Source organism: Ruditapes philippinarum, unplaced genomic scaffold (assembly GCF_026571515.1).
Source record: "Ruditapes philippinarum isolate M1 unplaced genomic scaffold, ASM2657151v2 ctg360_1_1_1_1, whole genome shotgun sequence".
Classification (NCBI taxonomy): Eukaryota; Metazoa; Mollusca; class Bivalvia; order Venerida; family Veneridae; genus Ruditapes; species Ruditapes philippinarum.
The window spans coordinates 137,412-209,500 of record NW_026863741.1 but is presented as its reverse complement, the minus strand read 5'-3'; the positions used below and the strand labels follow the sequence as shown (position 1 = coordinate 209,500).

General features: G+C 33.5%; 3 protein-coding genes and 2 pseudogenes across 3 annotated transcripts in view; all 5 read right to left on the bottom strand.

The window, feature by feature from the left end:
• Positions 1-8,710, bottom strand: part of LOC132723188 (flavin-containing monooxygenase 5-like) — a 9,736-nt gene extending 1,026 nt beyond the window's left edge. Inside the window, exons 1-3 of the mRNA XM_060707864.1 lie at positions 8,225-8,710; positions 4,757-5,317; positions 3,894-4,059 (exon numbers count right to left, since the gene is read on the bottom strand). Coding sequence (XP_060563847.1) covers positions 3,894-4,059; positions 4,757-5,317; positions 8,225-8,581 — 1,084 coding nt within the window. The 5' untranslated portion in view covers positions 8,582-8,710. The remainder of the gene's footprint in view (positions 1-3,893; positions 4,060-4,756; positions 5,318-8,224) is intronic.
• A 2,624-nt stretch (positions 8,711-11,334) lies between these two features.
• Positions 11,335-16,347, bottom strand: LOC132723187 (flavin-containing monooxygenase 5-like; annotated as a pseudogene).
• A 4,909-nt stretch (positions 16,348-21,256) lies between these two features.
• On the bottom strand, positions 21,257-33,847 carry LOC132723181 (flavin-containing monooxygenase 5-like). Its single transcript, XM_060707857.1, has 5 exons — positions 33,353-33,847; positions 28,815-29,108; positions 26,943-27,494; positions 26,055-26,220; positions 21,257-22,652 (listed from the first exon to the last, which is right to left on the bottom strand). The coding sequence occupies exons 1-5, from the start codon at positions 33,674-33,676 to the stop codon at positions 22,405-22,407; spliced, it is 1,584 nt and encodes a 527-aa protein (XP_060563840.1). The 5' UTR covers positions 33,677-33,847; the 3' UTR covers positions 21,257-22,404.
• A 729-nt stretch (positions 33,848-34,576) lies between these two features.
• Positions 34,577-51,713, bottom strand: LOC132723186 (flavin-containing monooxygenase 5-like; annotated as a pseudogene).
• An 11,004-nt stretch (positions 51,714-62,717) lies between these two features.
• LOC132723180 (flavin-containing monooxygenase 5-like) lies at positions 62,718-72,078 on the bottom strand. The gene is made up of 5 exons (XM_060707856.1): positions 71,645-72,078; positions 66,303-66,596; positions 65,357-65,908; positions 64,757-64,922; positions 62,718-63,815 (listed from the first exon to the last, which is right to left on the bottom strand). Exons 1-5 carry the CDS (start codon positions 71,966-71,968, stop codon positions 63,568-63,570), a joined length of 1,584 nt encoding a protein of 527 aa, XP_060563839.1. The 5' UTR covers positions 71,969-72,078; the 3' UTR covers positions 62,718-63,567.
• Positions 72,079-72,089: the final 11 nt, after the last annotated feature.

Below are 72,089 nucleotides of genomic sequence, written 5' to 3'. Positions count from 1 at the left end.
AAAAAAACTTTAAACAAGCAAAATTAGTTAAGTAATCATTTTTAGTAATAGAAATTGATTTGCGTTAAACTAGTATTGTTCTTTGTAAAAACGTCAGCTATTAGCCAGACTATTATAATAAACAATCATTGCATGTAAAGCTTTTATGGATAATAAATTTGATTTTTTATAGTAAACATGTGTTTGTGCTATATCTTGATTATATCATAACTTTCAACCAAAATGACATTGTGTCAAAAACAAATTTAAAATGGATTTTGATTTATTATACGATTTACATTAGAACATTATAAGGAAGTATGCTTTTTAGTAGTAATCAGTTGTTCGCCGCATAACGACATGCGGTTTCATTCATTGCGTCTTTAAATGACGTAGCATTGTTCATGTTAAAAATAATTCTGTAAAATTGCGCAAAGTTTGTTACATTTTTAGCATGTGCAATGTTTTGATGTTCTTCTCGAAATGAAGCACATTTTTCTAACTTAAAAGTATATTTCTGACGATATTGCTACGTACTTAGGATAGATTCTTTTCACCCGCATTCAAATAGCGGTATAGCCCGGATACTGTAAAATTATAATTTTACTGTGAAATTATCAAAATATATTATTTCCCTGTCAGACTGTCTACTGAACGTATGTATTAAAACACTTAAATCAGTCATCTATCCTGCCAGAAGCTCCCAAGTAATTTAAAAACATGCAAATCTAATGAGTACAGGAAAGTCAAAAGATACATCTGAGCCAGAAAAAAGTATAAGGTTTGCAGTTATTGGCTGCAGATGGTTGCTGAGAAATAGCCACACATGGGAGGAACGCCAAACAATTTAGAAATATTTCGATTAGTTCAGGGCGCATGATAGAGCTTTATCTTGTTTTCGCACGCTTTAAAATATTCCACGAAATTCAAAGAGAAGAAAGCGTATATTAATTCATAACATGCCTACTATTTTAGGAACAAGGGATTAGAAAGACATAAGTAAGCAAGGAAGTCAAATAAAGTGCTTCATGTGCGAGACATTATATACAGAGTATCCAAATCGTCAAGAAAAGGGAAACATGTAATAATTGTGAGACACTTTATAAAGTTAAATACGTCTGTAGGCAATGGAGTACAAGAACACACTGTTACACAAAACGACATCTACAGTGTTAATGATCAATTCACAGGTTAAAGAAGTTTCATTCTTCTTATATCACTTACTTATGTCCATTGCCCAGTCAATTTCAAAGTGAAAACTGGACAACAAGCAAGTATAATATTATTAGCTGAATATGCACATTTGCAGTTTAAAATGTTCTCTTTACCCTCAGCTGTTATCTTACACTTGTGACAAATTCCCGGTGATAAAGAAGTTTTTTTAACTTTTGACATGGAGTCAGACAGGCACGCATGATAATTACATGTTTAGTCAACAGTAAATTCATGACTATGCTAAGTCTGCAGACATCAAACAACCTTGAGCTTATCAATTTAAATTTCTGCTGTTAAGCAGACAAGGAAATTTTCAAATCAGACTGTAGTAACTGCATATAATGACTCATTTAAAGGCATTGCTTCTTTTCAAGGACGCGATGAACATGCAATGCATGAAGTATGTCCAACGATACGATAGAACAGAGAAAATAAGAATCACTGAAGAAAGCACAAAACGGCAAAATTGAAATGTTACAGGCTCGGTTTGATTTAGCCTGTTCATGGACGGAACTGTCAAGTGCAAACTACTGTACACGCCCCCTAGCACCGGCTTAAGCAGAATGCAATATTTAAACATGAAATGGTAAATTTTTGAATTTAGAAACATCCACAGATGTGTTCGTACGGCGGTTATCAGCTCCTGTAGCACAGTTCCTGTACCACTACAAACTACAAACTAATAAAAGTTTAAAGGCCCATTGTGCATGAGAATCATTTTTTTTATATCTTGTTACAGTTATCAAATTTTCTCTTTTGTCATTTACATACACTGTCTTGTGCCGATTTTGTTATGTTGGCAGTTGGTATAATTATATTGAATTAGTATTTTGTATGGTAGTCAAAATACTACTTTTTGTTTACATTTTGCTACCTTTACAACACATTACTGCATGTTCAGCGATATGTATTAAGTTTTTCATTTAGCATGGTCTTAATCCATTATCAAAATATTATTAAGCACATGTTTAACATTTCTGACGAATTAAAAAATATGGATTTCTGAGGTATGATGTGCCTTTAATTTCTCGAATCAATTTTAAAAATTACGAGTATGCTTGAACTAAAAGCACTTAATAATACTATTTAAAGGACGAATACCAAATGCGTAATATGAAATACGTAGCTACCAAATTATCGGACGCACAATATTTTGGCGTGCAAAAAGACAGGACAAACGAATCATCTTATCTGATTATATTTAACTCATTTGAACGATATCTTTACATGATTTCTATATGGGAATTTGCAATTCAGAAGCGTTTATTCAAGAATAAATGATGATTTATTTCGAACATAAAGTCGGTTCCACTTTAATAGTTGATATAGTTTCAGTATACGGACTGATATATATTGAGCACGATCAAAATATCAGTTCTACTAGACGTATGGTTTAGAGCAAAGATATGATATTTAATCTAGACAAATGTATCATAGTTTGAGACGAGGTGACACTCTTTGGTCATGACAGAATAAAACCTGGCCGCGACAGAGTTTCAGCAATTATAGGCATGTAACCTCACCAAAAGAGAGTTGAGTTAGATTTTTGATGAGGCAGGATAAAATATCTAATAACATATAGCTCTTAACTGCCCTGTGCGGAAACAGTCCTATTTTGAATTATTTCATATCGGCCACGCCCCGGAGCAGAATTAACAATTAACAAGTGAAATGGTAAAATTCTGAATTTAGAAACACCCTCAGATGTGTTCATTCGGCGGTTATCAAGATAGGTCAGAGGTTATGAAGCCTACATATAACAAATAATAGGCAAATTCAAAAAGCAGGCGACATATCCTTAGGGTGATTTAACTGTATTTAAGTAAACATACTGGAAACGACAACTAGAAATCAAGCCAAATAGAAACCAACATAACGTACCATAAACACAACAATATAATTTAAGGATTTAAATTATAACATCTCTGATATCATAAAAATGTACAGGGCGATTTTTTATGGCCACCACACGGCACAAACAACGCTGATATGTAAATTCTGTTCGACAGACAATTGTGAAATCCTACTAGAAACCGATTGTTTCTATTATTTAGAGACCCTTGTACAATACACCTAACAAAAATATTCCAACGGCCGAAACATTGTCACGACATTTTCAGCGAGACATTCCCAGATTTGACTGAAAGTGCTTATTGACATTAAATTGTTATAGTTTCCATATTAGTTAGAATTAAAAAGAAACTGTTCAGTCACTCAATCACTGTCAACATGTAATACGGACTAAGTGACAGATGATCTGACAGTTTAAATTTCGCAGTTTGCAATGCCGTTTGATCTGACAATGTTGCTGTTGTAAAGTAGAAGTCAAGTGCCAGCATTAAAGATATAAATATTATAAGGGTAACTGTATTTTGATGTGTCAGTTAAAAAGAGGTATAATAGGCAATTATGTCCATGATTTAACATGAGATATCAAATGATCAACATAGAACGGTGACATCTAATGAACGCATCCCCAAACAAAACCATTAGCGAAGCTTTAAGGCTAAAATTCAAAATTATAGCAAGAGCATTACAGCAGAGAGAAACCTGGGAAACCGACTTTATGACATGGTAATGAGGAGTTATTTACAAAAGGCAGATATAAGTATATTTCTATTAATTCTAAAAAAGCACCAATTTTAATATTTATCATGTGTTTGATATTTTTGTCTGTTAGACTAATACATTACTCTTACCTGTGTTAGGCTTACAGCCAACCATTTCAGCAAGTTCATCCATGTAAGGGACGTAATCCACTTGTATTGTGTGTCTCAAAGACTGTTTGTATCTCATACCCATAGCCGCTTGCTTGCTTTTAATGTCTTTCCACATCTTGCTACTTTCTGGCATCGTCTTTAATCCCTGAAAATATTTACTATGTGGAATATATTTTAAAGCACAAAATTAAAATTGTGTTAGTAAACGTATAATAAAACACAATATAGATACACATTTTAACTCCTTTTCTGTCTGTTCCTGCTTTTTCAAACAAAACTAAACGGTACTTGCACAATCTCAAAGCTGCATGCATCCTGATGACTAAAGAATGGTTTAAGAAAATCAAACTTGAGAAAGATGAACTAAAATTTTAAGAGATATAAACGATTCAAGATTCAAGTAAAAATTCCCATGCTATGTGTAAAGACTGAATTATTTTGCAGTATTTATCACCATATTTCTACAGTGTAACTTATGTAGAAATGACTGATTTAAAGTGCCGTTTGCAATGTGTAAATTGCTTTCTGACTTCTTATCACAATACTTTACATTTAAATACTGATTTCAAAGTGTTCATGAAAATCAGCATAACTCTTGAGGCATTTTTCTTTAAAGTAAAATATTTTAAGAATCAATTCAAATTTTCAAAATATTGTTTGGAAACAAAACACTTAAAATCTACAACTTATTTCTATAATTACATGAACTTCAAAAAGAGTTTATGATATTGCTAATAACATGTTGCTAACAGGTTTGTTTGTGGCATTTTACGAAACAATTTTATGCTAAAAATGAGTTTCTAGCAAATCGGTCGAGATCTATCAGAATGCCGATAATTTACCTTAAACACCCTTGTAGCAAGGCGACATTGCATTTCGCTCAGGGGCATAGTTGCACCGAGTGCCTGGAAGCAACCAATAATTGCCATCGTATGTTTTTGCAAGTTGGGTGGAAACATGTACTTGTATAGATTGACTTTGTTGGCTTTCACCTCTATCACACTTTTATCAATGAATTCAAATCCAAAATTATAGCCCGTTGCTAGCACTACAGCATCCAAATTATCAATCGTTGTGCCGTCTTCAAAGATCGCCCCTGTTTCTGTGAACTCTGCAACATTGGCTTTTACAATAACACCTCCAGTTATTATTCTATTTGGCAACTCATCATTCATGGTTTGTCGTGCAGAAAACAGACCATGTTTAGGTTTAAGGCAATATTTTTCATGATCGATTTTTTGGTCAAGTTTCTTCTCTGTGCGCGAAGTTATCATATTTGGAAACGTCGTCAAAAGCTTTGTGTTAAAGCAAGTTGATTGTACCATGTCCCAAGGAAGCCCTTTCTCAGCTACACGATTGACAATCCAAGAACCTGACCTGGTACTTAAATAAACCTGAAATATGAATTATGAAATCTATTTTTATTGTATTTTATTGTGTGTGTGTGTGTGTTTGCGCGTGTGTGTGTGCGTATGTGTGTGTGCGTTGGTGTGTGTGTGTGCGGGGGGGGTTTGGTGAGTGCGTGCGTGCGTAAGTGTGTGTGTGTGTGCGAGCGAGCGCGTGTGTGCGTGTGTGTTTATTAGATTGATTACACTGTGTATATTCAGTTACGAAGGAATGTGCAAATAACGCCGGAATCATGCAAAAAGTAAGGCAAAATCATTGAAAAGCTTCCGGTATGACCCAAACAACTATGGATACCTTGTTGTTTCATCGGTATACGTGATGACTATAAGTCTATAACTCATTTAAATCTTTGTTGTTTGGATATTCGGTATACTTTAGACATTTGCGAAACTACTCGGGTCAGGAAATAGTAAAAAGAAACTTTTATCATTCAGGTACTATTTCTATCAGGTACTTTTATGAGGTAACAAAGCTTTTTGTTCCGATGCACCATTTAAAAAGGGGGCGTATTTTCCATAAAAAAAAATTGGAAAAAAATTTTAATCTGAATTTCGGGGAAATTGGCGAAATTTTTGTTTTTGGGAAATTTAAAAATTTTGCGTTTTTCCAAATTTTTACCAAAAAAAATTATTATTTTAGGATAAAAAATAATTTAAATTTTTTCCGTTTTTTAACTGGGGTCTCATTTCCCCAAATTAAATTTGCCCTTTCCCTCCGAATGTTTTAAAATTTAAATTTTATTGTCCCGTCCCTTTTTTTAAAAGCTCTTAAAAATTTTTTTTAATTTTAAATTGGGTTTATTTACTTACCGTGGGGCTCCCCTTTTGGGCATAAAATTGGGCCCCAAATTTTTCGTTATTTTTAAAAGGGTACAAACAGGCAATTGATTTAAAAAAAAGGTCCCTCACTTGATGACTTTAAACCCGTTTTTAAAGCAAAAAAGGAAAATTTATCAAAAAAGATTTAAAATCTATGGCAAAACCCGTGGGCTTATTCGGCTTTTCTGTTTTCAAAAGTCGCCGCCAAAAATTTTTTAAAGCCAAAAAATTTAAAAAGTTTTTTTCTTCGTAAACCCTGATTTTAAAAATTTTTATAGTCTTGTGTATGCGTTTACCCTTTTCCCTTTTAATTTGTTTATTCCCGGGGGGAAAGGGTATGTTTTTTTCAGCATGATGTCCAGGCAGATAAGGGCGGGGTCGAAACAAAGGGGCTCCTCTTTACAGATGTCTTTATGGCGATTTCCCTTTTTCCCCTCATGTTGAAAGGGTTTTTGGGTTGGGTTTTACCCCAAAAGCACCTTTAATTGTTTTACTTAATGAGGGGGGGGGGGGGGGGGGGTCAAAATTGAAACGATAACTACCGGTATGCCGACTGAATAGAGTTGAAGAAAATTTGTCTGGGTAGAACCTGCACTTTGAGTTGATCAATTACATTATTCTAAAACGAGTTAAAGTCAAAAGCTGGACTATTTTTATTTCAATGTAACGTAAAAGAACAAGATGTATAGAGATTAAAAATAAAAAGTCAATTCGTAAATGAAAAGTGGGGTGTAAAATAAACTTTACAGATACTACGGGAAGTATTAAAAAGCATATAATTTGGAACAATAGTGAAATTAAACATAATGGGGGGTAAACTATTATGTAACACCTCTTGGACAACCAAACATATTTTGTATATTTCAGATATATACAACACGAATGAAAATAAATTTAAAACATTCGAACAAATTCGGAATCAGTTTTATGTAAAATAAAATAAAAATGATTATTTGTAATATTGTAAAATAATTGCATCAATCCCTAAAAGACTTGTCACGGCACCTTTAGAAAACGACACTTAAGATATATTTACTAGGGTTAGAAACACAGACTTAAAAAACGTAAACAAACAAGGACTCAAATGACCAAAAATAAACACCATAAAAAAGTAATGCTAAACAAAAATGGGAGATAAAACTTAAAACTTTAAATTGGAAAGCAATAAATAATTCACCTTTTAATGTTGCAATACACTGAACTTCAAAATTTTCAATATAAGTTTATCCATCGATATGTTGCAACAAATTCTTTTTTACAAATCAACTTTATGTATGTTTTTTTGTTTCCTTCTGCCATTTAGGATATCGATCACTTATTCCGGGAATGTCCATGTGTACAACCGTATTGGAACGAAGTGTTTAAATTTATCAATAGCAAAAACTTTGAGACAAATATGAACAAAAACATTACTTTTATGTGTAACCATTATAGTAAATTATTCAACTGTATACTTCTACTTGCAAAAAAACATATATAGAAGTGTAAATTCAAATCAATGATCCCAAAATTTCAACAATTTAGAACCAAATTAAAAACACGTATTGAACTTGAACAAATAATAGAGTTGAAAAACGATATCATGTAAAAATATTCAATAAAACCTGGCAAACTTTTCTCACCTTATAAACGACTCATTTACCCTGGTGCAAACAGTCCCAATCCCAATCTTCATTTTTTTTTATCCACAAACAAGGTGCCTTCAATTAGGGTACGACCACTCTTTTGAAATCATGAATCATTGTCAATTATTAATATGTATATTTAATTCTGCTATATGTATATGCAACAGAGAATATTTAAGGTCAGTATGGGATGGTCATCTGGATGGGGAGAATGAATTGGGTCACCCTTATTGTTGGAATCCGAAAAAAAATATTATTCTTATTCTTAAACCACATGCTGTATAGTTTGTCATAGTATGCAGTTAATGGAACTTGCCAGTAACGTCCATGAACAGGCTCAATCAAACCGAGCCTGCCACATTTTCAATTTTGCCGTGTTTGGGCTCTTTTTTGGTTAAGTAGTGCAAGTGAATCAATAAGTCGAATGATTAAGTAAAAACATACATGTATTTAATAATTATCCCTCGTGGTTAATGTTATTTATAACGTTTACCTCTGTATTGAAGTTTATGTACTTTCTCAGTCCGAACTTGTCCGCGTACATATGGAAATATCTATCGACTTGCTGATGATGCATGTAGATCGGAAAATCTGCAGGGATAGGAAAATCACTGTAACACATCATCTCCTTTGATGTATTAATCACCGTAGATTTCATCACACATGCCTGACCTTCCTCTACCTCTTCTGTGTAATGCCATAATCCACTTATATAGTTACCCCTCTCAAAACAAACAGGTTCAAGTCCCTCGTCAAGACAGCATTTGATAGCTGTTAACCCACAACAACCTGCCCCAATCACTGCTACACTTTTCATTATTTACACCAGTCTTATATTTCTAAATTATTTGCCCGTAAGACAATAATAATTATTTATCCCTCCGGCACACAATGTAGTCAAGTTATGTTGATTGCTATGGCGGGAATAAAGACTGATAACGTTATTTAATCTCTGTCCTACTCTGTCTCAAACTATTTCACCAATGGGAACGTGTATATAATTTAGCAGAGATGAAGGATTATTTGTGGGGAAGACAGGTAGTTGACTTTTATTTCGGTCCATACTACAAGTACTCAAATTTCTTAAAGACCTATAAGCGTTAGTCCTAACGTTAATAAAATTAAATGACCAGTTGAACCTATTTTCCTATTCGGCAAACGCGTTTGAAACAAATAAACAATTTTTCAGTATAGATCGAGCGTGTTGCCTTATACGGAGTTACAGTAAAGACCAAGCGCCTTTGATCCATCCGATTTTGTTACAGTTTATACACATAAAATGCTCCATTACATTTACACTCTGGGCAGCACACCATCGCCACCCTTTTATCATTGTTTGCATTTACTTGATTGTGTACAACAAATTGAATGAGGGATCAGTAAAAGACATAACAAGTCTTTATTTTGCTTAAGAAAGACAATGGTTTAAACATATTTATTTAAGTTCGATTGCGAAACAAGTTCTTGCAACTTATATTAATCACTTTCGAGTCCGCTTCCTGGAACCAACCAGTACTTTATTGGTGTAAGATGTTCGGGCGAGAAGACGGGCGTCAAACAGGATAGTATCCGGCCAATAACTTACGTTAAGATTGACTTATCTTAATCAAACTTTGTATGTAGCAAGCCTATGTATTATCCTCGCTTCGGACTGCTTTTTGGGCATCCTACAGTTAATGTCATGGTTATAAGTACTAAAAATAGAAAAAACATGTTTCGATCAACACCAAGAATTAGGAAGGAGATATTTCATGTGTTGACAAATTGGTGACGACCTCGATTGGGATAGCGTTTGGGCCATTTAAAGTCAATGTCAAGGTGGATGTCACTTGATATTGAAAATTTTGTTCCCGGTCAATTACTAGGGTAATTCAATGAAACTTAGTGTGCAGCAAGCTTATGTAGAGACCTCACTGGGTCCCAAGGATTAATGCCACGGTTGCTAATGCTAAAACTAAAAAAAAACCGTTTCCAGATATGCCCAAACGGCGATAATCATGAAATCTTCTAAGTAGCACTGTTATGTCATTCCAGGGGAAAAAACGGCATATGACCCCAAGTTAGAGAATATGTATGCACTGAACGAGAACTAAATAAAAGGGATTTTTAAAGTTTATAAACTCTTACACTGGCAGTTTAGGAAATTGTGTTAAATTTTGGGGAAAACATAATTCAAAAATATCTTTTTTTACCGAATGGGACATGCACGAACATTTTGCTGAACGGTTTAAGGACCTACTTAAAAAGCATTAATATTATGTTGCCTACTTAAACAAAGGACTGCAAGCTCTGTAGCATTTTCTGATCTTTGCAATCTAAATCGTACTGTATACATTGTATATGTATGTATTTTTCTGTATAAGTGTATTTTGATATACTATAATTCACCTTGCAGGGCACCGAGTTGCAGCGAATGCTTTGATTTTTTTTGCTATCACAGTTTGAGTTTGATACATACGACGGAATTTTTTTCCATAGCCAGAGTTTCTAACTTGCATTATGAAAACATTTATGTACATTTTTTATGACAGCCATACTTGCATATCATGGCTAACTCCTTAAGAAAGAATGTAAAAATCGCTAAAAAGACACTTTAAAAAAAAAATATTTGCCTTGATATGAACCCAGACCTCCCACTTTCTAAACGAGTGTGTTACCCCTGAACCACGTGGAAGTTACATAAAATCAAATCAAATGATTCTTAATTTAGCATTTCCATTATTAATTTCGATATATTTTGTTCACGGTAAACATGTTGATTAACGCTGATGTTAATAATTTAGTGAAAATTTTCTCGCCCAAACAGTCGGCCATAAACATAAATTTCACTACACGACAGTCAGATTTATATGTGTGATACGCGCTTAAGTGTTCCTTAATGAGCATCGCTATAAATAGCGCTTTTTTCCGTGGATTAAATTATCGGGTGCTCTAACTTATAAGTAGAAATTGATTTTCGATCGTCGACTGCCCTAAATTCGTCCCTGTCTAAAAGTCAACATCTTTACTTTACATTTCAAAAATTCTAAATAACAAGTGTTCATTAAGGCGCGTTTATTTCCGATCACAATAATCCGAAGCTTAACGGAAATAGCCGAGCAATTTTCATTGATTAAAAATATTCATCCCCGTAATTTGTGATTGTGCATTTATTGACAAAGCCAAAGCTACTTTTAAACTTTGAGTGCGTTATAATTCGTTGGATACTTGTAACAAAATAAAAATATTTATGTCTTTTACATCGCTAGTTTTAAGCTGTTTTGAGAACTACTTTTACTTGTTAGGATTGTCGGGAAGATCAGAAAATACAAAAATTAATATATTTTTGTCTAGGAATACTTGATATGGTTAATGCAGAATTTTCATGTGAGGTAAATTACAGAAGCATTCACTGTTACCACACTTTAGGAATCGACCACAAGGTTACAAAAACAACTTTATGTCACCGTTAATGAATTATATAATAAAAAACAATTCATTAGATATAGCTTTATAAACTTTTAGTAAGATGTGAAGACTGCCTGGGTATCAAAGACAGCTATCAGAAGACAAAATAAAAATAGGGCAACATGAATTTTCCAATATTTAATGGCAAAAGTAACAACAAATAAACAAGAATTTAGACCGCTGAACTGAATAGTGGAGGGCCTGAGCAAATATCTCTTTATCTATGTAACATTATCGTCTTTCACATTGATAGTAAATACTCGTAACTGTTTACAGAATAAAATATAACAGAACAGCTATTACAGCGACGATCACCTGAATTTTTGCGTTCAGTTTTAGCAAAAGGTCTTGTCTGAAGTGGTTTGTATACACGCTCCCATTGTGTCATGATGGCATTCCGTGCACCTTTCCAAGACCCCGGTCCCATTAATCGATATTGACAAGGCGTGCAGGGTCCAAAGAAAACTTCCATCGCAAGTTTTGGATCAGTCAGAATAAGTTTTCCTGGGAATAAAAAAGCACATTAGACAAGCAAAAAATAATATATATATAAAATAAATTTTGATATCCGTTAAACTAGCTAGCTTTTTTAAAAGGTATAAGCTATTACATGTAGCTTTACAATACTAAGTATATTTTCATCATGAAATATATGGAAACCACCTTCAATGGATTGGTAGTCATCTATCCTGCCAGAAGTGTTCGAGTAATGATATACAAAAGTAATGTGTACGGGAGCATTAGAAGGAAAATCTTAGCCAGAACAAATATTTGACTTATTGGCTGGGAAATGAAAATTTCGCTAAAAATTTCAGTATATATTTCGCACAGTTCAGGGCGCATAAAATACCTTAGCTAAATCCTATTCCAAAAGTAGAGAAACCCTTTTAAAATGTTTAATCTTTGCTTTTTTTATTCGTTTTGTAAACTTTAATTTAATAACATATTCTTTTGTTTCATCTCGTCGGGCGATCCACCCAACAATATTTCCTGGAAAACTAACAAGTTGTCACAAATATCTTCGGATGAAAAAGTTATACAATTCAATCCAGACAAAAGTATCACAAGTATCAACAAGGTAACGTACTTCGGTCATATACTGAGCTGAGACGGTATGAAACCTGACCCCGACACAGTTTCAACAATTTTAGCCATAAAACATTTCCATTTGCATTTTCAATACATATCTGGCAGAGTATAGTTCTAAACTGTCAGAAACAGTTCATCCTATACGAAACTGTCCGACTATATGATATGAAACATTGGAACATTAACGAAAAACAATATGTACATTGTTATCAATTATTTTCAGTCATTTTTTTACCAAGTAATTACTTAAAGGTTAATATTTATATAGTGTTTGATATTTTTGTCTGTTATATTCATACACATTACACTTACTGACGTTAGGCTTACAGCCAACCATTTCAGCCAGTTCATCCATGTACGGGACGTAATCCACTTGTATTGTATGTCTCAACGACTGTTTGTATCTCATGCCCATAGCCGCTTGCTTGCTTTTAATGTCTTCCCACATCTCGGTACTTTCTGGCAACGTCTTTAATCCCTGGAAATATCTTTTATCTTATTAGATATCATATGAAAATAAATGTAAGACACATAATTAAAAATGTGTACTAAACATATGGTAAAACATAGTGACCTTTCAAATTGTAAAACTTAATTCAAACATAACGAACTTGCATATTCATAAAAGGAAGCATAAGAATTAACTCAAAGCTTCAAACAATGTTTGGAAATAAAATATTTAAAATTTGCAATTATATTATTTTATAACTGCTTTAAAACAAGAAGATGCAAATAACACTTATATAACCGGTTTGTAGTAGCAATGCCGGTATAAGACTGAGACAAAATATCCAGAAAATCTGTCTAAGTCTATCAAAATACCAATAATTACCTTAAACACCCTTGTAGCAAGGCGACATTGCATTTCGCTCATTGGCAAAATTGCACCAAGTGGCTGGAAGCAACCGATGATTGCCATCATATGTTTTTGCAAGTGGAAACATGTACTTGTATAGATTGACTTTGTTGGCTTTCACCTCTATCACACTTTTGTCAATGAATGGAAATCCAAAAATGTAGCCCGTTGCTAAAACTACAGCATCTAAATTATCAATTTTTGTACCGTCTTCAAAGATCGCCCCTGTTTCTGTGAACTCTGCAACATTGGCTTTTACAATAACACCTCCAGAAATGATTCTATTTGGCAACTCATCATTCAAGGTTTGGTGTGCAGAGAACAGACCATGTTTGGATTTTAAACAATTTTTCATGATCAAATTTATTTTTGAGTTTCTTTTCTGTGAGCGATATCAACATATTTGGAAAAGACTTTAAAAGCTTTGTGTTCAAGCGAGTTGAATGCATCATGTCACCAGGAAGTCCTTTATCATCTACACGATGGAAAATCCATGTACTCAGATAAACCTAAAATATGATTTAATAAAATCCATTGTGAATGAGTTTCTTTTAAAGAACTATTATATTGAACTACAGGTTAACAACAAGAGAAATTGCTAATAGATCGTTTTAAGTTTTAAGCGGAATGTTTTATGATATTCAAAACTAAATAATGGCCCGAAAGTGTTTCATAAATACGACAACATATATTCATTACAGTCCGTAGGTATTGATACTGTACAAACAATAAAACCTCGTATATATAGAATCAGACCCAAAAGCAATGACGAACATTAAGAAAGATAACGATTAGAATTTATTTCAAACCTGTGACGATATTCATCTTAGTTCTGTTGCAACGTCGCCGCCAGAATTTCCAATGCCAATAATCAGGACGTTTTTGTCTTCGTACCCATGATAATCTTTATAGTCGTGTGTATGCGTGACCTTGCCCTTGAACTTATTTTGTCCGGGAAAATTTGGAATGTTCTTCTCAGCATTATGACCAGTGCATATGAGGACAGCGTCGAATACAAGGGTCTCTTCTTTATCAGATTTCTTTATGGCGATTTCCCATTGCCCATCACTGTTAAACGTTTTGGTTGGTTTCACAGACAACACCTGAAATTGTTTGACTTCATGACAAAATTCAAACGATAACTACCGGTATGCCGACTGATTAGAGTTGAAGAAAATTTGTCTGGCAAGAACCTGCACTTTATGTTGATCACTTTCATTATTCTAAAACGAGTTAAAGTCAAAAGGAGGACTATTTTTGACATAATTGTTTGACTAAATGACAAAATTTAAACGGTAACTATGCCTTCTGAAAAAGCTAATGAAACTTGCCTAGCTAGACTTCACTAAATGATCCTGTAACTCAAAATATTTATGGTTTTATATCATGAATCTGATGCTAAAATGAAGATTTATCACTATTGTTAGTTCAAAAAAAGCATTATTTGTAAAGATTTGTAAAGATATCTAAATAAGAGAGGTAATTAGAAATCTATTTTCGATAAAGTTTAAGCCAATTTTTTTTCAATAAGAAATGAATGCATAGATTTTAATGATTACTTTTAATGCAAATAAATATTTGCAGTACATAATTATTTAACATATTCGTGGATGTTTGCAAATTGATTTAGAAGAATAATCGTACATATATAAAATTTCACTTCAGTGTTGATACATTCTTAATTACAACATACATATATTAAATGAACAAACATGTTTTACTCTTTCCTAGTTACTGTAGCACAAAAGCGCTGAAAATTGTTTCCTTGAACGGATTTCAGCGTTATTCATTCTTGCCGATGAATGGCTTCGATGTTATCATTAAAAATATGCGAACGGCTGATGACGTTACTAGAATTTTAATGACACTCCAACTTAAATACCCCATAACTTTAACAGAAAAGCGTTTTTGAAGATATGGTTTGGAATATTTAATGGCGAAATGTTGACGTTTACGAATCGTATGATAAAAGGATTTATTATCATGAGAAAATATAAGTTTTTGTGACTAAAATATAAAAAATGCCGCATCTCATCGGATAGTGTGGTTATTTTCAGTCAAAATTCACGTGCAGTAAAGCTTGCACAGGGCCAGAAATTTGTTAGTTTGCTCCTTTGGATGTTGACTATGAATCAATAACATTGATTTACTCGAACGCAGTTGGGATATGTTAACAATAGATGAATACCTACCGTCCGTCAATTGTGTTTCGTGCGCCGACATGTATATACTGGTACAGATGTCGACGTTTAAACTGCTGTCTGCCCATTTGATTGTACGGTGTGTTAAATAAACGCGTGTAAAAAAGATTTCTTATGCACATGTTAATGATAAAAAATAATTTAAATGCATCAACTTTATTTAAACTATAACACAGAGTGTTAATTATATTATATGAACGTTATGAAACCATGCGAGGACTACATTACATAATTTTAACTGTTTGACGTCAACGTCATGAACGATTAACGTGCGATTGATCTAAATAATAAATGGATTCAAGATTCAAAATAAATGTAATGTTTACCTCTGTATTGAAGTTAATGTACTATCACAGTCCGAACTTGTCCACGTACATATGGAAATATCTATCGACAAACCTATTATGCATGTAGATCGGAAAATCTGCAGGGATAGGAAAATCACTGTAACACATCACCTCCTTTGATGTATTAATCACTGTAGGTTTCATCACACATGCCTGACCTTCCTCCACATTTTCTGTGTAATGCCATAATCCACTTATATAGTTACCCCTCTCAAAACATACAGGTTCAAGTCCCTTGTCTAGACAGCATTTAATTGCCGTGAGACCACGGCACCCGGCTTCATACCTAAAAATATACGATCAAGGCCGTCGAAAGTTTAAATGAATTTCGATCGATTAACTAGAACGTTTCACTGTCGTATCTTTTTTTACCTTTTAACGTGAACATAATACTATATAATATTACTCCGTTCTTATTATTTATCGTTGATAGATTATCTATATCAGTAACGGAGGAATGTGAAAATGACGCACGATTCGCTGAATTGTGCAATAAATGGCGGATACCTGACAGGATTTCCAACACAGCAAGTGAACTGGCTAATATATATTTATTATTTAATTATTTGACATTTTGTATTTACACATGCAGTATCTTTTTCGCCAAGACGTGGGTTGATGTAGGTTGACCTTTTGACGTCATTTTTACTTAATTAATATTCAAAAGCGGCCCACGAAAGCGCATGTGCAAATTTATGCCAAAACACGATCTTATGAAGCACTATGAAAAATAGAAGGCGACTATGAACAGAATTTGATATAGTATCGACTTTTGTTCTTCTATGAAAATTAACACTCATTATTTTGAAGAAATACAGCGTTTCCAATGGATGACAAATAAAGTTGGACACTAAGCTTAATTAAGTGTACCTGCCTTTTTAGAACCGAACATGATAATGACCTAAGGTAGCAAAATTAATCAAATTGTTAATATTCCGCTGGTGTCCCAGAAAAGAAATATTTAAGGCCCAATGGGCCCAAGAGATTCCTTATTCTAATTTCTCAATGGATGTTCTGTTACAGTTTCCAATAGTAATATTTTAAGTGAACGCACTGTAAGATTAACTTAAAGTAATTGTGTGGTGTAACTGGTGTAACAAAAACAAACGACATATTACTGTAGACAATATTTCAGGCTTTGAAAAATAATAATTATTGCTGTCAGGAAAAATACAAACAATTTACATTCATGCATAAAATATGTGCACGCAGGTATAGACGAAAGAAAAAACATGCATTAACAAATAGATTCTAGTGACCTAGTGCCTTCTTGCACGGTTTTTATGCATGACGCATGACGCAATGTATAAACAATTTTATGCAATGACGACCTCCGTATAATCCGAGCACGATAAACTGACGTTTCTTCATATTTATTTATAGTACGGAACAGTCCACGTTAAGACCATATAGGTAAATTTATTGTTGCTCATCCTATTGATTGAGCATTTGACTAATAATTGTAAAAGTATGTAACAAATGTCGCAATAGCTCAATCGGTAGAGCGCTAAGTTCAGAAGGAACCTACTGAATGGCAGAAGGGTAAGTTAAAAACAAAAATGTTCGTGTTTTTTTTTCAATTTTCTCCTTTAAGTACAAAACTACATAATGCGTTGTTATTTTGATTGATTGATTTATTTATGTACGTTTTTAATCGAAGTATCTTCATCTCATTTATTCCACTTTCTTGCATATCAGACTGGCGTTTCCGTTATTTTTACTCATGCCGGAAATTTCATCTGGTGTGGGGTGCCAGATGAGTCGCGTGCTGTACAATGGCACGCTTTGGATGACGTATTTGCCGTTATGAATGAGGTTGTAATTCCACACGCTGTTGTGAGAGTTACGAGTGTTATGACATAATTTTCAATGGATTTTTTTATAGTTAAGAGTTTAAAAAGTAATAGAATATGCAAGAAAGATATCTCATATATATGTTTGCGGTCCGGATCAGAATATCCGTCCCTCGTATTTCTTTTATATATTTTTTTAATTTTTTTTATTTTAAATGTATGAATATTTTAACAAATTTTAAGAGAGACAAAAATACAGTATCTTTAAGTTCATATGCGTAATCAAATTTTATTAAGTTAGCAATTAAAAAAGTACTAGTAATTAAGAAAAAAAGAGAATTAAAACTTTAATAAAAATGATACGGTTTCCATCAGGTTTCGAACCCACTAGCTGAATTTACTTTGATATTAATAAGCGGTCTTACTAACTGTGCTATAGAGTCAAACGAATGATATATCTCATAAAATATAATTTGTATAACTTTTAACGAGTTATTTGATTAATCACTTGCAGTTTACCTATGTTTACCTGTGTTAATCTTTTAATGTTTTTAGAACTGACGAAAGTTCTGACTATAGTCTATTTTCAAAACATAACTGTCAAAAGACATTGCAAAATCAAGTGCAAAGCATGGCAGAATCTGTGCTTTCTTTATATGAAATACAGATAACCAACGCGGATTACCGATTTTGACGTATAATTTTATGTATATGATATCGACCGAGTACGAGGTCTTTCTGTTTAGGAAAGACCTGGTCACGAATTTCATGTGACACCGAGAGCGCGTAGCGCTCGAGGTGTTTCATGAAATTCGTGACCAGGTCTTTCCTAAACAGAAAGTTCGATGTACGAGGCCGATATCCAACTTACACACCGTCAAACTATTGCCTTGAGCAATGGCTGATCCGAAACATTTGATGTAATGCACTAAGATTATTTTTTAACGCAGCGTATAAACAGGTAGGCTTTTTTATTTTATTAATTTATGGATACTATTTTGTGTGTACAAAGTTGCCCGTTAGTTTTTGTTTATTTTTAACACAATGGAATTTCGACAAAAGGCGATGATTTTTTGTAACAAACAATTCAACAATTAAATATTTTAACATTTTCAAAAAAATGGGAGAGGGGGAGCAGCAAATGTCAGCCCCTTACAAAGATATAAGGGGGTATATGTCCCCCACTGCAAAAAGGTGGCAAACTTCCGAGAAGCAACTGTCTGGGGGGCAAATATCCGGATACCCAGCAGACCACGAAAGACTTACAAATGTACATTGAATATTGTTGGCAAGTGTAAGATACATGATCCGAAATAGTATTTTATATAGCAGATATTATAAAGTGTTCTAGAATAAAATATGATCGCTCATCATATAAAATGTTATGCTAATTCACTTATAACTTTATTAACATTTCTTTTTTTAAGGATTTTTAAAAAAATAATATCCGAATAATACATTTCTATCTTTTCTATCTATATCTGAAATACTAATGGGAGATGTGCCCTTTGTAGACCGATCCACTTTAAGTACTTTTATATGCATGTCACTATAAGCAAGATTTAAATTATATCTTTAACGTTGTTGTGTAGCATTCTTTGAATCTAAGCTCTAGATTCGAAGGTTTTCAGGGGAAACCAGTTTTGATTTTTCACCGGTTGAATAGTAAGACAGGATAAAGCACTCAACGAGAGAGGGGGAGATTAACGGGGATTTAACAATCCGATTGATCGCGCGGGTGGGAATGTTACCAGGGACTTGACTCTTAACTGTGGGTATCTGCAGTTTCCTAGGAATGCACGTTATTTCAATCACAAATGCATTTGAAACGGACATATATTCGTTATATTTTACGATATGACTGTTTGGTACAATTTGTATATACTATGAATTTTCTAGAGCGTTTAAGATGTTATGGATTAGGTGATTTAAAATCGTAATAAGTATGCTGTGACAACTGTTATAGTTTCATAGAAATGAACTTTAAGCGTCCATATTTGTTATATTCTAAACAAGAACCGCTTAGATTACTATTACTTTGGGAAAAAAGACGCGATTTAATAAATGTTAAATGTGTCCTAACTTTTGAAATGCTATCCATTTATTTTATTCTAAGATTTAATATAGGAATGTTGGAATAATTGCTAAGTGCATTCAATTAACATTATCTTGTGTAAAAAAATGTATCCAGATTTTGTAAGACAGGAATATTAAGAAAATCATATACATTTTTTTTTTCATTTTCAATTTTTGATGTTTTCATGTTTTCCTTTTCTGCGCATAGGCAGGTCTATTTTTTCACGTGTTTTTCATGACTGGGTCTGTCTGACTAGAACAGACCTCAACACGTGCAAAAGATAGACCTCATAACGGACTTTCTTTTGTTTAAACAGGTTTATTCGAAAAATATAGACCTGTCACAAACAATAGAGGAGGTGTGTAAGCAAGAATAATGCTAATTGACGCACTCGGAGTTATTTAACCCCTTGCACTTCGGGATCGGGCTTTATATCCTCGTGCATCTGCAGATATTAATGCGTGAAGGAATGTTGCAGTAACTTTATATTCTGCGCATTCATCAACTTTAGGAAGATATTTGAGTCAGACAAAATATATCAATTCTTTGACATGGGCGTCCGTGGCCGAGTGGTTAAGGTATCTGACTATAAACACCGTGCCCCTCACCGCTGTGGGTAAGAATCCGACAGGAACTTTGGATTCTTTCATGTGTTGAAGATATCCCGCTAGCTTTAGGAACGGTGGTGTTACTCAGATACACGTTTGTGCCTGAACGGCGTCTGAGGTCTTACTATATATAAGTACGTGATGTCATCTATGAGACAACTCAATCTGTAGGTGAAGGTTTTTATGGTTTGTCTGATATTGACAATGTGTTTTCATGTTTACCCACCTAGACATGGTTAGAATTCACGCAAAAATCTGTTGTGATAACTTAAAAATGAAAAAAATAACAAATTGTATTATGAACATTTTAAAAATGTTAACAACTTTATTTTGATGACATATAATTTAAAATGTACACATAAAACAGCCCCAGTGACATGAATATTGACATATGATTTGGTATTTTATCACTCATAAAATCGTTTTGTAATCACTCAAATATGTATACTCTTAATATTTTAATAGTGGGGAATATTCTTGAAAAACACTCTAAAAATGTTAAACGTGGGGTGTATTCTTGTTGAATACTCTGAATATTTTAAAAGAGGGGTATATTCTTGTTAAATACTCTAAATATTTTAAAAGTGGAGTATATTCTTGTTGAATACTCTGAATTTTTTAATAGTGGGGAATATTCTTGTTGAATACTCTAAATATTTTAAAAGTGGGGAATATTCTAGTTGAATACTCTGAATATTTTAATAGTGGGGAATATTCTTATTAAAAACTCAAAATATTTTAATAGTGGTGCATATTTTGTTGAATAATGGCTATGCTTAATAGTGATATTTAATATTTATACTAGTTAAGGTATAAGAAACATAATAAATAACAATGTTTTAAAAGTCATCTAAAACTTGACATTGTCAAACTTGATCATATTCTTGACACAAATACGTTTACTATCTTGTTTGAAAATTCTTGACAATTTATATTAATTTTTTATCAGTTATATCATCAATATTTGCATCAATAATATGTTTTCATGAGTTTAAAATGAGTTTAGCAGATTTTATCTTCATTTAATTTTAGAACCGTAGTTTAAATAAGAACAAACAGAAGCAACGAAAAGCATATCTGAAACAAATGAGGTTTATTGAAACATATATCAGTCAGATTTGATAAAACATAAAGACCAGTCATACTATCCAACTATAATTAGCGCATCGTCATATCTTCCTAGATACAATTCTGAACATTTTTTGCCAAAAAACGGAGGTTTACAATCTCGATATGAAAATATATACAATTAAAGTTTAAAACTGGAAACCAATATCTTACAAGACAAAAAAAGAATAACAAAGTTGACAAAAATGAAAAAAAGGCCTCTATTGAACACATGCCCGGTATAACCTTATATTAGTATCATCGCTGGAAATGACTACTCTTCAGAAATAGGCATCTTATACCTTCGGTCTCTTAAAAATTGTTATAAAAATGCTATATACTTGTATTTTATGCATTGATATATACCGATGAGTCTGGAATAAATAAATTGATATAAATATACAATATAATTCAAAGCAGAATTAAATGTCCCTGGTTCCTTTCTGTAAGCTTTAGCAATGCATTTACACGGTGATGTGATATCGCGGTGATTTCATATGTGAATAATATTTGACACATATACCAATATAAACCTAAAGATGCTTATATCCGTGTCATTTTAATAAAAATCATTCTTAAAAAGCACGCATATGCATAATTTATTACATCTGCATAACTCAACGGGCTTCGGCTTTAAATGCATCTTCATGCCTCTGCAGACATTTATGTATGACAAAAAATGCATAAACCCTCTGTTAATTTAGCTTTGCATATTAAATATATGTTTTCTTTTTAAAATAAACAACAATATTTTGTTTAGTCGCCGGGTAAACGATGCTAATCTTTGAGGGATAATTCCGGTCTTTATTTCATAAATAAACAAAAAGCTCTATAGCCAGATTAATTAAATTTAATTAAAAAAATGAGATGTAAGAGGGGATCAGATCTTTTAGAGCCTGTCTGAGCATTACAGATATATAGTGTCTGAGAAAAAAAGCGGGCAACTTATTAACAAAAATTCAGTAATCGTTCAATGATTAATGAAAAAAAAATGAAAGAAAAATTGAGAAAAAAAATCCTTTAAATGAATAGTGGAATAGTGATCGATGGTCCCATAATAGTTTCTCTTAATCTATACAACTTCTTATATGATGATATTAAAAAGTCTTGAATGTTTACAGAATAAAATATAACAGAACAGCTATTACAGCGACGATCAACATATAAATTGCCCCTGAACTTTTGCGTTCAGTTTTAGCACAAGGTCTTGTCTGAAGTGGTTTGTATACACGCTCCCATTGTGTCATGATGGCATTCCGTGCACCTTTCCAAGGCCCCGGTCCCATTAATCGATATTGACAAGGGGTGCAAGGTCCAAAGAAAATTTCCATCGCAAGTTTTGGATCAGTTAAAACAAGTTTTCCTGGGAATTAAATACAAAAAAATTTAAACAAGCAAAATTAGTTAAGTAAACATGTATAATAATAAAAATTGATATGCGTTAAACAAGCATTGTTGTTTGTAAAATCGTCAGCTATAAGCTAGAGTATTATAATAAACAATCATCGCATGTAAAGCTTTCATGGCATGGATAATAAATTTGATTTTTTTTTATAGTAAACACGTGTTTGCGCTATATCGATTACTTGATTATATCATAACTCTCAACAAAATGACATGATGTCAAAACAAATTTAAAATGGATTTTGATTTATTATACATGATTTACATAAGAACAGTATTTTAGTAGTTTTCAGTTGTTTGCCGCATAACGACATGCGGTTTCATTCATTGAGTCTTTAAATAACGTAGCATTGTTTATGTTAAAATAATTCTGTAAAATTGCGCAAAGTTTGTTACATTTTAGCATGTGCAATGTTTTGATGTTCTTCTCGAAACGATGCACATTTTTCTAAATTCAAAGTATATTTCTGACGATATTGCTACGTACTTAGGATAGATTCTTTTCAACTACATTAAAATACCGGTATAGCCGGATACTGTAAAGATTATATTTTATAATTTTACTGTGGAATTATCAAAATATATTATTTCACTGTCAGACTGTCTACTGAACGCATGTATTAAAACACTTAAATCAGTCATCTATCCTGCCAGAAATTCCCAAGTAATTAAAAAAAACATGCAAATCTAATGAGTACAGGAAAGTCAAAAGGTAAATCTGAGCCAGAAAAAAGTATAAGGTTTGCAGTTATTGGCTGCAGATGGTTGCTGAGAAATAGCCACACATGGGAGGAACGCCAAACAATTCAGAAATACTTCGATTAGTTCAGGGCGCATGATAAAGCTTTATCTTGTTTTCGCACGCTTTAAAATATTCCACGAAATTCAAAGAGAAGAAAGCGTATATTAATTCATAACATGATTGCATTTGAGAGCAAGATACTGTAAAATTAATAAATGAGAAGGACGACATGATCTTTGACAGCCTAGAGTTCGGGTGCAAGTCCGGCAAAACCCCTTTAATGTTTTGTTAGTTTGTTCATTTTTTCTGGGTTTTTATGCCGAGACCAGAAAAGGGACGAGTGTTATAATTTTGGGACACATTATCATTTTAAATATGTGTGAGACCGAAACGTATGCATGGAGGACAAGACCACACTGTTACACAAAACGACATTCAAATCGTTAATGATGATAAAAAAAACGAATTTAATTCACAGGTTGAAGAAGTTTCATTCTTCTGATATTACTATATTTAGGTCAATTGCCCAGTAAATTTCATCTGAAAACTGTATGACAAGCAAGTATAATATAATTAGCTGAATATGCACATTTGCAGTTTAAAATGCCTTTTCTACACTCAGCTGTTATCGTACACTTGTGGCAAATTGCCAGTGATAAAGAAGGTGTTTTTTTTTATTTTTGACATGCAGCCAGACATGCACGCATGGTAAATGCATGTGTAGTTAACAGTAATTTCAAAATTCTGCTAAGTTTTCAGACATCAAATAACCTTGAGCTTATCAACTTAACAATTTTTGCTGTTAAGTAGACTAGGGAATTTCACAACCAGACTGTATTTACTGCATATAATGACTCATTTATAGGCATTTGCTTGTTTTCAAGGACATGTTTTTTGCATGTGATGAACAGGCAATGCATGAACTATGTCTATCGACATGATACACTCGAAACAATTTTAAAAATAACGAGTACTTAATAATACTATTCAAAGGAAAATTACCAAATGCGTAATATGAAATACGTAGCTACCAAATTATCGGACGCACAATGATTTGGCGTGCCAGTGGCCCCTTAAATTGACAGGACAGACGAATCATCTTATCTGGCTACATTTTACCCATTTGGACGATATCCTTACATTATTTTTATATGGGACTTTGTAATTCAGAAGACATTTATTTAAGAATAAAATGACGATTAGATCGGTGTCATTTCAATAGTTGATACATTTTTAGTATACGGACGGACCAATTTTGAGCACGGTGAAAACTTTTCAAATGTACTTTTAAGGTTAGAGAAAAAGTTACGATATTTAATCTAGACAAATATATCATAGTTGGAGACGAGGTGACATTCTTTATTCATTACTGAATAAAACCTTGCCACGACAGAGTTCCAGCAATTATAGACATGCAACCTCACTAAAACAGAGTTGATTAGATTTGTTTTTAGGCGGAATAACATATCTAATAAAATATAGTGCTTAACTATCCTTAATATCATGCCCCCGAGCAGAATTAACAATTAACATGTGAAATCGTAAAACTCTGAATTGAGGAACACCCTAGGATGTGTTCATTTTGGCGGTTATCAAGGTAGGTCAGAGGTTATGAAGCCTACATACATGTACATGTATAACAAATAAGCTGCAAAAGACAAATTACAAAAACAAGCAGGCGACATTTACTTAGGGTGATTATACTGTATTTAAGAACAAAATACTGGAACCAGTCAAATCGAAACTAACACAAAGTACCACAAACACAACATTATAATTTAAGGACAGGAAATAAAACATCTCTGACATTATAAAATGTACAGTGCCACTTTTTATGGCCCCAACACGGCACGAACAACGCTGATATGGGAATTTGGTTAGACACATATTTTTGGATCCTACTAAAAACCGATTGTTCTATTATTAAGAGACCCTTGTACAATACACCTGACAAAAATATTCAAACGGCCGAAACATTGTCACGACATTTTTCAGCGACACATTCCCAGATTTGACTGAAGGTGCTTATTAACATTAAATTGTTATAGTTTGCCTATTAGAATGAAAAAGAGACTATTCAGTCACTTAATCATACGGACTAAGTGACAGATGATCTGGCAGTTTAAACTTTGCAGTTTGCAATGCCGTTTGGCCTGACAATGTTTCTGTTGAAGTTGAAGTCCAGTGCCAGCATTAAAGATATAATTATAATTAAGGTAATTGTATTTTCATGTGTCAGTTAAAAAGAGGTACAATAGGCAATTATGTCCATGCTTTAACATGAGATATGAAATGATCAACACAGAACGGTGACATCCCCAAACAAAACTATTAGCGAAGCTATGTCCATGCTTTAACATGATATATCAAATGATCAACACGGAACGGTGACATCCCCAAACAAAACTATTAGCGAAGCTTTAAAGCTCAAATTCAAAAGTACAGAAAGAGCATTACAGCAGAGAAAAACCTGGGAAACCGACTATATGATAAGGAATTTAGGAACTATACAAAAAGCAGATATAAGTATATTTTCATTAATTCTTAAAAAAAACACCAATTTTAATATTTATCACGGGTTTGATATTTTTGTCTGTAAGACTAATACATTACATTTACCTATCTTAGGCTTACAGCCAACCATTTCAGCAAGTTCATCCATGTAAGGAACGTAGTCCACTTGTATTGTGTGTCTCAAAGACTGTTTGTATCTCATACTCATGGCAGCGTGCTTGCTTTTAATGTCTTTCCACATCTTGCTACTTTCTGGCAACGTCTTTAATCCCTGGAAATATTTTCTATGTGAAATATTTTTTAAAGTACACGATTAAAATTTTGTTAGTAAACGTATGATAAAACACAATATAGAGACACATTTTTAACTCCCTTTTCTGTATGTTAAATAAATCATGTCCTGCTTTTTCAAACAAAACAAAACGGTTCTTGCACAATCTTAAAGCTGCAGGCATCCTGATGACTAAAGAATGGTTCAAGAAAATCAAACTTGAGAAAGATGAACTAAGATTTTAAGAAAAGTAAACGATTCAAGATTCAAGTACTAATTTCCATGCTTTGTGTGAAGACTGAATAATTTTGCAGTATATATCACCATATCACCATATATCAACAGTGTAACTAATGCAGAAAGGGCTAATTTAAAGTGCCGTTTGCAATGTGTAAATTGCTTTCTTACTTCATATCACAATATGTTACTTTTAAATACTGTTTTCAAAGTGTTCATGCATAAATCAGCATTAATATTAAGGCATTCTGCTTTAAAGTGAAATATTTTAATAAATCAATTCAAGTTTTCAAAATATTGTTTTGAAACAAAATATCTAAAATCCACAACTTATTTCTATAATTACATGTACTTCAAAAATAGTTTATGATATTGCTAATAACATGTTGCTAACAGGTTTGTTTGTGGCATTTTACGAAACAATTTAATGCTCAAAATTTTTTTCTAGCAAATCGGTCGAGATCTATCAGAATGCCAAAATTTACCTTAAACACCCTTGTAGCAAGGCGACATTGCATTTCGCTCAGGGGCATAATTGCACCGAGCGGCTGGAAACAACCGATAATTGCCATCGTATGTTTTTGCAAGTCGGGTGGAAACATGTACTTGTATAGATCGACTTTGTTGGCTTTCACCTCTATCACACTTTTATCAATGAATGGAAATCCAAAACTGTAGCCCGTTGCTAGAATTACAGCATCCAAATTATCAATCGTTGTGCCGTCCTCAAAGATCGCCCCTGTTTCTGTGAACTCTGCAACATTGGCTTTTACAATAACACCTCCAGAAATGATTCTATTTGGTAATTCATCATTCAAGGTTGGGTGTGCAGAGAACAGATGATGTTTGGGTTTAAGGCAATATTTTTCATGATCGATTTTCTTGTCAAGTTTCTTTTCTGTGCGCGATGTAATCATATTTGGAAAAGTCGTCAAAAGCTTTGTGTTAAAGCGAGTTGATTGTACCATATCCCAAGGAAGCCCTTTCTCAGCTACACGATTGAGAATCCAAGAACCTGACCTTGTACTTAAATAAACCTGAAATAGGAATTATGAAATCTATTTTTATTGTATTTCATTGTGTGTGTGTGTGTGCGTGCGTGCGTGTGCGTGCGTGTGTGTGCGTGCGTGCGTGTGTATGTGCGTGTGTGTTTATTAGAGTATTTACACTGTGTATATTCAGTAACGCAGGATTGTGAAAATAACGCTAGAATCATGCAAAAGTAAGTCCGAATCATTGCAAGCGATGACCGAAACAACTAAGGTGACCTTGGTGTATCGTCGGAATAAGTGATAACTGTAACTCATTTAAATCTTTATTGTTTAGATATGCGTCATATCATATACATTTACGAAGCTTCTCGGGTCCTGAAATAGTAAAATGAATCTATAATCATTCAGGTACTATTTCATTTAGGTCCTTCTTATGAGGTAACTAGCGTTGCTCCTATACATCGTTCACGAAACCGGCGTTACCTCGTAATAGACTCGGTCACATTTTATCTGCTAATTTCAGTTCAATATGACAAAATTTTTATGGCAGATGTCAATGGTATACGTCTTTACCGAATATCAAAAATAGATAATATATGTGTTATGGTATAAAAACAAGACATAAACTCGCTTCCAATAGGCTAGCCAGGTCGTCATTCTCACTAATGATCTTGAAAAACAATACCCACATTGAAATGTTTTAAACAATTTATGTCCCAGTAACCGTACAAGCTACTCCATTTCTTTCAGTTTGATTTATCATAAAATGTATTGGTTCATTTACTTACCGTGGTGTTCCTTTTGGTCATAGAATAAAACAATTATTCGTTACTTTGGTACACTTCCTGCGTTATTTTCTTATTCCTTAGTTACACAATATGCACAATAAAGTACACAGGGTTCGTAGATGTTGATACGCCTGGATAGCTCTATTTAATACCTTTCAACAGTATTAACACGAGCCTTCAGCTCAACATAATTTAAAAGAAATTGCAATTTAATCAGTCGTTCACCAGTTTTAGAAAAGCGCTTAGAATACTGAGGAAACAAGTGCTCATATAAAAGTTCGCACAAAACTCATCTGGTAAAGCAGATATTTTTTCTGAATATCGGAAAGATTATGGATCTGATAAAGTATCTTATGAGCCACCTTAGGTGGAGAAAGAAATTTCCGGCGGGCACTGAGACCTTTAAGGGATCAGCAAAATCTGGCGGACCTATGTCTCAGAAATCAGAGAAATAGCTGTAAATGATGGCAGATACATAATTTGTGATCTTTCCAAAATACATCACTCACTTGATTACTTATACCAGTTTCAAATGCAAAGAAGAAACCCATCAGAAAGATTAAGATTTATGGCAAACCTGTGACGTTATTCGGCTTAGTTCTGTTGCAACGTCGCCGCCAGAATTTCCAATACCAATAATCAGAACGTTTTTGTCTTCGTAACCATGATAATCTTTATAGTCATGCGTATGCTTGACATTGCCCTTGAACTTGTTTAGTCCCGGAAAATTTGGTAGATTCTTTTCTGCATGATGTCCAGTACAGATTAGAACAGCGTCGAATACACGGGTCTCCTCTTTATCAGATGTGTTTATGGCGATTTCCCATTGCCCATCGCTGTTGAAAGTTTTAGTTGGTTTTACAGACAGCACCTGCAATTATTTGATTAAATGACAAAATCGAAACGATAAGTACGCCAATTGAATAGAGCTGAAGATAATTTATTTGGCTAGTCCGTGCTTTTTATATTGATCATTTACATTATTCTTAAACGAGTTAAAGTCAAAATGTGGACTATTTTTATTTCAATGAAACCTAAAAGAACAAGATGTAGAGAGATTGAAAATAAAAAGTCAATTCGAAAATGATATAGTAAAAATGTGGTGTAAAATAAACTTTACAGACATAACGGGAAGTATTTAAAAGCATAAAATTTGGAACAAAACATAAACATGAAATTAAACATAATGAGGGTAAACTACTATGGAACATATCTTGGACAACCAAACATATTTGTATATTCCAGATATATACAACACGAATGAAAATAAATTAAAACATTCGAACAAATACAGAATCAGTTTAATGCAAATAGAAATGAATACTTGTACTATTGTAAAATTATTGCATCAATCCTTAAAAGACTTGTCGCAGCAACTTTGGAAAACGACACTAAATATATATTTACTAGGGTTTGTAACACAAACTTTAAAAACGTAAATAGACAGGTTTGATTTTGGGAAAATGTTCATCCTAACGACATTTTTTAGTACTTACCTATTTCGAATACGCTGAATTCATTTTTTTTGCTTTACCACGGTTTTATTTTTAGTCCTTGATCTTTTAAAAATCAGTTCAAGACCGCCATTGTTTTTAATTTTTTTATTTTTACTTTAATGCTCCTATAGGCAAAATAAAACACATCTTTTTGAAATTTAATTGAAAGTTTTGCTTATTTTAGTCGGCTGAAGTGTGAACGAGAAGAATAAATGAGGGAAAAAAAGATAAATGTAATGCGGCAGCCATCTTGGATTTAAAAATGGCTGACAATTTCCTTTGTTTCTAAGTACTGTTTAAAGATCCTGTATGTTTTGTGATTGATATTGTTACTGTGTGTATACCACACTTGCAAAAAAATATATATGTATATAATTATGCAAATTAAACAATTTTCAAACGTCGAAGAATATGTAAAATGTGTACTGCAAATATTTCTGCACATTATATTTAATCAATAAATTATATGCATTCATTTCTTATTGGAAAATTTGACTTGCATAATGATTGCATATAATGTGCACAAATATTGCAGTACATATTTTACATATAATTCGATGTTTGGAAATTGTTTTATAAACATAATAATATACATATATAAAAGTTCACTTAAGTGTGGTAACAACCCGCAAAGCTCAATCGGTTAGAGCGCGATACTTGTAATCTTGACATTGTGTGTTCGATTCACGGGCTGGTCAACTAAAATTAATAATCAGTCTTTCGGATGAGACTTTAAATCGAGGTCCCGTATATGAGTGCTTTAACACTTGGCACATTAAAGAACGGAGAAGCTTCTGGAACCTGGGCATCTTTCTTTAAGATGACTAATACTCTTCTGGAGGACTCGCCCATATTGGCAACCGGTGGCGAGTAAAAAAAAATACTCAAATACACATAAATCGTAACAACCTCAATTACAACATTCAGGATCTTTAAAAGCACTTCACTTATATTTGTTCAGAAAAGGGTATCCATCTTGAAATTAAAGATGGCCACAATTGTAGTCAATAAGTAAATCATGTCAATCATTCATAGAAGACTCTTTTATTGCGTGTGGTTTAACGGAAATAAATTTCGCTAAGAACCAGAAATAAGAAATTATGAAGTAATTAGTAAAGCTCAATGGCGGCCATTTTTATTTGACCATTAGAAGGGCAAGGACTTCGAGTACAGCCGTGGTAAAGCAAACAATAGATTCAGCGTACCTGAATTATGTAAAAAGAGTTGACCACCTGCTTGTACTAAAAATGCTGTTAGACTCTTAACGGAGGGTCTTTTCTGAAAATCAAACCCATCTAATTCAAAACAGCCTGAAAGCCTTACCGTTATATCATATGATTATTTAACATGTGTAAGGAGCGGGGTAATACTGTTTAAATTATACATCTACGTGAGTACAACATATCTTATATAGGACTATCAATTAATATATCATTGTAATCAGACATTTACAAAGCTTAATAATAATAAAAATAATAATAATAATAATAATAAATTGATATCTCCATGCGCATGTACAACCGGAACGCGAAAATGCGAAAATGTAACAATGCGAAAATGTAACAATGCGAAAATGTAACAATGAAAATGCTAAAATGCGAAAATGTTACAATGCGAAAAAGCGAAAATGCAACAATGCGAAAATGTAACTATGCGAAAATGCGAAGTTATACTTTGTCGTCTCTTTGTGTTTTCGCATTTTTGTATCTTGAACGCGAAAAAGCGAAAATACGACAGATGGAATGCGAATATTCGACATATTTTATGTGTCGTATTTTCGCCCTCCTTCTGTCGTATTTTCGCTTTGTTGTCTCGAAAATGCGAAAAAGCGAAAACATGAAGAGACGACAAAGTCCAAATTTGTCGTCCCTTCGTGTTTTCGAATTTTCGCATTTTCGAGACAACAAAGCGAAAATACGACATGGCGTACATCAGCCACCATACTTTTAGTTCAATATATTATGGTATTTAAAAAAGTAACAAATAACTGCATCCATGCATTAATTATGAATACATGTAAAACGTTTGGCGAAGATCTTGTTACATTTTTCGTTGACTTCACGGAAGATGTTTCTGACAAAATATCATTTTAGTTTACAAATTCAAAGATTGCTAAAATTGAAGTAGCGGAACATATAAACAGTAAAATTATATCAATAACACAGTAAGATTTACAAATGTTTTAGGGTTTAATGTGCGAAATCACTTATATATGATGCATTTGTGCATAATTTGTTAAAATTGAATGAGAAATTGTCCTTGCGTAACTTTGTAGTATGATATATGATTATATATATATTTGTACATTAGATATGTTTCGTGATAAAACGCAATATTATTCACTTCAAAATAAGTTTCGCATACACCAGACGGTGAGACCTCGGTTTTAAATTAAAACTGAGATCAGGTATGATGTTATTGAAGCAGATGTATCTAAATATTTAATCTTAATTCATTGAGCTTTCATAGAAATATTTAGGCAGGATAATTTCACATAAAATATTCATTGCATATTCTCTCATTTTATTTGCAATTTCTTTTTTTCTACTGCAGCATTTTATTGACACTATGTTATAAAGGAACAAAAAATGTCATATCACACCTTATAATGTAGTATGTGATTATGAATAGACATAATTGTAATTAAGGAAGGAATAGAGTATTTGTTTAAACTTTTTCCTTGTTTAATGCATTGTGGTATAGCCAGGCTTCATAACCTCTGATCCCCATTTAAAATCAATCAAAACGAGCCTGCAACATTTTCAATTTTGTCGTTTTGTACGTTCTTTAGAGATTCTTTATTTCTCTCTATTTTAACTTTCGTCAGAGATGTAGATAACATCTAGATAATATCTATGTCTCTGCTTTTGTACCTGCTATATAACTTATTATCTTCATATATACAATGTTACTGTTTTTTTTTTGTAAAATGGACTTACTGACTCCATCTGTCAATATGTCAGGATAGTTGGTAACTTTGATATACCGACTTAATAGCTTTGAATTGACAAATAATCAAAATAATTTCAATATTAATACTGCTGCACCATTGTCTTATACAAATAGCTTGTCTAAGGAAAATGGCGGATTTTGCAGACATCTTAGCGTGAAACTGATAACGATCGCCGACTGGCTTATCTGTAAGACCTGGCAGGCGGCGTAATGTCGATAAGGGTACAACCACTCTTTTGAAATCATGAATTCTTGCCAATTATTAATATGTATATTTAGTTTTGCTATATGTATATGCAACAGAGATTTGTAAGGTCATGCATTATGGGATGGTTCCCCGACCCATACTGATCATTTGGACAAGGTGAAAGAATTGGTTCACCCTTATTGTTGGAGCCCGAATAACACATTATTCTTATCATTAAACTACATGCTGTATAGTTTGTCATAGTAAGCAGTTAATGGAAATTTCCAGTACCGTCCATGAACAGGCTCAATCAAACCGAGCCTGCAACATTTACAATTTTGCCGTATTTGGGCTTCTTTATGGATTTTGTTTTTCTCGATTAGTGCAAGTGCAATTGAATCAATTAGTCGAATGATTAAGTAAAAGTATACATGTATTTAATAATTGTCTCTCGTGGTTAACGTGATTTATAATGTTTACCTCTGTATTGAAGTTTATGTACTTTCTCAGTCCGAACTTGTCCGCGTACATATGGAAATATCTATCGACTTGCTGATTATGCATGTAGATCGGAAAATCTGCAGGGATAGGAAAATCACTGTAACACATCATCTCCTTTGATGTATTAATCACTGTAGATTTCATCACACATGCCTGACCTTCCTCCACATCTTCTGTGTAATGCCATAATCCACTTATATAATTACCCCTCTCAAAACATACAGGTTCAAGTCCCTCGTCAAGACAGCATTTGATAGCTGTTAACCCACAACAACCTGCTCCAATCACTGCTACACTTTTCATTATTTACTAGTCTTATATTTCTAAATGATATGCCCATAAGACGATAATAATAAACAATCCCTCCGGCACACAATGTAGTCAAGTTATGTCGATTGATATGGCGGTAATAAACACTGATAACGTTATTTAATCTCTGTCCTTCTCTGCCTTGAACTATTTCATCAATGGGAACGTGTATAGAATTTAGCATAGATGAAGGATTATTTTTGGGGAAGACAGGTAGTTGTTTTTTATTTCGGTCCATACTACAAGAACTTAACTTTCTTAAAGACCTATAAGCGTTAGTCCTTACGTTAAAAAAGTTAAATGACCAGTTGAACCAATTTTCCTGTTCGGCAAACGCGTTTGAAAAAATAAACAATTTTTCAGTATAGATCGAGCGTGTTGACTTTCGAACAGGCTCAATCAAACCGAGCCTGCAACATTTTCAATTTTGTCGTGCTGAACTTTCTTTAGGATTTTATTTTTCTCTATTTTTTTGATCCGATTTTGTTACAGTTTATACACATATATGGCTCCATTCCAATTTCAATCTGGGCAGAATACCATCGCCACCCTTTTATCATTGTTTGCATTTACTTGAATGTGGACAACAAATCGAAAGAGGGATCAGTACAAGACATTACAAGGCTTTATTTTGCTACAAAAAGACAACTGATTGGTGTAAGGTGTTCGGAGAAGACGGGCGTCAAACAGAATATTTTCTGGACAATAACTAACGTTCAGATTGGCTTATTTTAATCAAACTTTGTATGTAGCAAGTCTATGTATAATCCTCGCTCCGGATTGCTTTTGGGTATCCTATGGTTAATGTCATGGTTATTGATACTAACAATAAAAATACATGATCGATCAACATTCCTGTAAGGTTTTATGACTCTAGGTCAATTACTTTTTGAGCTACGTGCGACACAAAAAGAGAACGTTCAGTTTTAGCACAAGGTCTTGTCTGAGGTGGTTTGTATACACGCTCCCATTTAGCATGATGGCATTCCGTGCATCATTCCAATGCCCAGGTCCCATTAATCGATACTGACAAGGGGTGCAGGGTCCAAAGAAAACTTCCATCGCTAGTTTTGGATCAGTCAGAATACGATTTCCTGGGAATAAAAAAGGACATAAGCAAAAATAATTTATATATAAAAATTTAATAAATATTGATATCTGTTAAACTAGCATTGTTTTTTATTAAATTTAAGCTGTAGCTTTACAATACTAAATTTATTTTCAACATGAAATACACGGAAACCACCATCAATGGATTGGTAGTCATCTATCCTGCAAGAAGTGTTCGCGTAATTTAAGAAATGAAAATATACAAAGTAATGTGTACGGGAGCCACAACTTGGCTATCTCAAGGCCACGACTTAGTAACTCGTGTCCACGACATAGTATCTCGTGGGCACGAGATAAATAAATAACACACATGTCACCTTTGTGCCACCGTACATAATAGACCTAAGCTAAATCCTTTTTTATGCATCTATTCCCAAAGTAAAGAGGTTCGGATGCAAATCCTGCGAAACCCTTTTAATCTTTGCGTGTTTCTATTCGTTTTTCAAACGTTCATTTAATAACATATTCCTTTGTTTCATATCGTCGGGCGATCCACCCACAATATTTCCTAGAAAACTAACAAGTAGTCACAACTATCTTTGTTATGCAATTCAATCCAGACAAAAGTATCATAAGTATCAACGAGGTAACGTACTTTAGTCATATACTGAGCTGAGACGGAATGAAACACAGTTTCAACAATTTTAGCCATACAAATCTTTCCATTTTCATTATCAATACATATTTGGCAGATTATTGTTCTAAACTGTCAGAAACAGTTTATCCTATACGAAAACTGTCCGACAATATGATATGGAACATTGGAACATTAACGAAAAACAATATGTACTTTGTTATCAATTACTTTCAGTCAAGTTTTGACTAAGTAATTACTTAAAGGTTAATATTTATATAGTGTTTAATATTTTTGTCTGTTAGATTCATGTTTTACACTTACTGACGTTAGGCTTACAGCCAGCCATTTCAGCCAGTTCATCCATGTTAGGGATGTAATGCACTTGTATTGTGTGTCTAAAAGACTGTTTGTATCTCATACACATAGCCGCTTGCTTGCTTTTAATGTCTTCCCACATCTCGGTACTTTCTGGCAACGTCTTTAATCCCTGAAAATATCTACTATCTTATAAGATATCATATAAGACACATTATTAAAAACGTGTACTAAACATATGGTCAAACATAGTGATCTTTCAAATTGTAAAACTTTATTCCCTTCTTACTTCACTTTCAAACATAACGAAAGAGAACTTGAATATTCATAAAAGGAAGCATAATCATAAACTCAAATCCTCAATAAATGTTTGGAAATAAACTATTTAAATTTTTTAAATATACTTTTTTATAATTGCAAATAACTAACAGGTTTGTAATAGAAATACCGGTATGAGACTGAGATGAAATATCGAAGAAATCGGCCTAAATCTATAAAAAAATAAAAATAACAAAAAAAACAACAATTATTACCTTAAACACCCTTGTAGCAAGGCGACATTGCATTTCGCTCATTGGCATAATTGCACCAAGTGGCTGGAAGCAATCGATGATTGCCATCGTATGTTTTTGCAAGTCAGGTGGAAATATGTCCTTGAATAGATTGACTTTGTTGGATTTCACCTCTATCACACTTTTGTCAATGAATGGAAATCCAAAAATGTAACCTGTTGCTATAACTACAGCATCCAAATTATCAATTGTTGTGCCGTTTTCAAAGATCGCACCAGTTTCTGTGAACTCTGCAACATTAGCTTTTACAATTACACCTCCAGAAATGATTCTATTTGGCAACTCACCATTCAAGGTTGGGTTTGCAGAGAACAGACCATGTTTAGGTATCAGGTAATATTTTTTATGATCAAATTTATTGTTGAGTTTTTTTTTCTGCGAACGATATCTACATATTTGGAAAAGTCGTTAAAAGCTTTGTGTTCAAGCGAGTTGAAGGCATCATGTCACCAGAAAGTCCTTAATCATCTACACGATGGAAAATCCATGTACCTGATCTTGTACTAAGATAAACCTAAAATATGATTTAATAAAATCCATTATGAATGAGTTTTCTTTTATAGAACTATTATATTGTTTGTTTGTTTGCTTGTTTGATTGGGTGCCAGCTTTACTTGTGGAGAAAGACCTTGGGTGCCTCTCCGTGCATTATTTCAGGCACAAACGGGCACCTGAGTAGAACCACCGACGTTCCGTAAGCTAGCTGGATAGCTTCCTCACATGACAAAATCCAAAGTCAATGTCGGGATTCGAACCCACAGCGGTAAGGGGCAAACGGTTTGAAGTCAACGACCTTAACCACCCGGCCACGGGCGCCCCAATCTATTATATTGAACTACAGGTAAACAACAAGAGAAATCGCTAATGGATCTTTTTAAGTTTTAAGTTTTTAGTGTTTGGGTTTGAAAACATCCGTATGACTAAGAGTGGCCTGGTCATTATTTTAAGGGGCTCTTGAAATCTAATCTTTTCGAAATGTTTTATGATATTAAAAACTAAATAATGGATAGAAATACTCTCTTAAAACGGAAAAATATATTCATCAGTTTCACAGTCCGTAGGCATTGATACTGTACACACTTTTGGTGTCCCTGTTAGTAATATCTCGTTTATACAATTACACCCTTTACCATCTGTACATTACTCCCGGAACCTAAGACCAGTTTAAAATGCAATGCCGAAAATTAAGAAAAATAAAGATCAGAATTCATTTCAAACCTGTGACTATATTCGGCTTAGTTCTGTTGCAACGTCCCCGCCATAATTTCCAATACCAATAATCAGAGCGTTTTTGTCTTCGTAACCATGATAATCTTTGTAGTCGTGTGTATGAGTGACCTTGCCCTTGAACGTGTCTAGGCTCGGAAATTTGGAATGTTTTTTCAGCATGATGTTTAGTACAGATAAGGACAGCGTCGAACACACGGGTCTCCTCTTTATCAGATGTCATTATGGCGATTTCCCATTGCCCGTCACTGTTAAACGTTTTGGTTGGTTTCACAGACAGCACCTGGACATATTTGTTTGACTAAATGATAAAATTGAAACGATAACTATGCCGACTGAATAGAGCTATGGAAAGCCATGGCTGTCTTATATTGTTCTTTTTCAATTTATTTAACCATTTGGATAATAATAATTATATAAGTTCACTTCGACTATATATGAATTGAAAACACCTTCTTATTTAACCGAACTCCATTATATTAATCCACAGTTACCAAATATGAAAACATACCGTCAGTGTATGAAACCGAGGTAGCAATGTATAAGTTGATTTTCATTATGTATATTGACTATTAGAACAGTCTCTAGTTCCTTTCCCTTACACTTCGAAGAACTGCAATGTTTTAGCCCTTTTAGTGATTTAGCTTTTTCGGTGATTACACGGATGAATCGTCCGTTTAGTACATACCGATATCACGCCCGTTTAACTCACAACGAGTGAAAAATGTCCATCGGTTAAAATGTTGTGAGCAACTTCCGTTCCTCGTTGTGAGCACCCTTCTTTGACGTGTGACACGATAAACAAGGTGAGTTTTTCATAATTTTTTAAGATTACGGACATTTATGTAAAAATATCGAAATGCAGTTAGCTAGCGATGTGTTTTCCGAGTATGCACATGTAAAGATATTGCCTGTTGGTTGACAATTTGATGGAAATACCGTGCAACGCAGTCACTCGGGGTAGCTGGAAAACTGGAGACAACTTCTCTTTGGACCTAATTTAACATTGAAAACGTCGATTCTGGTGACGTTTTGTGCATTCTAACCTAAAACAGATGCCCACAAGTCTTCAGCGTAAATTATAATCTGAAAGCCTTCAAAGAAACGAAGATACACCCTTTTTTGCTTTAATCCTCGTTGTGAGCACCATAACCTCGTTGTGAGCAAGACAAGCGCAGTGATTGTCTGGTGTTAATATATAATTCAAATGGCAAGAATACAATTTTCAATCTAAAAAAGCAATCCAAACGTTTTTGTACTTAGTTTTTCTTTGCAATACTTCTTTTTCTTTTTTGAAAATTATTCTTCATATTCACAAGTCATCAGATTAACAGAAGAACTAATCAGTGGAGGCAAATCAGCTATTTTATTTCGTATACTCTAGTGTGGCACGAGTGAACATCACGGGGAGTTTATGAATATTTCAACAATTTCACAATCTGTGTGATACACTACGAAAGACCAGTGGGGACATTTCAACTTCATGAATTCCTGATTTCAGCTTCATGAATTCTCGATTTCAACTTCAAGAACTCACGATTTCAACTTCATGAATTCAAGATTTCAACTTCATGAATTCACGATTTCAACTTCACGAATTCATGATTTCAACTTCATGAAGTTGAAATCGTGAATTCGTGAAGTTGAAATCGTGAATTCGTGAAGTTGAAATCATGAATTCACGAAATTGAATTCGTGAAGTTGAAATCGTGAACTCATGAAGTTGAAATCGTGAATTTATGAAGTTGAAATCGTGAATTCATGAAGTCGAAATCGTGAATTCATGAAGTTGGAATCGTGAATTAGTGAAGTTGAAGTCGTGAATTCATGAAGCTGAATCGTGAATTCGTGAATTCCGTTTTTTGAAAACGGTAATGCACGAAGTTTAAATTGTGAATTCATGAAGATGAAATCGGGAATTCATGAAGTTGAAATGTCCCCACCGGTCTTTCGTAATACACACATACATGTGTTTATCCTGAGCTGAAGACTGACCAAGTTATGTAAAACAAGAACTATCACGGTAAGTTGACAATGCACCTGAAGTGGTGCTTTGTCCTTTGATTTATGGACCAGATAGATTATTTGTTTTTGGACAATTAGATCTTCAATGTGAAGGTCATTCAAGGTCAATGTGAAATAAATATAGGTCAGTTGGAAGGTCTTGTCCAAAGGGGCATTGTGTCCAAATATGAACTAATTCCACTTACTTATAAAGAAGTTATGGCCAATGTGAATTAATTCCACTTACTAATAAAGAAGTTATGACCAATGTTAAAGTTTTTGGATGTTCTAGAAGGTACAAGGTAAAATAAAACCAGACCAGTTTGAAGGTTTTGCCTAAAGGGGTGTTGTTTCAAATTACGAGTAGAATCCGTATGCTAATAAGGAAGTTATGACCAATTTTTAAGTTTTTGGACAATTTGACCTTCAAGGTAAAGGCCATTCAGGGCCAAGGTAAAAAATACAGGTCCGTAGGAAGGTCTTGTGCTAAGGGATGTTGTGTTCAAATATGAATCCAATCCGTTTACTAATAAGGAAGTTATGGCCAATGTTTAGTTTTCGGACAGATTGACGGACTGACAGTTCAAAACTAATATGCCTCCCTTTGGGGTATGCACAACGTCTTGCAAAGAAATGCTGCTGTGCAAAAACTTTTAAATTGCTTTGATAGATTGAAAATTATATTTTCACCATCTGAATTACATATTGAAACCATACACGCACTGCGCTTGTCTTGCTCACAACGAGGTTATGGTGCTCACAACGAGGATTAAAGCAAAAAGGGGTATATCTTCGTTTCTATGAAGACTTTCAGATAATAATTTACGCTGAAGACTTGTGGGCATCTGTTTTATGTTAGAATGCACAAAACGTCACCAGAATCGACGTTTTTTAATGTTAAATTAGGTCCAAAGAAAAGTTGTCTCCAGTTTTCCAGTAACCCCGAGTGACTGCGTTGCACGGTATTCCCATCAAATTGTCCACCAAAAGGCAATATCTTTACATGTGCATACTCGGAAAACACATCGCTAGCTAACTGCATTCCGATATTTTTATATAAATGTCTATTATCTTAAAAAATTATGAAAAACTCACCTTGTTTATCGTGTCACACGTAAAAGATGGGTGCTCACAACGAGGAACGGAAGTTGCTCACAACATTTTAACCGATGGACATTTTTCACTCGTTGTGAGTTAAACGGGCGTGGATATAGTAGAATGGAGATTGTTGACACATTTAATAAATTATAATTAGTCATCAATGATGAAAGAAAAGCAATATGTATAAAACTACTTACGAACGTTACGTTACTCTACATCTTCAAAAAAACAACAACAAAAAAACGTTTCGTCACTATCATTTTCGTACCCGAAAATGCGTAGCGCTGTCACATTACATTTGTCAATAGATACAGAATTAAACTGCGAAAGAGTCTAAGCTATACGTTGTAAATCTATGTCACCCTTAGGCAGATATTTTAAAAGAAACATTAAATTTTGGACGGGCTAGTCATAACTTATCAATGTCCGTGACTGAATTATACTTGACAACGTTATATATTTCGAATCCGGCGTTAATGATGAGATCTGTTAGATGATGGTTGTCATGTGATACCTATATATATTCCTATACCTATATCCTTTCCATCATTTAATCAGCATTAATTTTCAAATGGATTGTTATGATAGTAAATGGCATTTGCCCTAAATCATATACAAATGTATTTAAAATTGCGTATTCCAGTGACATTATATGAGCGGACTGATATCTGAAGTCGGGATTATCTTCTCCAAACTGCTAATACAGACTGCATACACGCTGGGAACCAAAAAAAAATATGGTATTACTCGTATTCTCGACTCAATTTCTTATATAATATACTTATGTGTATTTTACAATGAAAATGCTTTTTAAGAGAAAACAAAAATGACAACGATTTAAAATACTTAGACGCTGGAGGACAATGCGGTCTTGTTATTGGACAGATTGAACAGAATTCCCAATAGAAACATGCCATCCTAAACCAGGGGAAATTGCAGGAAGTTTAAAGCTGTCTAAAAGTTTAATCTCTTGCTTTTATAATTCCGCCGCAAACAAATCCGTTTAAGCAGTCCTCTCATTATATATCTGGTTTATCACATTTTAAAGATCCTGTATGTTGTAATTAAGGATGTAACAACAATTGAGTGAAATTTTATACATTGTATATGTATATAGTTATTCTTCTAAAACAAATTTCAAACATCCAAGAATATGTTAAATATGTACTTAATATGTTTAAATGCATTATATGTAATTATTAAAATATATGCATTCATTTATTGAAAATTTTGCTAGACTTTATAGGAAATATATTTCTTATTACCTCCCTTTATTTATACAAAATGTAAATTTGGTAATATATTTACAAATAATGATTTTTGGAACTTACAATATTGATAAATCTTCATTTGAGCATCATGTTTATGATAACAAAACACCCCATAAAATGAATTATAAGATCTTTAAGATAAGGAGTAAATCCAATTGATAGCTTTGTGGATGTGGGGAATTTCACCATTCTTACACTATGGGATTGTTTATATAATGTGTTTAAAATCTGTTAAACCCCATAATGAAGTGTATTGCAACCCTACATTTGTCGGTTTTACTGAATGAGTCATACAATACTAAGTCGTACACAAACTCAACGTACGGTCGGACGCGCATTCGTACTAGACATGCATTATAGTGTTTATGAACGTACATTTATTGCTGTAGTTAATGGTACATTGCAGTAATATTTTGGTCAAAAGGTTAAAAAGTGTATACATGTATGTTTGCGTATATATTTCTATCGTAATAACCAGTCAGTTATTAGATCTAAAACCAATTTTTTGCATTTTGTTGGATTTGAAGTCACACAACTGTAAGGCAAAAATGGTGTCTTTTCAGGTTGTTTGGTAGAGGATCGTGCTTCTGAGTGGAACTACTGACGTTTCGTAAGCTAGCTCGATAGATTCTTCACTTGAAAGAATCCAAGTCCCTAACGGGATTCGAACCCACAGCAGTCGGGTGCAAGTGATTTGAAGTCGGCGACCTTTATCACTGTAGGCTACAGAGACGCCTTGAACCGACAAGCCATATAGATAAAGATGACATGAACATCGGCTAAAACAGTACTTCTTTTGTGATATAATTATATCTATTCTAATATTTGTATTTTTTACGGTCTAAAGCATAAATCAACAAAAAGATTATTCTTGTAAAATATATCTCCAATTTTGTAGGCACGGTCTAAAGCATAAATCAACAAAAAAAATATTCTTGTTAAATTTATTTCCAAATACAAAAAAAAAATGAAAAACGTCGATATTTTAAGATAAAAAAATATTGTAGCGCCCCTGTATCGTGTGTATGACTTTTCTCTCGACTATCACCTGTTTTACTCTCTTAACCAAGTTTTCTCAGATTTTATAGTCAGGTTGTTTTAATGGGTATTTTTTACTTCAATGTGCAAGGGTACTACATCAGCAATTATTCAAATAAATTGCTAAAGTTAATAAATAAGTAATTAAACACTTTACTGGTAGCGTAAACCACAAGCCTGGTAGCGGCCAATTAAAAATAACACATGGAAAACTAACTAAATTCAGGACAAAGCCATTCCTTTCGGTTTAAATTATGATTGGCGTCCTCGCCGAAGCGCGGCGCCCTTATGGAATGAAATCAGATTTTGTGAAAGGGCGACAGCAACTTCTCGAGCCTTTTAGTCGGTCACAATAAAACCCGATCATTCCGATCGGTATGAGGGTGCTTGATTATTAACTAAGAATGAAATGTCGCGATATGTTACAATGAATAGCGAACTGGAGAATTTCAAATGAAATAACCTTTTCCGTCAATAAATCGCGCTCTTAGGGTTTTTTTTGCAGTACACAGTGGGTTATCATGGTATGTTATTGTTGTACATGTATCCTAGAAAGATCAGTTGATGACCTAAATATTCCAAAAATCTATTTATAGATATATCTATTTATCACTCCTATCGGTAATTACCGGTCTCTCCCGGTCTATTTTGACCGGGATTTACTAGTGACCGGCGAATAGTACCACACGTTTATTGTCCGGTCTCTCCCGGTTTTGGAGTAGATGTTTGATATCGTTACAATTAGAAAAAAACAACAACAATAGCATGTTTCATTTTATCTATATGAGATAAAAACAATAAATATGTACACGGATTTATATGTAATATAAATCCGTGATATGTACAATAATTGAGAAAAAGGTACATTTTTATGGTATTAAAATGACATTACCAACTTTGAAACATTTTATTTAATTTGTTATCCGTATCATATGACAATATGTGCCGAGAATATGTCCATTGAAATATTCGTGCGAATTGCATAATGTTCTAATGATTTTGAGAATTTTACAAAAAGCGAAAATATGTCTGTAATATCAAATAATAGTTATGAATACAATGATCTGCCAAAAATGCTAGCATATTAAATTTGTCGACAATTTAAGGCGGAGACGAACTTCAATAGAGGCAGAACAAATAAAGTGAGTGACACTGCATCAGTCGTCACCTCTCTCAACGGTTAAGTTTTAGAACAATCGACTATAGACTGGCTCATTGGCACGTTATTTATTAGGTAGATAAAATTAGATAATTATAAAAAGAATATGATATTCAAACATGACACTATCACTTCAGTTAAACGTTTATTTTAATCCCTTAAAGGTCCGTGACATGTTGTACATCAGAAAAGCTATTTGTATTAGATAATTTGAAATCAATGTGATTTTGTTAAAACAAAAAAATGCACAAAAATAAGTCTAAAATTTTCCCCATTGCTATACGAACAAATGCATATCTACTAGACGGCGCGTGCACGCGCCGTCTAATAAATATTGATATGCGTTAAACTAGCATTGTTCTTTGTAAAAATGTCAGCTGTTATAATAAACACTCATTGCATGTTAAGCTTTTATGGATAATACATTTGACATCTAGTAGAGTAAACACGTGTTTGTGCTATATCGTTTACTTGATTATATCATAACCATTAAGAAAATAACATGGTGTCAAAAATAAATTTAAAATGGATTTTGATTTATTATTCACGGATTTTATTAGAACATTATTAAGAATATACTTTTTTAGAAGTTTTCAGTCGTGTTTTACAAATGTTTGCTGCATAACGATTTGCGGTTTCATTTATGGCGTCTTTAAATGACGTCACATTATTCATGTTAAAATAATTCTGTAAAATTTAGCGTATTGTGTTACATTTTTTATATGTGCAATTTTTATGTTCTCGAAATTAAGCACATTTTTTTCTTACTACAAAATATATTTCTGACGATATTGCTACATTTAAATATAGCCCGGATACTGTAAAATATATTTTATAATTTTAATGTGAAATTATCAAAATATATTAATTAATTTACTGCCAGACTGTCAACTGAAACGCATGTATAATAACACTCAAGTCAGTCACATTACCTGCAGCAGCTACCGAGTAATTTAAAAACATTCACAATTAATGAGTACAGGAACATTAAAAGGTAAATCTGAGCTAGAAGAACAAATATATCTGCTGTCATCGGCTTTAGTTGGTTACTACATTGGTAGACATGTCCGATAAGAACGCAAAACAATTCAGAAAAAAATACTTTGATTAGTAGACTTAAGCGCCCGCTTTAAATTAACCATTAGAGGATCGTATATTCATTCATTACATGGTTGCATTTGAGAGCAAGATACTGTAAAATTAATTAATGAGAGGGACGACATGATCTTTGACAGCCTATAGTTCGGGTGCAAGTCCGGCAAAACCCCTTTAATGTTTTGTTAGTTTGTTCATTTTTCTCTAGGTTTTATGCCGATTTAATCACAATTTTTGTCATTTCTCGGCGGCTTATCCACATAACCGGCTTTCTTGGGAACTCTCCCATTTGAGATAAGCGGGAAAAAAGAGAGACAAACAAATAAATGAAGGAGCAACACTTAATATGGACCAGGAGATTCAGATCCCACAAAGCTTAGACAAACAGATTAAGTAGATGCCTACCATGTTAGGAACAAGTGAAAACAGAAAGACATAAGTAAACAAGAAAGTCAAATCAAGTGCTTCACGTGCGTGACATTATATATAGAATATCCAAATTGTCCAGAAAAGGAAGAGTGTAATAAGTTTTGGACACATATTTATTTAAATATATGTGAAACCGAAATGTATGCATGGAGGACATGACCATACTGTTACACAAAACGGACATTTAAATCGTTAACTATGATCAAACACGAATTAAATTCACAGGTTGGAGAAGGTTCATTCTTTTTATATTATTTTATTTAGGTCAATTGCCTTGTCAATTTCAAAGTGAAAACTGTATGACAAGCAACTATAATATCACTAGCTGAATATGCGCATTTGCAATTTAAAATGCCCTTTTATACACTCAGCTGCTATCGTACACTTGTGGCAAATTGCCAGTTATAAAAAAGTCTTTGTCTTTAAGTTTTAACATGCAGCCAGACATACACGCATGGTAAATGCATGTGTAGTAGACAGTAATTTCTCGACTCTGCTAAGTGTGCAGACAACAAATAACCTTTAGATTATCACCTTAACAATTTCTGCTCTTAAGTAGACTAGGGAATTTCACAACCAGACTGTATTTACTGCATATAATGCTCATATATAGGCATTTGCTTCTTTTCTAGGACATGTTTTTTGCATGTTATGAACATGCAATGCATCAACTATGTCCACCGATACGAGTTCTTGCAAAACTACAGGATACTCTCGAAACGATTTTAACAATAACGAGTTTGCTTGAACCCAAAGGACTTAATAATACTATTCATAGAAAAATTACCAAATGCGTAAAATGAAATACGTTGCTATCAAATTATCGGACGCAAAATGATTGGGGTGCCAGTGGCCCAATAATTTGACAGGACAGACGAAATCATCTTATCTGACAACATTTTACCAATTTGGACGATATCCTTACATAATTTTTATATGGGAATTTATAATTCAGAAGACATTTATTCAAGAATAAAATGACGATTATATCGGTGTCATTTCAATAATTGATACAGTTTTAGTATACGGAAGGACCAATTTTGAGCACAGTGAAAACTTTTCAATTGTACTTCTAAGGTTAGAGAAAAAGTTATGATATTTAATCTAGACAAATATATCATAGTTGGAGAGGAGGTGACATTCTTTATTCATGACAGAATAAAACTGGCCACGACAGAGTTCCAGCAATTATAGGCATGCAGCCTCACTGAAACAAAGTTAATCAGATTTTTTAGGCGGAATAACATATCTAATAAAAAATAGTGCTTAACTATCCTGTGCGGAAACATTTCCTATTTTGAAGTATTTTATATCGTTGCCCCCGAGCAAAAAGTGAAACGGTAAAACTCTGAATTTAGAAATATCCTAGGATATGTTCATTTGGGCGGTTATCAAGGTAAATCAGAGGTGAGAGAAGCCTACATACACGTATATAACAAATAAGCTGTCAAAAGACAAATAAAATAAAAACAGGCGACATATACTTAGGGTGATACAGTTTTGGAATCCTACTCAAACCGATTGTTTCTATTATGAAGAGACCCTGGTGCATTTTAAAGTTATTCATGCCAGCGACAAAATTATACTAATGCATTGTCACGTCATTTTTTACCAGCGACACACTCCCAGATTTGTCTGAAGGTGCTTATTATATTATTGTCATATAGTTTGCCTATATATACAATGTCGTTTGGCCTGTCAATGTTTCTGTTGTAAAATTGAGGACCAGTGACGTTACAGCATTTAAGATATAAATATTAATAAGATAATGGTATTTTGACGTGTTTGTTAAAACGAGGTACAACAGGCAATTATGTCCGTGCTTTAACATGAGATATCAAATACCAAAAGATCAACATAGAAGGGTGGCATCAAATGAACGCATCCCCAAACAAAACCTTTAGCGAAGCTTTACGGCTAAAATTCAAAATCACAGCAAAGAAAATTACAGCAGAGAGAAACCTCGGAAACCGACTACATGATAAGGAATTTAGGAGCTATAAAAAAGGCAGATATAATTATATTTTCATTAATTCTTTTAAAAAAAGCACCAATTTTAATATTTATCATGTGTTTGATATTTTTGTCTGTAAGACTAATACATTACTCTTACCTATGTTAGGCTTACAGCCAACCATTTCAGCCAGTTCATCCATGTAAGGGACATAATCCACTTGTATTGTGTGTCTCAAAGACTGTTTGTATCTCATACTCATAGCGGCTTGCTTGCTTTTAATGTCTTTCCACGTCTTGCTACTTTCTGGCAACGTCTGTAATCCCTGGAAATATTTACTGAGTGGAAATTTAATTTGTGTTAGTAAACGTATGGTAACACACAATATAGGAACACATTATTTAACTCTTTTTCTGTATGTTAAATAAATCATGTCCTGCCTTTTCAAACAAAACAAAACGGTACTTCCCCAATCTTAAAGCTGCCGGCATCCTGATGACCAAAGAATGGTTCAAGAAAATCAAACTTGAGAAAGATGAACTAAGATTTTAAGAAAAGTAAACGATTCAAGATTCAAGTAATAATTCCATGCTATGTGTGAGTACTGAATCATTTTGCAGTATTTATCAACATATTTCTACAGTGCAACTTATGTAGAAAGGGCTAATTTAAAGTGCCCTGTTAGTTGCTTTCTTACTTACTATCACAATATTTTACTTTTAGATACATGAACTGTTTTCAAAGTGTTCATAAACATCGGCATAAATGTTGAGGCATTCTGCTTTAAAGTAAAATATTTTAAGAATCAGTTCAAATTTTCAAAATACCGTTTGGAAAAAAATATCTAAATTCTATAACTTTTTATTTCTATAATTACATGAACTTCAAAAAGAGTTTATGATATTGCTAATAACATTGTGCTAACAGGTTTGTTTGTGGCATTTTACGAAATAATTTAATGCTCAAGATTAGTTTCTAGCAAATCGGTCGAGATCTATCAGAATGTCGACAATTTTACCTTAAACACCCTTGTAGCAAGACGACATTGCATTTCGCACATGGGCATAATTGCAGCGAGCGGCTGGAGGCAACCAATAATTGCCATCGTATGTTTTTGCAAGTCGGGTGGAAACATGTACTTGTATAGATTGACTTTGTTGGCTTTCACTTCTATCACACTTTTATCAATGAATGGAAATCCAAAAATGTAGCCCGTTGCTAGAACTACAGCATCCAAATTATCATTTGTTGTACCGTCTTCAAAGATCGCCCCTGTTTCTGTGAACTCTGCAACATTGGCTTTTACAATAACACCTCCAGAAATGATTCTATTTGGCAACTCATCATTCATGGTTGGGTGTGCAGAAAGCAGACTTTGTTTGGGTTTAAGGCAATACTTTTCATGATCGAATTTTTTGTCAAGTTTTTTCTCTGCGAGCGATGAAATCATATTTGGAAAATTCATCAAAAGCTTTGTGTTTAAGCGAGTTAATTGAACCATGTCCAAAGGAAGCCCTTTCTCAGCTACACGATTGAGAATCCAAGAACCTGACCTTGTACTTAAATAAACCTGAAATAGGGAATATGGAATATATTTTTATTGTATTTTATTGTGTGTGCGCGTGCGTGCGTGCGTGTGTTTTCTGTGTGTGCGCGCGTGTTTTTATTACACTGTGTATATTCAGTAACGCAGGAATGTGAAAAAAAACGCTAGAATCATGCAAAAGTATGCAATGCTATGACCGGAACAAGTAAGGTGACCTTGGTGTTTCGTTGGTATAAATGATGACTATAACGCATTTAAATCTTATTGTTTAGATATTTGATGTACCTAAGACATTTGCGAAACTTTTCGGGTTAAAATAGTAAAAAATAAGGTTTTTTCATTCAGGTACTATTTCATACAGGTACTTTTTAAGTTTTTATGATGTAACTAGCGTTGCTCCAATGCATCATTCACGAAATCGGCATTATCTCATAAAAATAGACTAAGTCACATTTTATCTGCTAATCTCAGTTCAATATGAAGAAATTTGTTTGGCAGATGTCAATGTTACACGCTTAGTTCTGTTGCAACGTCGCCGTTAGAATTTCCAATGCCAATAATCACTGCGTCACTGTTGAAAGTTTTGGTTCGTTTTACAGACAGCACCTGCAATTGTTTGACTTAATGACAAAATTGAAACGATAACTACCGATATGCCGACTGAATAGAGTTGAAGTAAATTTGTCTGGCTAGAACCTGCACTTTAAGTTGATCAATTACATTATTCTAAAACGAGTTAGGGTCAAAAGGTGGACTATTTTCATTTCAATGTAACGTAAAAGAACAAGATGTATAGAGATTAAAAATAAAAAGTCAATTCGTAAATGAAAAGTGTGGTGTAAAATAAACTTTACAGATACTACGGGAAGTATTAAAAAGCATATAATTTGGAACAATAGAGAAATTAAACATAATGGGGGGTAAACTATTATGTAACACCTCTTGGACAACCAAACATATTTTGTATATTTTAGATATATACAACACGAATGAAAATAAATTTAAAACATTCGAACAAATCGGAATCAGTTTTATGTAAAATAAAATAAAAATGATTATTTGTAATATTGTAAAATAATTGCATCAATCCCTAAAAGACTTGTCACGGCACCTTTAGAAAACGACACTTAAGATATATTTACTAGGGTTAGAAACACAGACTTAAAAAACGTAAACAAACTTCTCACAAGGACTCAAATGACCAAAAATAAACACCATAAAAAAGTAATGCTAAACAAAAATGGGAGATAAAACTTTAAATTGGAAAGCAATAAATAATTCACCTTTTAATGTTGCAATACACTGAACTTCAAAATTTTCAATATAAGTTTATCCATCGATATGTTGCAACAAATTCTTTTTTACAAATCAACTTTATGTTGTTTTTGTTCCTCTGCCATTTAAGATATCGATCACTTATTCCGGGAATGTCCATGTGTACAACCGTATTGGAACGAAGTGTTTAAATTTATCAATAGCAAAAACTTTGAGACAAATATGAACAAAAACATTACTTTTATGTGTAATCATTATAATAAATTATTCAACAATATACACTTTATACTTGTACTTGAAAATACCACAGATACAAATGTAAATTCAAATCAATGATCCCAAACTTTAAACAATTTAACACATATTGATCTTGAACAAATAATAGCGTTAACAAGCGATTATGTAGGCATATTCAATAAAATCTTTTTCTCACGTTATAAACGACTCATGTACCATGGTGCAAACACTCACAATCCAAATCATCATTTTTTCTTCATTTTTATCCAATAAAAAGGTGCCATCAATAAGGGTACGACAACTTTTTTCAAATCAAGAATTCTTGTCAATTATGAATATGTATATTTAATTCTGCTATACGTTTATGCAAAAGAGAAATTGTAAGGTCAGTATGGGATCGTTCCCTGACCCATACAGATCATTTGGACGGGATAATAAATTGCGTCTCCTTTTGTTGGGGCCCTAAAATAAAAACATTATTTTTATTCTTAAACCCCATGTTGTATAGTTTGTCATAGTAAGCAGTCCATGAACAGGCTCATTCAAACAGAGCCAGCAACATTTTCGATTTTGCGGTGTTTAGGCTTCTTTGGGGATTCTGTTTTTTCTCTCTTTTGGTAATATAGTGCGAGTGAATCATTAAGTAAAAATATGTATTTAATAATTGGCTCTCGTGGTTAATGTGATTTTTAATGTTTACCTCTGTATTGAAGTTTATGTACTTTCTTAGACCAAAATTGTCCGCGTACATATGGAAATATCTATCGACTTGCTGATGATGCATGTAGATCGGAAAATCCGCCGGGATAGGAAAATCACTGTAACACATCATCGCCTTTGATGTATTGATCATCGTAATTTTCATCACACATGCCTGACCTTCCTCTACTTCTTCCGTGTAATGCCATAATCCCCCGATATAGTTACCCCTCTCAAAACGTACAGGTTCAAGTCCCTCGTCAAGACAGCATTTGATAGCTGTTAACCCACTACAACCTGCCCCAATCACTGCTACACTTTTCATTATTTACTAGTCTTATATTTCTAAATGATATGCCCATAAGACAATGATAATAAACAATCCCTCCAGCACACAATGTAGTCAAGTTATGTCAAGTTCTGTTGATTGATGTGGGGTAATAAACACTGATAACGTTATTTTATCTTTGTCCTTCTCAGCCTCTTATTTCGCCAATGGTGTATAGAATTTAGCATAAATGAGTGATTATTTGTGGGGAAGACAGGTGGTTGATTCTTATTTCGGTCCATACTACAAGTACTTAACTTCTTTAAAGATCTATACGCGTTATTACTTAAGTTTATTGGAGAGGTCATCAGACCTCTCCACAGTGTTCAGACTGATTGCTGGCGGCATCCATTTTTGCGTATCTGATTGTAGTAAATGAATCTCATTTACAGCTTAAAACCATTAGGAGCAGTCTACAAAATTTGTTTTGCGCTTGCTCCGTTTTAAAATACGACTTAACTTAAACTTAGCGCGCTACGTGGATGTTTCATTCTGTACTAATCTTTTAAACTGTATAAATCGATTACAGTATTTTTTTCTGAATAGCATTTTACTATTTCATTTTCCGATCAATAGTAACAGTGAACATTATAGCTACAATAACACCATGCACTATATATTACCGAGTGAACCGTGTACCGAAATTTTGCTGCTCCTTAAAATTTTGAGCCGGCATGACTAAGTAACGCAACGGGTTTTTTTTTGGGCGCAAATGGCACAAATTTGACACAAGTTTGATTTTCTTAAAATATTGTGGTTGGAGGCATGCAGCTTTATATTCTGTTTATTCCAATCAAATGATATAAAACATTTTTATGTAAATCCTGGACTTAAAATTGTCTGATTCACATACTTTATGCCCCTTTTGGAAAATGTAGAAGAAATATTTCCATATACTTTCAAAACGTTAACCGAAAATTTGCTTATTGAATTTTGCAAGAAAATTTTATTTTGATACTACTTTTAATATACATATGATTTATTTTAATTTAGTTCCTTTTGTAGAAAAAGAATCCCTAATGCGTCAAGAAAAAGTCCATTTCTCCGGCATATAATCTTTAAAAACATTAAAAAAATGAAGTGTAAAACAAACTTTCATTATAATACTATATATTCAATTTATATAATAAATTTTATTTTGTTAAATAATTGTAATTTATAACCATTCATTGTGTCTTTTTTCCAAATATTTTGAAATTAAACAAATCTTCAACAGCAGCAAAAAGACCTCTTGCATGTTTCTTTTTAAAGAAGCAAACTTGTAACATTAGATGACAAGTTGAACCTATTTTCCTGTTCGGCATACACGTTTGGAAAAATAAACAATTTTTCAGTATAGATCGATCGTGTTGACTTTTATAGAGTAAGAGTACAGACCAAGCGGCTTTGATCCGATTTTGTTACAGTTTATACACATATAAGACTCCATTCTAATAACACTCTGGGCAGCATACCATCGCCACCCTTTTATCATTGTTTGCATTTACTTGAATGTGGACAACAAATCGAATGAGGGATCAGTACAAGACATTACAAGGATTTTTCTTTGCTACAGAAAGATAATTGATTGGTGTAAGGTGTTCGGGCGAGAAGACGGGCGTCAAATAGGATAGTTTCTGGCTCAGATTTGAATTATCTTAATCAAACTTTATATGTAGCAAGCCTATGTATAATCCTCTCTTCGGGTTGCTTTTGGGTATTCTTTGATAATGTCATGGTTATTGGTACTTAAATAAAAAACATGTTTTGATCAACACCAAGACTTAGGAATGAGATATTTCATTGATATGTTGCAAAAATGGTGATACCACACTTGGGATTGCGTTTTGGCAATTTAAAGTCAATGTCAAGGTGGATGTCACTTAATATTGAAAATTTGGTTTCCGGTCAATAACTAGGATTTTGAATGAGTTCAATGAAACTTAGTGTGCAGCAATGTAGACACCTCACTGGGTCCCAAAGGTTACTGCGATGGCTGTTGTTGCTAATTTAAAAACTAAAAAAAACGGTTTCCAGATATGCCCAAACGGCGATAATCATGCAATCTTCTAAGTAGCATTGTTATGCCATTCCAGGAAAAAAACGGCATATGAGGTAAGAGAATGTGTTTGCACTGAACGACAAATAAAAAAGGGGATTTTTAAAGTTTATAAACTCTTTCACTGGGGATTTAGGACATTGTGTTAAATATTGGGGAAAGCATAATTCCAAGATACTTGAAAAAATGTATTGGTATATCTTGCATTATGAAAACATTTATGTACATTTTTATGACAGCCCGACTTGCATATCGTGGCAAATTCCTTAAGAAAGAATGTGAAAATCGCTAAAAAGACACTTAAAAAATAAAATGAAAAAAAGTTGCCGTGACCTATGAACCCCAGACCTCTCACTTCCTAAACGAGAGTGTTACCCCTGGACCACGGGGAAGTTACAAAAAAAGTCTGAAGCAAATCAAATGATTCTTAATTAAGCATTTCCATTATTAATTTCGAGATATTTTGTTCACGGTAAACCTGTTGTTTAACACTGATGTTAATAGTTTAGTGAAAATTTTCTCGCTTAAACAGTCGGACATGTATTAATTTCAATACACGACAGAAAGATTTATTTATGTGATACGCGCGGAAGTGTTCGTTTATCGGCATCGCTAAAAATAGCGCTTTGTTTTCCTGGATTAAATTATCGGGTGCTTTAACTTAAAATGTTGTATAGTAGCAAGAGAACGCACTGATGTTTCATATTTTATTACTAAATAAGTGTTCTGGTCAACTCCCAAATTCGAACTTTCTAGACTGGGCTTTTCGACCACTATTTACAGCTATTCACATAAAATGTTACGAAATACATACACGCCCAAATACATGTAGACACTATAAATCATTCGGACATTTGACATTTTACCAGTACAATCTAAAAGGCGGTTTCGTATATTGTAATATAATATGTCATGTTAAGAGTTCACATTATGAAATAAAAACATGCACTTATACTCAAATATTTGTTGTCATTCATTTGAATTATATAAAATGTATGACTAAGTAAACTTAAAATGCAGAATGCAACAACCCATCCTTTCTTATAAAATAATATTAAAAAAAAGATTAATTTTACATATTAAACTTTGTTTTATATAAAACTCTTAAAATTTGAAATCACTTAACGTCTATGTTTGCCCTATATCACGACCTTTTGATATCTTATTTAAAAGAGAAAACGCCTTAAGAAACAATAATTATTCAGAAATTTTCGTTCAACAGATTTTTTGTCACTTTCAACAGAGTTTATTGGATACGAAACATGTCAGGTAAGAAATAATTACATTTGGGGTTTATACAATTGAACAATTTTGTAATGTTTTAATAAGTAAAAAAGTAATTATTGTTAAATGTTAAGATAATCTTTAAGCAAAAATGCTTTATATTGAATCGATTGAGAAATAAACATTCGAGATTTTATCAGTTAATGTAACAGTTATTCAACAAAATTTTATCAGTTAATGTAGCAATTCTACAAAAATATTTTATAAGACAGTTCTTAAAGCCCTTTGGGACTGAATTGTCTTAATGTTCGTCTTCTGTCTTGCTTCGTCGGGCCCTTGTAGGTGATTTTCTTGTTTCTCTGCCTTCCTTTAAGGCATCGAGTACTTTGTTAATGGTCGTTAGGCTGTACCTTTTTCTACATATTTACATATTTTTGTATGTGTTTTATTTATTTCGCCTAATGTAACCATGACCATTGTTAGAATTTCACTTGGCGGGGATAAATTTTATTTACACTTTCATGTCATTCAGGAACATATTTGGACTAAGAGTGACGTTTGGCGCGCCTAAAACCGGTTTAAACTCCCCAGTGGTTTAACTACCACTGGCCGTTCCAAGGCGATACCCCTCTGTATTCCTTCACGTGTTTTTCATATATGTATTGTTACTTGTTGCGGATGTTTACATGTTTTGTGATGTCTGTCTTGTTGGACTGTCGTTGACGGTAGGTATTTTCTCAATCCCCCCTCACCCATTTTTAAACGCCCCTCCCCCGCCTTTTCACCCTTGCAGCCCTTATCCCTTTAATTTCCTTATGGGCCCGTTTTAGTTGATATTATTTTACATTGCATGCCCCACTCCTTTCACCCTTATTTCAACTCCGGGTTTTTGTTTGGTGCCCTCTGGATGCGCTACTTGAGTGTGTCGGGGGCCGCGTCCTGTGAACGTTGCCTTTGCCTTGTTGATCTTTATTCATGTTTTTTAACTGTTGAATTGTCAAGCTGATATTTTATTATGTTAGTTAATGGTGACTTTTTCTCCATTATTCTGTAAAATGGCTTCCAATTTACATGTAATTTAGCTTTTTTACGAACAAGTTTTATAATATGCAGCATAACCTTCTTTTGCGGTTTTCAAAATTCCATTGTATTTAGTTCCGCCTATTGTTTTCTCGTTTAGGGCACAAGCATTCTTTTACTTGGGGACCATACGCCGCTTTTCATGGAATGGCACTACTGTGTCATATTGAAGGTTCCATGATAGACGCCGTATGAACACATCTGCGGATGTTTCTTAATTCAAAATTTTACCGTTTTCGTGTTAAATGTGGAATTCTGCTGAAGCCGGTGCTAGGGGGCGTTGACGATAACTTTCACTTTCCATTACCGTCCATGAACAGACTCAATCAAATCGAGCCTACAACCATTTCAATTTTGACGTGTTGGACTTTCTTTAGGGATTCTGTTTTCACTATTGTATTGTCACATCCGTGTTATATGTGTCATGTCGCGGCTGTAAAAAGTCTCCCCGTACATTTAATCAATGATGTTATATTTTCGATCATTGAAGATCGTTCAGCACAACATTATTGTTGTGAACACATGTTATGTGGTACTTTTAGTTTCTTCTTTTTGGCCATTTTTCAACTGGGTGGTTCAAGCATTCCTACTTGAATACTGTATAATCACCCTTAGGATGTGTTGCCTGCCATTTAAATTTGTCTTTTGACGTCTTATCTGTGATATGTAGGCTTCATTCTCAACACTATAAAGTGTTGAGAATTGAGTACCGCTCTTGAGTACCGCTCAAGCCGGTGCTAGGGGGCGTGAGGGATGTTGCACTTGTTCATTATCCTTCATGTACAGACTCAATCAAACCGAGTCTGCAATTCTTATGTTATTTTGTTGTGATTAATGCTTCCGAGGGATCACTTTGTTTCCGGAATTTTGTACTTCACAACAGCAGGTGTCAAGTGCCGTGTGGCAGCCGTAAAAAGTTGCCCCGTACTTCACTTCAGTGTTGTTATATTTTCTGGTCCTTCGGGATCATTGATGCCAACACTATAAAGTGTTGAGAATTGAGTACCGCTCTTGAGTACCGCTCAAGCCGGTGCTAGGGGGCGTGAGGGATGTTGCACTTGTTCATTATCCTTCATGTACAGACTCAATCAAACCGAGTCTGCAATTCTTATGTTATTTTGTTGTGATTAATGCTTCCGAGGGATCACTTTGTTTCCGGAATTTCATAACCTCAGATCCCCTTTCAAAATTCCATTTTATTTATTTCCGCCCATTGTTTTCTCGTTTAGGGCACAAGCATTCTTTTACTTGGGGACCATACGCCGCTTTTCATGGAATGACACTACTGTGTCACATTGAAGGTTCCATGATAACCGCCTTATGAACACATCTGCGGATGTTTCTTAATTCAAAATTTCACCATTTTTTTGTTAAATGTTGAATTCTGCTTAAGCCGGTGCTAGGGGCTTGGACGATAACTTGCACATCCCATTCCCGTCCATGAATAGCCTCAGTCAAACCGAGCCTGCAACATTTTCAATTTTGACGTGTTGGACTTTCTTTTGGGATTCTGTTTTCACTATTTTATCTGCATAACTAGCTTGTTCGCGTTTTGCTTTTTTAAGGTTCTTGTATACAGACAGAAAAGTATTGTGTTGTTCTTGTAAAGCAATTTTGTGATATTCTTCACCATGGTAACGTTGTTTTGGTTGTAATAACAATATAGATAAATACAGAATCCCTAAAGAAAGCCCAACACGGCAAAGTCGACCGGGAGCTATATAAGAAATAAAATGGGCTATGTTTTAATGTTCTAGAGACATTGAATCTAAGTGCTGCAAATGTCATGTTAAGATGAATATCCTATTGTTTGAGATTTCCCTGGCCTCTTTTAGCTAAGATATCATGTATGATTTCATGGTCAGAACGTTTATTCTTTACGTAACCGGCAGCATGATAGGTAGTTGTACTGACGTGATCAATTCAACTCTTTAAGTGTTTCTTTGAAAGCATGACTTGTAAATTCTGATCCATTGTCAGTGACAATCTCTAAATTGCTTCTAATAGTAAATGTATGATTGTATCAGTACTTTTGTCAGCAGTAGGAAAACACTCGTGATAACCACTGCAAAGATCAATAAAACGTATAATGTAGAGGTTTCCACTCATTGTTTGTTCATAAGGTCCGGAGCAGTCGATACTCATCACGCGGATATTCTTGTCTTTTATTTTGTAAGGTTACGTGACTGACAATCAACACATTTAGAAACATATTCATATAATTCTTTGAACATCTTTGGCCAAAAATATTTTTGTTTTATTGTTGTAAATAACCTTTGTGTTCCTGGGTGACCATTATTTAAATGATATTGAGTAATGACAAGGTGTTTTAAGTGTTGCGGAACAAACAATCTAAGATTAGGACTATCATCTACATTAGACAGATAATAAAGAACTTGGTCAATTTTTAAATATTTGCTATGCACTGATTTAGTTGGCTGTCCGTGACGTAGTAACATTTTCAGTTCAAGAATAGTTTGATATTTATCTTGCTCTGAGGACATATTTAATTTTTCTAATTGTTTAATATCTTCTACAATTGGCTCTTGAATTTGATATTTTTTGTTTGCTTTTTGTTTAGCATTAAGATGAGTAGAATCAAAAGCATTTACTTTATAGCTTTCATCAGTTTTCACAACATGTTCATTATCATAATTTGAATTATAATTTGAATTTGAGACTGTTATTTCAAAGGCATTGTCATTAATATCAGGCTCGTAAAGTTCAATATCAGACTTGTTAGCATTTTTATCATCGGCTAGAGGTCTAGAAAAGAAATCGGCATTTAAATTTAATTTTCCTGGTAAATATTCAATTTTGCAGTTATAGGCAGAAATATTTAAGGCCCAGAACTGAATTCTTTTGTTTTGCATAGGTGCTTCTAGAAGATGCTTTAAAGGTTTATGGTCTGTAAATATTGTAAACTCTGCATTGTGTAAATAAACGTCTAATTTTTGTAACGCATGATGAATACTGAATGCTTCTTTTTTTATGGCACTGTACTGTCTTTGAGATATACTTAATTTATGAGATAAGACTTTAATAGGTTTTTTAATACCAGATTTGTCACACTTCTGACATTCATTGAACGCCGCCTTTCCTTGTCGATCTTGTTCATCATATTTTAACCTCAGATCCCCTTATGAGGCTTCATAACCTCAGATCCCCTATCAAAATTCCATTTTATTTAGTTCCGCCCATTGTTTTCTCGTTTAGGGCACGTATTTTTTTACTTGGGGACCATATGCCGCTTTTCATGGAATAGCACTTAGTGTCACATTGAGGGTTCCATGATAACCGTATTATGAACACATCTGCGGATGTTTCAAAATTCAAAATTGTACCATTTTTTTTTAAATGTTGAATTCTGCTTAAGCCGGTGCTAGGGGATGTGGACGGAAATTTGCACTCTACAGTACCGTCCATGAACAGGCTCAATCAAACCGAGCCTGCAACATTTTCAATAATGTTGTGTTGGACTTTCTTTAGGGATTCTTGCTTTCTCTATTTTAAACAGGTTTCGACCACTAAATCTGAAGAGCCTGTGTAGAGAATATAAGGCTTATTTAGGTCTGGGAATGCTAAAAGTGGTATACGTGTTAACATTTTCTTTAATTGTTCAAAACTTCCTTGACACTCATTTGTCCATTTAAACAAAGCAAGTTTTCTAGTCAGATTAATTAGAAATTCAACAATTTTAGAATATTTAGGGCAAAACCTTCTATAAAAACCAGCAGCACCAAGTAAAGATCTGAAATCTTTTACACATTTTGGTACCGGAAGTGACCTAATAGCTTTTACTTTTTCTGCGTCTGATTTTATACCTTCATGATCAATAATAAAACCAAGGTACTTTGTTGCTGAATAAAACTGCACTTTTTCAGTTTTAGTTTTAATTTATACTCTTTTAGCTTTGAAAATACTGTCTGTATATGTGATAAATGTTCATTTAATGACTTCGAAAATATTACAATGTCATCCAGATAACTGACAGCAAATGCCTCCTAACCTTGTAAGACATGTGACATGAGTTCTTTGAAAACTCCAGGTGCAGAAACTAAACCAAAAGGGGTTCGATTGAATTCGAACAGTCCTCTGAATGTGGTAAAAATCTGGAAACAAAGTGATCCCTCGGAAGCATTAATCACAACAAAATTACAAGAGAATTGCAGACTCGGTTTGATTAAAGCCGTTTTTTCTTTGTCTGATTCATGTACAGGTATCTGCCAAAATCCTGATGTATCCTGTTGTAAAATATTTTGAAGACTTACTATCATCAATAAGGGGTAGGGGTAAGATGTTGGCTTTGTAATTTTATTCAATTGTCTAAAATCAACACAAAAACGTTTCGTACCATCACGTTTTCCGACCACAACCACAGAAAAGAATAAGGAATATGACTTCTTATAATATTTGCTTTTAACATCTAATCGATGCGTCACTAACAAATTTTCTACTGTTTAAATGTGTGCGGTATAGACGTAATTTGAATGGATCATTATTACCTTTTGGTATAATCATGGTTACAGTATCTGTCTGTGATAATACAGAATATGTTTTTGCGAAAATATTTCTATTTTTCTTTATTAAGTCTCTAACAATATTCAAATGCTCTGACGGTGTATGAATTAGAAATCGTTGTTAAGGGAGGAAGTTGTTTGAAGAACCTCTGTGAACGAGTTAATGCTCTAAAATTCTGAAACTTTAGCAACTACTAAATCTCGTTTTAATCTTATAGTTTTATGCGTATTATTGACAATCATAATAGGAAATCTTCTATCAGCCGAAAGTTTCATAACAGAATTTGTTATCATAAGACCTGGTTCAGAAGTAATCATTCCAGATTCTATACTTTTTAATTCATATCATTTATCATTTTTCAAGCCTGGATTTTCTTTAACTTAGCAGTACACACCTTAACAGTTTAAGGTTTAAGAATAACATCCTGCTTAAATCTGATTGATGCGATATGAATATATTTTTCAAGGGGTACATATGTATTATTAACTCTCAATCAAAATATAATCTAACGCCATTTTGTGTTAACCAATCACGACCTAAAATAATATTTCTATTCATTTCAGAAACAACATAGAAATTTTGAGTTGTTTCTGTTTTCCCTATTTGAAAAGTGAGATTTATATAACCATCTATATGTAAATAATTACCGTCTACTGAACATAAATTTATTTTCTGTTTTATAAGTTGAGAAGGATTCTTCAATTTTCTATATATTCTACGATGCAGAAGACAAACTTCAGCACCTGAATCAACTTATGATCTGTATTTACAGTTTTCAATTTTTATCAAACATGAATTAGGACTACCCGCTAATGCTATACTAAATTTTGGTATTTTATCGATCCTGTCAGAGACCCCTTTAAAATTTGTGACAGAAACTTGCTAGTTTCCTTGAAATTTTATTTTGTTTCTGTCGTAAAAATAATTTCGTTTACGGCATTCTCGCATATGTCCAAAATTATTTAATTTCCAGCACTTAATCTTTGATTTCAAATTATTGTTGCTATTATTTTTCCTAAATCGTGAACAATTTTGTCGGTGTAATACAGAATCTATTTCATTTGTCCTAAATCTACAATTACGCACATGATGACCTGGCCTCTTACAGTAAACGCATTTTTTTTGTATAAAAATGATTAAACGTATTTGCTTTGTAGTTATTTTATCTTGCGTGATTTTGAGTAAAAAAAATCTTTTCTACTCTGGCATAAAGCTCTGAAATTATGTTCATTCACTGCGCAATTAATTGCAGCTTGTAAAGTTTTTGGCTTTTCTCTCATAAGTTTATGTTTTAAATAATTATGCGCTAAATTATCCGTAAACAATTCAACTAAATGAAGTTCAATTAAATTGTTATCTCCTAGTTTATAATTTTCATAAGCGGTTTCAGCACAATTAATAAATTTTTCACCAAAAATTTGAACACTTTCTCCCAAATCTTGTTTTAATTTCTCAAAAGATAAAATTAATGTTGTAAATCTTTAATTTTCCAAAATCTAGTACTTATTTCTTCTTTTAATTTTCCAAAGAATTACGATGATTATCACGCACATATCTACACATAAAATCGCTTACAGTCCCTTTACTTGCTTGAAACGCGACTTTTTTTATTATTATCTAATTTAAACCTTTTAAAACAGCATATTTTTCTATAGATTTTATCCAGTCATTAAAATATTTAGAATTTCAATCAAAATTTTGTACTATTTCTGATAAACACTGTGTACCCATGGCAGTTGAAATATTATCCAATTTATCCGATAATTTTTTATAAATTGTAACTTTTTCTTGATCTTACATCTTCAAAATAAGCAATTTAGAGGTATATAAACAATCACTCACCTTTTTATTTTCTGTTTCAGGTACTTCGTTGTGTCCCGCTGTCCAACATCGTCGCTTCGACATCCTGGTCACGGTATAGTTGTATAGTATAGTTATTGTATAGTTAGCAAGAGAACGCACAGATGTTACTCAGTGTTCTGATCAACTCCCAAATTCGAACTCTCTAGACTGAGCTTTTTGACCACTATTTATAATGACAGCTATTCACATAACATGTTACGAAATACATACTCTCCCAAATACATTATTAATCAATCTGACATTTGACGACATTTTACCAGTACAATTTAAAAGGCAGTTTCGTATATTGTTATATAAAATGTCATGTTAAGAGTTCACATTATGAAATAAATACATGCACTTATACTCAAACCTTTATTGGCATTCATTTAGATTATATAAAATGTATGAGTAAGTAAACTTAAAATGCAGAATGCAACAATTAGTAGAAATTGATTTTCGATCTTCGACTGCCTAAATTTGTCCCAGTCCAAGAGTCAACATCCTTACTTTACATTTCAAAATGTTTAAATAACAAGTGTTCATTTTGGCGCGTTTAATTCCGATCACAATAATTCGAAGCCTAACGAAAAGAGCCGATCAATTTTCATTGATAAAAAAACATTCATCCGCGTAATTTGTGATTGTACATTTATTGACAATTTCAAAAGCCAAAGCTACTTTTAAACTTTGAATGCGTTATAATTCGTTGGATATTTGTAACAAAATAAAACTATTTATTTCCTTTGCATCGCTAGTTTTGAAAACTACTTCTAGGATAGTTGGGAAGATATTGAATGTCAGCATTGTGTTGTCAGATCTGCGATCAGAACATACAAAAATCAATATATTTTTGTCTAGGAATATTTTATACGGTTAATGCAGAGTTTTCATGCGAGGCAAATTACAGAAGTATTCACTGTTACCACACTTTAGGAATCGACCACAAGGTTACAAAAACTTTTTTATGTCACCGTTAATGAATTATATAATAAAAAAACATTCATTATATATAGCTTTATAAACTTTTAGTAAGATGCGAACACTGCCTGGGTATCAAAGACAGAAGATAAAATAAAAATAGGGCAACATGTCATCATTAATTTTCCAATATTTAATGGCAAAAATAACAACAAATAAACAAGAATTTAGACAGCTGGAATGAATAGAGGTCCTGAGCAAATATATCTTTATCTATGCAACATTATCTTCTTACACATTGATATTAAATACTCGTAAATGTTTACAGAATAAAATATAACAGAACAGCTATTACAGCGACGATCAACATATAAATTGCCCCTGAACTTTTGCGCTCAGTTTTAGCACAAGGTCTTGTCTGAAGTGGCTTATATACACGCTCCCATTGTGTCATGATGGCATTCCGTGCACCTTTCCAAGGCCCCGGTCCCATTAATCGATATTGGCAAGGGGTGCAGGGTCCAAAGAAAACTTCCATCGCAAGTTTTGGATCAGTCAGAATAAGTTTTCCTGGGAATGAAAAAGGACATAAGACAAGCAAAAAATAATGTGTAAAATAATAAATATGGATATCTGTTAAAATAGCATTGCTTTTTTAAAAGGTATAAGATATTACATGTAGCTTTACAATACTAAGTTTATTTTCATCATGAAATATACGGAAACCACCATGAATGAATTGGTAGTCAACTATCCTGCCAGAAGTGTTCGAGTAATTTAAGACATGAAGATATACAAAAGTAATGTGTACGGGAGCATGAGATGGAAAATCTTAGCCAGAACAAATATTTGACTTATTGTTATTGGTTTGGAAATAAAAATTTCGCTGAAAGTTTCAGTAAATATTTCGCACAGATCAGGGCGCATAATAGACCTAATCTAAATCCTATTTTTCTATGCATCTATTCCCAGTGAACAAGTAAAGAAGTTCGTATGCAAAACCTGCGTAACCCTTTTAATCTTTTTCTTTTATCTTTGAGTGTTTTTATTCGTTTTAAACTTTCATTTAATAACATATTCCTTTGTTTCATCTCGTCGGGAGATCCACCCAACAATATTTCCTAGAAAACTAACAAGAAGTCACAAATATCTTTGGATGAAAAAGTTGTGCAATTCAATCCAGACAAAAGTATCGTAAGTATCAACGAGGTAACGTACTTTGGTCATATACTGAGCTGAGACGGTAGGAAACCTGACCCCGACACAGTTTCAACAATTTTAGCCATTAAACCTTTCAATTTTCATTATCAATACATATCTGGCAGTTCTGAACTGATCCTATACAAAAACTGTCCGACTATATGATATGGAACATCGGAACATTAAGGAAAAACAATATGTACTTTGTTATCAATTATTTTCAGTCAATTTTTGACCAAGTAATTACTTAAAGGTTAATATTTTTATAGTGTTTGATATTTTTGTCTGTTATATTCATACATTACACTTACTGACGTTAGGCTTACAGCCAACCATTTCAGCCAGTTCATCCATGTAAGGGACATAATCCACTTGTATTGTGTGTCTCAAAGACTGTTTGTATCTCATACCCATAGCCGCTTGCTTGCTTTTAATGTCTTCCCACATCTCGGTACTTTCTGGCAACGTCTTTAATCCCTGGAAATATCTACTATCTTATTAGATATAATATGAAAATATATGTAAGACACATAATTAAAAACGTGTACTAAACATATGGTAAAACACAGTGACCTTTTAAATTGTAAAACTTAATTCTATTGATAAGAATTCCTTTAATTTCAAACATAACGAAAGAGAACTTGAATATTCATAAAAGGAAGCATAAGAATCAACTCAAAGCATCAAACAATGTTTGGAAATAAAATTATTAAAATAAATGGGGTCACCTTCGGGGCCTGAAATTGAAAAAAAAAATATTAAAATTTGCAATAATATTATTTTATAACTGCTTTAAAACAAGAAATTGCAAATAACACTGATATAACCGGTTTGTAGTAGCAATACCGGTATAAGACTGAGATGAAATATCTAGAAAATCGGTCAAAGTCTATCAAAATACCAATAATTACCTTAAACACTCTTGTAGCAAGGCGACATTGCATTTCGCTCATAGGCATAATTGCACCAAGTGGCTGGAAGCAACCGATGATTGCCATCGTATGTTTTTGCAAGTCGGGTGGAAACATGTACTTGTATAGATTGACTTTGTTGGCTTTCACCTCTATCACACTTTTATCAATGAATGGAAATCCAAAAATGTAGCCCGTTGCTAGAACTACAGCATCCAAATTATCAATTTTTGTACCGTCTTCAAAGATCGCCCCAGTTTCTGTGAACTCTGCAACATTGGCTTTTACAATAACACCTCCAGAAATGATTCTATTTGGCAACTCATCATTCAAGGTTGGGTGTGCAGAGAACAGACCATGTTTGGGTTTTAGGCAATACTTTTCATGATCAAATTTATTGTTGAGTTTCTTTTCTGCGAGCGATATCAACATATTTGGAAAAGACTTTAAAAGCTTTGTGTTCAAGCGAGTTGAATGCATCATGTCACCAGGAAGTCCTTTATCATCTACACGATGGAAAATCCATGAACCTGATCTTGTACTCAGATAAACCTAAAATATGATTTAATAAAATCCAATGTGAATGAGTTTCTTTTAAAGAAGAATTATATTGAACTACAGGTTAACAACAAGTGAAATCGCTAATGTATCTTTTTAAGTTTTTAGTGTTTTGGTTTGAAAACATCCGTATGACTAAGACTGGCATGGTCATTATTTAAAGGGGCTCTTGAAATCTAATCAATTCGAAATGTTTTATAATAATCAAAACTAAATAATGGCTCGAAAGTGTTTCATAAATACGACAATATATATTCATTACAGTCCGTAGGAATTGATACTGTTCAAACATGTGGTGCCCCTGTAAATAAAATCTCGTGTATATAAAATCAGACCCAAATGCAATGACAAAAATTAAGAAAGATAAAGATTATAATTTATTTCAAACCTGTGACGATATTCGGCTAAGTTCTGTTGCAACGTCGCCGCCAGAATTTCCAATGCCAATAATCAGGACGTTTTTGTCTTCGTACCCATGATAATCTTTATAGTCGTGTGTATGCGTGACCTTGCCCTTGAATTTGTTTAGTCCGGGAAAATTTGGTATGTTCTTTTCAGCATGATGACCAGTACATATGAGGACAGCGTCGAATACACGGGTCTCTTCTTTATCAGATGTCTTTATGGCGATTTCCCATTGCCCGTCACTGTTAAACGTTTTGGTTGGTTTCACAGACAGCACCTGGATATAATTGTTTGACTAAATGATAAAATTGAAACGATAACTACGCCTACTGAATAGAGCTTATGAAACTTGCTTAGCTAATGATCCTGTAACTCAAACTTTTTATGGTTTTATATCATGAATCTGATGCTCAAATGAAGATTTATCAATATTGTAAGTTCAAAAAAAAGCATTATTTGTAAATATATTGCTGAATTTACATTTCATGTAAATAAGAGAGGTAATTAGAAATCTATTTTCGATAAAGTTTAAGCCAATATTTTTTTTCAATAAAAATAAAAGCATAGATTTTAGTGATTACTTATAATGCAAATAAATATTTGCAGTACATATTTAACATATTCGTGGATGTTTGGAAATTGGTTCAGAAGAATAATTTTACACATATATAAAATTTCACTTTAGTGTTGATACATCCTTAATTACAACATACAGTTGCTCATTTATATTATATAATACTAATCCTAAAACCTCATGTTATGTACTTTAATATTATAGTAAGATCAACCGCATGGTAATGGCGCGTATCTCGTAAACACTGATACATGCAGTTGTCTTAAAGTCACATTTGACTCGAGAAATATGGCATAAAGAACAAAACGCAATGCACACACGTAGGTATTGTCCAACAACATTGACCTGGCACTCTTGCACTTGACCCCGTAGTCAATATATTCCGTGAATGTTACGATCTTCTTGTAAATCGATATGAATGTGATTAAAATGGTGTAAATTAAAAATCCATCTTAGCGAAGTTGGTAAAGGGGTTTCATTTTAAGAATGTCGACTTAAACTGGTATGATCGAATCCTATTTCAGCGATTTATTTTTTTCTTTTCATTTTAAAATTGTCATTCTCTTAAAGTATTGCAAGCCATTGAACCGGAAAAGTATTTTTGATAACTGTTGATAACGTGTACACACTAAAGCATAGATTACATAATGTTACAAAGAGAACCGTTGGAAGATACTGTAATGAAATAAAAATACAAATGTGTAAACAAAAACACCACTTAAAAAGTACTCAGACCAGGTGTAGTAAAAAGATTTCAAATTAATTCTTGCAAGTAAATTAAAAATCTCTACGCAGTGTTGATAAGGAATCGAACCAGAGTCCTTCATATCGGTAGTCAAACATCTATACTAATATACCACACCTTACTGACGAGTGAAGTTTACAAATATATCGTTATATTCGACTGCATGGTCAGTATTTATTCGAATGTTCTTTACGAAGCCAGGTCAACATTGTTGAACAATAACCGTCTACAAGTAATAGTTACCGTACGAGGAATAGGTCTGCATAGTATTTACAGACCCGGGTGGCGATTTGAAGACCGAGAGAGCGTAGCGATCGAGGTTTTTAAAAGGCCACCGGGTCTGTAAATACTATGCAGACCTATTCCAAGTGCGGTAACTATCTTACCTACATGCTCTTATGTTTTTCTATCTATACATCAGTTTTTAACTCAGTATTTATTAATAATACTCACAAGAAACATATAATTTATGTACTTTATCATGTTTAAGACAGCATTCCATAACCATGCAAAGATACCATCCGCTACGCTCTTGTAATTCATTCGTTCACAAATCAGGTGTTATTTGAATATTCTCGTACTTTTCGTGGGGTTTCATTATGTAATAAGGACAGGTAATGTACTTGTTGAGTCACAGAAAATGAAAACAGAACTCGTCGAGTAGGCAAGGTAAGATCATTATTTTGATATATGAATACATAGCATATTAATAATATGTACAAATATTGAGGAAGATAAAACAGTTTTCTCATCATGAAAACGAAACACTTTATCTTTATATAATAATTTCATGGTAAATAGATGATCAGGCTATTTCTAATTTAAAATATACGATTTTTTAAGACAGGGTTTTGTGAATAAATATTAGTAGTACATGTAGTTTTACCGTCATGTAAGTTTTTTTTAGTTTTTTTTTGTTGTTGTTGTTGTTGTTGTTTTTTATGATGGCTGATTTTAAATGTTCTTAGAATTTCATCCATGTTTGGAAGAACTTTCGGTGTTTTCTTAATAAGCATCATCCGTTATTCATATGTTTCATAAGACGCATGTGGGCACGCGGTCTATAATGGAAGCGCGCGGTCTAGAATGGAAGCGCAAGTCGTATTCTTGCGAGGAACAGGCGAGTACTGGTATTAAAAAAACAAATTATAATGTAAAAAACTGGGAAAAATGAGAAAAACGGTCTTTTACTTAAGATGAACTTTTCTCTCACTGAAAGTAATATTTTAGGAAAGAAAGATGCAGAAGTTGACTTTGCTTCTTGTTTGTTTGTTTGTTTGTTTCATTTTACGCCTTTTCCCAACAGTATTTCAGTCATATAGGCGGGTAGTTTCCTAACCATCGTTCCTGGAGAGTTACACCAGTACTAGACTACCTTCCTCCGCGCTAAACTATCAAAGCATCTCCCGGGGATCGAGCTCACGCCAGAGATGTAACTGGATTAGAAGTCTTCGACTCTAACCCCTCGACCACGGAGGCGGTTTTGAATTTGATTAGATATGCACCAATAATATAATCGTCGTATATATCCCATAATGCAGAATTGTTAAAATAATGCAGAATTGTGCGAAATCAGACATAATTGTGAAAAAAATGCCGAAAACTAGTATCTTATGTGCAAATGTGTTAGTTATACCAAAAAGCAAACTATAAAGAAAGGCTAAATATGCGTTATTGTACTCATTAATATTGGCGAAACACACACAAACTTCAACGCCAGAACAGTAGCCAGTTCGTTTTTCTCACAAGTAATTTGGAATATATGTTATGAAGGTCCATACAGCCGTATGCGCTTATTTATTTCTATTTATCTTGATGAAATGTACTTTAAAATATATATCGACCCTTTTTCCTATTCAAAGTGGTCATTACCCTCCCCCCCAAACACACCCATATAAATTTGCACCATTCAGCGTTATTTTTCAAAATTTCTGCGTTTACGGTGAATATTGTGTAATGCACGAGATTCTCGACTTCACATATTTTCTATTGTTTAAAGAACAATAGAGCAAAAACAGGTCGGTATATATTTGCAGACCTGATAAGCGGTCGGTAAGTGATTTACTAGACCGATTTTAACAAAAGAGCCGGTAGGTAATATAGAATTACAAATACATTGATATTTGTGTGCGTTTCGGTTTGTCACGGTAAACCTGTCAGAATTCGAGACATTTATTTGCATTATTATAACATTAGATATACAAGTTGCTAACGGTATATACGGGACAATATAGCCTGAATGAAATAAATATGACCAGACGCTCTAGCCGAAGATTATATTTCTGTCAGCAAGGCTTTATACTGCCATTTATCCTTACAAATCCGCAAGATTTTCTGCCGAAATTTTACAAAATATCGCGGGGAATGTATAAACGTTGATATTTTATAACAGTTGTTGGAGACTGCAAGGAATATTTTGACTTCAGTGGCCGGTAGTGTCCATTGTTTGACTTTACATTTTATCCGTCGTTTGTCTGGAACAGAAAGAAATCCGCGATATTTTTCGCAAGTGTTGTAGAAGTCGAGGGGAAAAAAATAATACAGGTCGCGACTTTTTGTTGAATATTCATTTCATTTATATAATTAACCGCGACTTTTGGGGGAAAAACCCGTGACTGTTTAGCTCAGAGACATTTCGCAGCATAAAAAGTCGAGACTTAATGCTCAAACTCGACTTTTTACAAGGCATGCATCCAAAACAAAATATCGCGGATTATAATGACCACAATCGGCTACCTAAAGTAGGTATATGTTTGCGTGTATTTTAGTGTTAAATGATTTCTGCTTAAGCCGATGCTAGGGGGCGTGGACGGTAACTTTTCCAGTACCGTCCATTAACAGGCTCAATCAAACCGAGCCTGCAAGATTTTCAATTTTGTTGTGTTGGACTTTCTTTAAAGATTCTGTTTTTCTCTATTTTAGTCTACTTTGTAGACAACCGCAACGCAAATGAAATCAAAAGTTATTAAAAATTTATTGCGGAGTTACCTTTAACTCTTTTCTTGGAGTAATGATATTTTCAATCGAGAAATATACAATACAGAACCAAACCTTTATGCACTCACGTAGGTAATCGTCTTTCGAATTAGATTTTAATGGTATAAACGATATTTTATACACACACACACACACACACCGTACAATCAAATGGGCAGACAGCAGTTCAAACGTCGACAGCTGTACCAGTATATACATGTCGGCGCACGAAAAACAATTGACGGACGGTAGGTATTCATTTATTTTTAACGTATCCCAACTGTATTCGAGTAAATCAATGTAATGGATTCATAGTCAACATCCAAAGGAGTATGCCAACAAATTTCTGGCCCCGTGCAAGCTTTACCTCATGTGAATTTTGACTGAAAATAACCACACTATCCGATGAGATGCGGCATTTTTATTTTTAAGTCACAAAAACTTATATTTTCTCATGATAATAAATCCTTTTATCATACGATTCGTAAACGTCAACATTTCGTCATTAAATCTTCAAACATGCTTTTCTGTTAAAGTTAAAGGGTATTTAAGTTGGAGTGTCATCAAAATTTTAGTAACGTCATCAGCCGTTCGCCTCTTTTTAATGATAGCATCGACAGCCATTCATATGTTAAATTAATTTACATCCTGTAAAATAAATCATTTATCATGATGAAAAATTTAGAAATTATTGAAGAGTAGATGGATTTTGTAAGCATGACGTCTATTAGAAAGTATCATGATAAATTAATATTTTAAATGAACAAAAAAGTTTTACTCTTTCCTAGTTACTGTAGCACAAAAGCGCTGAAAATTGTTTCCTTGAACGGCTTTCAGCTTTATTCATTCTTGCCGATTTTATCATTAAAAAGAGGCGAACGGCTGATGACGTTACTAAAGTTTTGATGACACCCCAACTTAAATACCCTACTGTATAACTTTACATAATTTTAACTGTTTGACGTCAACGTAATGAACGATTAACGTGCGATTGGACTAAATAATTAATGGAATAAAATGTAATGTTTACCTCTGTATTGAAGTTTATGTACTTTCTCAGTCCGAACTTGTCCACGTACATATGGAAATATCTATCGACATACTTATTATGCATGTAGATCGGAAACTCTCCTGGGATAGGAAAATCACTGTAACACATCATCTCCTTTGATGTATTGATCACCGTAGATTTCATCACACATGCCTGACCTTCCTCTACATCTTCTGTGTAATGCCATAATCCACTTATATAGTTACCCCTCTCAAAACATACAGGTTCAAGTCCCTCGTCCAGACAGCATTTGATAGCTGTTAAACCACTAGCACCTGCCCCGATCACTGCTATGCTTTTCATTCTTTACTTGTCTTTTCGTATTTTTCAAAATGATATCCCATAAGATACATGTACACTAAACCACTGCGGTACACATACTATAAACATGTCAACCTCTGTTGACGTATATTGCGATAACAAA

Excerpts from the sequence above, each read along its gene's own strand:
- LOC132723181 (XM_060707857.1), bottom strand. The coding sequence starts at position 33,676 with ATGAAAAGTGTAGCAGTGATTGGAGCAGGTTGTTGTGGGTTAACAGCT. Across the intron at positions 29,109-33,352 it reads ACATAAACTTCAATACAGAG|GTGCTGTCTGTAAAACCAAC; the intron begins GTAAACATTATA and ends AAATAATTGCAG. Across the intron at positions 22,653-26,054 it reads TGGCTGTAAGCCTAAGATAG|GAAAACTTGTTTTAACTGAT; the intron begins GTAAATGTAATG and ends TTTAATTCCCAG.
- LOC132723180 (XM_060707856.1), bottom strand. The coding sequence starts at position 71,968 with ATGAAAAGCATAGCAGTGATCGGGGCAGGTGCTAGTGGTTTAACAGCT. Across the intron at positions 64,923-65,356 it reads TTGCTACAAGAGTGTTTAAG|GGATTAAAGACGTTGCCAGA; the intron begins GTAATTATTGGT and ends AGATATTTCCAG. Across the intron at positions 63,816-64,756 it reads TGGCTGTAAGCCTAACGTCA|GAAAACTTATTCTGACTGAT; the intron begins GTAAGTGTAATG and ends TTTCATTCCCAG.